Source organism: Lipophrys pholis (genome assembly GCF_963383615.2).
Source record: "Lipophrys pholis genome assembly, chromosome: 15".
NCBI classification, from domain to species: domain Eukaryota; kingdom Metazoa; phylum Chordata; class Actinopteri; order Blenniiformes; family Blenniidae; genus Lipophrys; species Lipophrys pholis.
In genome coordinates this window covers 20,449,233-20,521,321 of record NC_137642.1, presented here as the reverse complement: position 1 = coordinate 20,521,321, position 72,089 = coordinate 20,449,233, and the positions used below count along the sequence as shown (strand labels likewise).

The following is a 72,089-nucleotide window of genomic DNA, read 5'->3' as shown; positions in this document are numbered from 1 at the left end:
TGCATCACTTTCAGACACACACAGCTCCTTTCTGTCGGCGCCTCGAGTGAGATTAAAGTCGATATATTTGCTTCAGCTCCATCAAGCTTTATTTTCTGATAAAGATCCTCGGCTTATCAGAAGAAGCCGGAGCTGCCGTGTTCTTTCTGAGAAAATCAGCTTGTATTTTTTATTTTTTTTTAATGTGTTTGTGTGTGTTGAGCAGGAAGTCTGAGAAAAATCAAAAATCAATTCAGGCACAGAGAATGCCCTTTATAATGGCATTGATTGGTTCCTGTTATTCCTGCTGGATTGACTCCTTCGGCTGTCTCTGCTCTGCCTGTGTGACTCACACACCTTCCCACACAAACAGCCTTGATGGTTACGTATAGTAAAAATGTGGTTATCTTCATTAAGCCTGGCTGCCTTCACCCTCCCTCCCTCCTCCTGCTCACTCGTCTGGTCGCCTTAAGCAGATCTACAGGTTAAGCAGCAGAAAAACAAAAGTAAGTGAGGCTGTTCAGCTCAGTACAATGAAGAGAGACCGCTCTGTTATATTAGAGATACATGCACAGGTTAAGGACATGAGCAGAAAGTTAGTTAATGTCATGTTTCTCTCCGTTGCAGCTTTAAATCAGATTTATTTAAAAAAAATTTAATCAAAGTTAGAAAAGCTCCTTCACCCTTAAAGAAAAAAAAATTCAAAAAGAGGCAACGCAAGAAGAAGAACAATGATTTCATGCTGTCGGAATAAATTTGACACGCTAAACATCACAGAGGGGAGAAATTTTAAGTTTTAACATTTAATGAAAGACCTTCTCATTTATTCACTTGACGTGAAATTGCATCTGGATGTGGAAAAACCTCTATAAAGCTATATTCTTAAGCAGCAGACATTACTTTAAATGATTGTAGCTATGATTATTTATGGAGAAAAAATAGTGTTGAGTTGGAGGAGGAGGGGGTGGATGGATACATGGGCCACACACTGGACTGTCATTGTGAACTACTGTTACATCACCTGTGATATTGTTCTCATGAATGAGAAATTTTAGCTTTAGCTTTTTCGGTCATTAATTCTAATTCAGCAATTTTCTGTACCGATATATTTCTCAATGTGTGAATAATGTTGGAACTTCATGGTCAAGCCACTAGTTGATTGTGGCGGTCGAGCACGCCACCGTCGGGTTCACCCACAGTGGCACGGAGTTAAGAGTTCCAGTTAACCACTTTTTAATCAACTAAAACAAAACCCAAAGCCCACGCCGACACAGACACAGACACAGACACAGACACAGCACTGTCTGCGTCTCCCACCTGTCATTTCGTGTCTCTGGGTCGCTCCTCCTTTATGGGCGGAGAGGTGATGAAGCACCTGATGAGAATCAGGTGTGCTGCCTCACCTCTCTGCCACATTGATGCTGTTTTTTTTTTTTTTTTTTATAATACAGCCACACAGAAAACAGTACAACATAAAAATTCTAACTGTCTTAACTGTCAACTCCACCTATGCAGATGATGGTGTAGTAAATGTAGACTTTGTTCAATGACTGTGGTTAAATCCCAAACAGAGAGCAACTCTGTCATCTGTCAACAATGACTTATTCCACTGACAGTGTGGTGTAGTCTTTCATCACGTACTCAGCTGTATGAAGGAACAGAGTAAAGTCTTCTCTACCCAGGGTCTGGAAATTTTATAACCCAAAGAGCTGATATGACTTCTTTTTTTTTCCATCAAATAAAATTAGTTTCGAGCCACAAAACATATTTATTACTTGAAATGAAGAAAAAAACATTTTTGTAAGTACAAAAACAGATTATGCATTCATGAAGTGTCACGGGTACAATTTAGATAAATGTTATTATATTTTTAGCTTGCTGTCACGGATTTTTGCCGCTTTAGTCATCTAATGCATCTTTGCTATTTTAGGCTGTTTCTATCTGATCTGTTTATAGCTGCTCTGCGTTCCCTAATGGTGAGAGCACTTTTAACTGTACTAGCACTTTTTTTTACTTCTTTTAAAACTTTTTTCTTTCCTTACAATTCCTTTTTTCATCTTTTTCTTTTTCTTTTCCTCCTAAAAAGAAGCTCCACTAGCAACTTTTGTACTTTTAGCTGGACCATTTTTCTCATATAAATTTTTTTGGGGGTGTAATTTTAACTATTTTGTCAGTTTTTAACAATTCCAACTCTTCTGAGTGGCTTAGCTATTTTACCTTATTTATCTATTTTTAGCCTGGAGATTAGACCATTTTTAAAAAAAATTAATGTGGAATGCAAGTTAAATAAAATTGAGAGCAAAATGTTTATTTTCATGATTTATTCTGAAAGCTTCAGTGAACCCGCTGAGCCACATGTGGCTCTGGAGCCTCAGGTTGCAGAGCCGTGGAGTCGACAGATGGATCTTGTATCATGTATATGTCACTTTGCTTTAGTACTGCATGATGATGTGCTGCGTCATAGACGTATGCATAAATAAAAATTCCTGTAAATGCTGCACATATGAATATACTGTCATCATCTGCACAAAAAAAAAAGTGTACATACAGGTTCTTGAAATGAAATAAAAATGTTAAGACGGGTATGGAGAGAGTCTTTGTCGCTCTGTCATTAAATCTTTGAAGGAGCGTGGATATGTGTCAAAGTTCATGGCGTGACCCTGCGTGGGTTCAGGTATGCAGGTCCAGCCAGCTGACGCATGGTGAAGGAGCGAGCGTCTACGCTGAGACACAGCCAGGGGATCATGGTGGCGTCCAGTCGCCAAGCGTCATGCTGAGCCTCGGTGTGACAGACTGCTGGGAGCGGGGTCACCTTCTCACGGTCTATTTCTGTCCCCGCCGTCCATACGTCTCTGTGTGGTTTTTTTTTTCGTTCAGCGTGGCGCCTCCTGCCAGCAGTTATGACGAGCAGATGTCACCACTGAAGTGACCCTCGTCGGCGGTCGTTTCTTCCACTCAACAGCAGAGAACTCCGCCTCAGCGTGGACCTCATTCAATCCTTGTTGTTGCCAAGATCTGGGCTCAGCTCGCGGTGCCCGCCTGGCCCCTGGCAACCAATGCCATCCTGCCACTTTTTTAAGGAGCTAAATCTAATCTGAATGAGATGTGTGCTGGTGAGTGTGAAGTCTGCTTTGAAGACAAGTCATTAATTGACCTCTGGTTTCCCTTGACTGTGTGCTAATCCTATTGTGAGTTAGATGTACTTACACCATCGACACAACCTGACAGAGAGGAAACCAAACAAAAGAAGGACGGACTCGGTGCTCTAATGGGTCAATGTCTGTCTTACTTGTTGAGGTTCTTATAACTCATCCGGTCACAAATTTAAAAGTCTTTCAATGATTACTCATCCTTACAAGTCCAAACATATAAAAACTTCACATTCACATTTCCCCCTTCCCATTGAAGCCACGATGATATCTGGGCTTGATGCGTGATATGCTTCTATTTTCTTGGCGTTGCAGTCGGCCAGCTCACTTTAATGACCAGCAGATATACTTGTGCAGTTCGACCAAAGCTTCTTTGTCTTTGGATTTACCCCCGTTATCCGGACGTTGGGATGTCAGGTGGGGTTTAGCTGTCCTGATCTGCAAAAAGCTGATAACCGATTGTTCATTGTGCTCTCTGGTTGTTGTTGCACTCAGTGCGGTTCAGTTGGCCGTTTTTTCCTCTCTTGTTCAGTTTTTCCAGAGAAATAATCGTCGGTGGATTTATAAGAAACATTATTGTATTGGGTCACTTAGGTGAAGGGCAGAACAACTTTCTCTGAAATGCACTGTGACCACATTTTAAATCCATCCATCAATTTCTGTATGTGACTATAATCTGAACCTGTTGTCAAACATGCAGTCCACGGGACAAAACCAGCCTGCAAGAGGGTTCAAAAAGGTCAGAAAGAGTAAAAATACTCAAATAAATACTAAAAAGGAAGAGAGAGAATAGATAGATAGATAGATAGATAGATAGATAGATAGATAGATAGATAGATAGATAGATAGATAGATAGATAGATAGATAGATAGATAGATAGATAGATAGATAGATAGATAGATAGATAGATAGATAGATAGATAGATGGATGGATGGATGGATGGATGGATGGATGGATGGATGGATGGATGGATGGATGGATGGATGGATGGATGGATGGATGGATGGATGGATGGATGGATGGATGGATGGATGGATGGATGGATGGATGGATGGATGGATGGATGGATAGATAGATAGATAGATAGATAGATAGATAGATAGATAGATAGATAGATAGATAGATAGATAGATAGATAGATAGATAGATAGATAGATAGATAGATAGATAGATAGATAGATAGATAGATAGATAGATGGATGGATGAATGAATGATTGCATGAATGAATGAATGAATAAATAAATAAATAAAGGAATGGATAGATAGATAGATAGATAGATAGATAGATAGATAGATAGACAGACAGACAGACAGACAGACAGACAGACAGACAGACAGACAGACAGACAGACAGACAGACAGACAGACAGACAGACAGACAGACAGACAGACAGACAGACAGACAGATAGATAGATAGATAGATAGATAGATAGATAGATAGATAGATAGATAGATAGATAGATAGATAGATAGATAGATAGATAGATAGATAGATAGATAGATAGATAGATAGATAGATAGATAGATAGATAGATCGATCGATAGATAAGCTGGGCTCCTCCTACACGTGTAATTAGAATTTAAAACAAATAAATCACAAGAACAAGGACTGCTTTCACTGTATCCATTTTCATCACAGCGTTCAAACTGTCGACGCGCTTCGCACGCAGATGAAGCCGATGATGCTTTTGTCGCATATTGTGACATGAATCTCCATGTTTTGTCAGTGTGAGTTTGTTAAAGCATGCATAATGCAACAGCTCTCGGAGAAGTTTTTGGGAAATTTCACTCTATTTCACGCCAGAAGGTTTCATAACAATTGGCTCAAAAGTTTAAATTCAAAGGTCGTTATGGCACTAGTCCACCGGTCCAGCCCACTCAAGGCTGTATGTGGCCCCTGAACTTAAATGCATCTGACACAGATGCTATAAGGCGACACTGCTGACTGACACAGTAAAACTGGAAATTGTGTTTATACAGGTTCAGAAAGGCCTCGATTGAAAATGTCATGAAAGGCATGAGTAGAAGATGGATGATCCTGCGTCTTGAATCTTTGTTGCACTCTGTTGGGCATCATGTAAGTGTGTGTCAAGAGTGATAAAGGGGCCCTGAGAGACGTTTGTTTAAAGACGGTCTCTTCCATCTCCACCACACAGCCGAGAAGAGGGTGTGAATGTCAGATCATCACTTCTGTCTTTGGACAGCGATGAAATAGAGTTCAATGTAAAATCCCAACAAATCCGTTTGGAGATGTGCGGTTAGTGTGTGTATAAGCTGACTAATGTAAAGGGTGAAATGGGGCTGCTTAGTATTTGGCAAATTTATTGTAGAAATATCAACATTCTTAAAGACTTAACTTTATTAAACTCCATGCTTTGTATTCATGTTCCACATGTCAGTATATTTACCCAATCCAATGGAGCCCGAATTTAAAGCATTGCGTAAGAATTTTAGCTGTTTTGTCCAACACGCCTGGTGGCAACAGTCCAGAAACACAAAAGCACAAATATAATGTAAGAATAACAAACAGTAAAGTCAACAAACTGCTCCGCTTCTGAAAAAAGCTGCTGGTGGGAACTGCAGATGTGATATAAAAGATAATAATAATAATAATAATAATAATAAAAGATTTTTAAAAAGAAGCAAATTAAACAAACAGAACAAAAACAAAAAAACAGAGCTTTCACATCTGGTTAAGATTGCATGTCAGCGCCATTATATAAATATATGTAAAGTGCAAAGAAAATCAACATGAAATGCATCAGTGGTTGTTCATTCATTGGATATCATATCATGATCACAATACTTAACATCATTATCCGATAGAGAATAAAGAGACGATAGTTGGTTTATTAAAAAAGGGAAAATACCAAGTAGGGAATATGGTTAATTTTGAATGGATTAAGAAAAAAAACAACTTATTGTCAAAAAACTAAATTGGAACAAGTTTTCCTCTTTGTACTGAAGCAGTGTTGTAGCTCCGCCTCTTTTTCACTACACTCACTACACTCACATCTACCAGCCAGTACTGTTTGAGCCATGTCTGCTAAAAGGATAATCTCTGATTATACGTTACCGTAGTGATGTGGGTTGAGGCACACTCATTACCTTCAAGAAGCCCGGCCACCGAACGCTGGAATTACTGTCACTCTTTAGCCCAGATTTGAGGGACACGTTGGACACCTGATCAGAGCTGAACAGGACGTGGAGCCCCTGCTGGGTGCTGGCAGCAGCCAATTTACCTCTTCTCCTCTCACTCGTGTTCTCTGTCTACTGCACATACGTTTTTTGTGAAGCGAACAACTATCCAGGGAGGCCTCTCCATCCTAAAGAAGCCATTTGTTTCAGTTTCCTATAGACATAAGCACTGATGTGTTCATCACTTAAAGGTACTTACTACTTTAACACCACAGAAACTTCAAAACAAGGGCAAACGTGGTACCATTGGCTCTTTTCTGTCTGATCTGGGCATGGTCTCAAGATAAATCCTGTTCTTTTCCATTTCAGTGCTCACTGTCACCGTAGAACCCTTCATTATCAAGCCTCCTGATCGCCGCTTCCCCCGTTAAACCCTAAGTCTGCATCTATCTCCTTAGACCGTCTGATTAGCCCTACGTCACAGAAAGGGGAAGTAATCCCGGTCTGGGCCCAGGAATAGAGCCCCCGGGGAGGGGCCGGGCCAGCAGAGAGGGAGCCACCGTACATGTGTCCACAGGTAATCCCTTCTAAAATAGCACCTGGACATCAAGAGAGGGAGGGAGGCGGGGTCGGGGATGTTACACCGCGGTAGCAGCAGCAGTCAGTGTCCTCTTATCCCTCGGGCACTACACAGCGGCCAGAGCAGGAGAGGGGTTCGGAGACAGGCACTCGTTGGAGTATCGGGGGGGAAAAGGCCTTTCAACAACGATGAACTTTGCAGCTCAGTTATTCTACTCAAGCTACTTGAGCGAGCGACTTGAGCGTTTGTACTCACCAAGGCCTGCACTCAAAGACGGCGAGGACAATGACCCCTTTTGGCAGAGGTGGGGAAACTGCAACACCTACCCTCCTCCCCGATAACCCTGACCTCTCCCCTACCCTGCCGCTAGATCCCACTTCTCCTTCACTCCCTTCACTTGTGAGGCTACCACCCTGACAACCACACCTTCTCCAAACTCCTCGTCTTTTAAGTCTGGTGATTCCTGACCAAGTCAGATCTTTGACTCACAAATAGTTTGTCTTTCATGGGCCCAAATAGAAAGTTTGTTGAGTCTCCAGCTCACCCTGCTCTTCTCCAGACCCTGTAGAGGGTGGCTACCTCCAAGCTAAATCTTATTTCTTTTCGGACAATGCTGACGAGAATAGATTAGGGGCAAAGAGATTTCAAAACAAACCACTCACCTTCAGGAGTTAATTGCCTCTCCTAGGTACAATCTTTTGATATTACTTCATAATGGCTTGAGCTCACAATAAACATTGAGAACCACAGACTGCACAAGCCAACAAAATACCTTGTCATGTTTATTTAAACCTTTCGGTAACTTTTCTGCTCTTCCAAATAGGGGAAACAATTTGCAAACATGCTGAAGGATGCAAGAAAAGTTGCTAAATGTGGAATTGAGGGGATGCAGAGCAAAATTACAACTACGTCAGCGATCAGGTTCACAAAATGCTCAAAGACATAATCTTTCCCCAAATGAACATGTTTCCTTTTGGAAAAAGAAGCAGCAGCGGCCACTTCGGGCATTTGGGTTTCAAGAGGACATTAAAGCGATGATATAGAGCAATGATGAAAGCCCTGTGGCGATGTAATATTACTTAGTTTTTCTTGTCTTTCCATTTTTTGGACCATTTGGGAGCTATTTTTCCTGTTTCATCCCTTCAGCTCCCCTTTTGATGAAGCTTTCTGAGGTTGACATGTTGCTCTTTTCACCCCCCCTCCCCCCCTTTGATGTTGTTTTTTTGAACTCTGCTTTTGAGCCTACGCACCTTAATCACAGGTGCAGACTTCGTCACAGTGCTATGAGCCCATGGTGGGCTTGTACGGTGGGACGAAAAGTCAAGGACGAGTAGGACAGCGAGCAGTAATATACCTAGGACAAGGTGAAAGGTCAGAGTCTTTATGACAGATCATTGTGATATAAATAGAGCAAAACATTGTCTGCAGGGTGCAGGCACAGCTGACAGAAATTCACTGTTGATTAGGACAGCTGCGCCCCCTGGTGGCCTTTTGGTGGTATTTGGGGGGCATTTTCTTAGAATCCTCAATCTTTGTGGTTTTTGTGTGGATGATTCAGAAAACCCGTCTTAATGCTCATTTACACACAAACACTATCATCAAGTCCATTGTCTGCAAAGGACATTGACTGTGATACCAAGAACCAAAAACCGAGCGTGTCATTGTTCTGCTCAGTCATTCGAGAAATTAAAGTACATCGGAAAAGATATTACACCGACTGACTGATACCTCATCCGTGGTATGTTACAAATCAAACTCTCCTGCTTTTAGCCCTAAATTACTACTTTGATCATTCAACATCTCCTCAAGGTACGAACCAATAAATCATAAGTTCACTTATGGATGTAATCCGTCAAAAAGAGGAAGCTGGGTGGACATGAAAGGTGAAGCGATTCATCTTAAACTGAGGAATGAGTTTGGGAGAGTTGTGGTCACATCCTTTCAGATCAGATCAATCTTTTTTTTTCTTTTTTTTTTTACAAATTAACAAAAATGCCATAAACTTATGGAAGTTATTTGATGTGGAGCATCAAAGTTGGTGTGGATAGTAAACTTAATGTCTTTAAATGTTATAAATCCGTGGCCTGGTGTGTGCATAACAAGGTTGGAATTTAACCAATAATGTATTGAGAATATTGCTCTCTGGGAGCCAAAAGAAAATAAAAAAATAAATCAGTTTCCTTGGGATTGTATTTGCTCGTACTGTGTGCCAGCTGCTGCTATTAGATAATGTCAATAATCCTTTAAATGAATCAACCAATTTAAACTCCCTCACTTGCACTACCTTACATCTACTCTGATCTTTACTGAACTCTTACTAACATTATAATCGGAAACTGCTCAAAATGAATTAGAATGTCTCGCGCCTCATACGTCTGAATTTGTATTGAACCTCAACCGTTTACAAAGCTAACTCTGGATCTCTTGTAATTACATCTTAGGAGGACGGTGCATGTGGATCTGTGAGTTTCATGATTTGTAATATTCTTTCAGATGTTACTAGTTTTCCATCATTTTCACAGAATTATGATCAGTATTTATTGTCACATCGCTGTGGTGGATTATTGATATTTGGCATCCATAGGTTGGTTTTAATTATTTTACCTTCAATTTATTCAAGAGTTTTAACTGTCGATGTTTATGCTGTTTGTAAAGTCTATTTCACTTTCCTCTTATGCATCTGAACTGTTTTACAACAACATTTTACATAAATTAGAGCTGTGAAAATAGACAATATCCCTTCATAACCTTCAATGTAACTGAAAAATGTGTATAAATATATAAAAGTGTGTTAACCCTGTCTGCTTCACCTCCATCACTGTAGTTGTTAATATAAATGCTAATGTTAGGTTCAAGCTTTTTCCACAAATCATAGTCTGGCAAATAAAAGTTAATGTTTGTCCGATCTAACAACACCTATATAATGCTCGCTGCCAGATTCCTCTGTTCGATTTTCATATAATCTAAACCTCGCAAATACAGATGCTTCATTTTTAGCACTGAACATGTTGAGGTACATTCCTCTATCAATAAAGTTTAGGGTTGAATTTAAGTGATTCGTCTTTACCCAGGATTTTATTTGTTGGACCTGTTGAGCTTCATGAGAAACGGTGTGCAGGATGAGTTGCAGTAATGGATTTCACTCAGCGTCACGAAAGGATGGCGTTACAATAAACAATCGAGATAAGCAGGAGACTTGATTACACCCAACACAGTGATGACATCATGTTATCTCTTCCAGAAAGAGTTATCAAACCCCCGGGTCCGTGTTTACTTTTCACCGTACCGTCTGTCTTGGTTTCTTCTCCAGAGAGGAGTTGCGTCTGGGGCCTGGTCAGCCGGGCTGCCCTTACAAACCCGGCCCCGTCAGCAACGGCGCCGCAGGCCGCAGGCCCACCCTCATTGAGCCTGACCGTCTGAAGGACTTTGGCGAGGAGGATCTTGTCAATGGGGACGTGAAAGTCTACGAAACCAAAGTGGTGGGCGGTCCAGAGATCGTGCTCATGGAACCCCCGAAAACCAGGCGGGTCAGCGAGTTCAGAATCATCCCCAGGCCTCTCGCTCAGTACCTGCGCTTCGAAGACATCAGCGCCGCCGCCTTCAGGATCCAAGCAGGGATTCAGAAGACGCCTTGCACGGTACGGAGGCAGATGCATGAGCAGCAGGCAGGGGTTTCCCCTGATCTGCCATCGGGGGCTGGACACAGGTGGTCTCAAGAAGAAAATTGAATTATTACGTCACTCCAACTAAAACCCAGAGTGTTAGATGAAAACAAAAACCTCTACAAAACAAAACTCTACAGTTTAATTTCGATTTGATATGACCAGGTCATCACAGGACAAACACACAGAGACAGACACCCACACACACTCAGATTCACACCAATCGAGGGTCACTACTTAAGTTTCTGGACTGGGAGGGAACCCAAACACACGGGGAGAACATACAAACTCCACAAAGAAAGACCCAGCCAGTATTTGAACCCGTGACACTTTTTTTTTAATGTTAGGAAAAATAATTCACTTTAGCAACCAGAGAATCATAAACTCAAACTTTATATTCACCATGAATATAAAGTGTGTTTTAGGTATTTTGCTTGTTTGCAACATTATTAATGTAGGTAAAATACAGTTTCCCAATATTACATCAGTTCCTGTTTATGCCATAAAGCACAACAAGGGTGTGTGTGTGTGTGTGTGTGTGTGTGTGTGTGTGTGTGTGTGTGTGTGTGTGTGTGTGTGTGTGTGTGTGTGTGTGTGTGCAGTACTCCAGACTGTCCAAGCAGTATGGGATGGAGATCTACCTGAAGAAGGAGCAGCTGCACTACACAGGCTCTGTGAAAGAGAGAGGAGTGCTGTACCTACTCACCTCGCTCACACAGGTGATTCACTCCTGCTCACATCATCTCAAGGTCTCAGTCTGATGCTTTTGTTTTTTTGTTTTGAGCTTATTTTAATGGTGAGATCTGTCCACTCCCAAGACTGTGTAACGTTGTGATGGTGTCCCTGCAGGAGCAGCAGAGGAAGGGTGTGATCGTGGCCTCCGACTGCAACTTCTCCATGGCCGTGGCGCACCACGCCGTGGAGCTGAAGGTCCCGGTGTTCGTCATCATGCCGTCGTGCTGCGCCTCGCCCCGCCTCAGGATCTACAGGGACTACGGCGCCATGGTCATCTCCTACGGCAGCACCAGCCACGACTCCCAGAACCACGCCCGCCATCTGGCTAAAGAGAACGGATACCTCTACCTGGAAGAGTCAGTGTCACACACACACACACACACACACACACACACACACACACACACACACACACACACACACACACACACACACACTGTGATCTGGTGATGATGTGGACAAATGATGCAGAAAAGACAAAGTTGGGGAGAAAGTTGTTCATTTGTTCGATGTGTTTTCAAGGAGCAGTAGTTTGGTCAGTTACCAGAGAGTTTTCATCCAGAAATCGTCACTTTGAGGCTGTTTGGTTTGTTACTGAAGCTACGAATAGATTTAAAATCAATAATAGAGCTAAACGACAGTCCATTTGATTGGGGCCTCGGGTTCCTTTCTTTGTGGAGTTTGCATGTTCTCCCTGTGTGTGTGTGTGTGTGTGTGACTGTTGTTAGGGGCTCAGCTCCAGCACCAAACAACAATAAAGCCTCGTTTATAAGTTTTGAAGTGGAAACTTTTGTAGTTTTTTTCGTCACTTACAATTGTTAATGTTGATAGTTATTGTTCTCTGGCGTGTGTATGTTTGTGGTTTCGTTAAGAGAAAAACACCGCCCACTAGTGGCCTGGCATGCAAACTATTTTCTGTGTTTCTGCCGTTTACTTGTTAACAAACATCGTATTGAAAATGTTCCCATGTAAACACGACATTTGTCAGCGTTTTTAGTTGAAAGGTTGTCGTGTAAACAGGGCCTTAGTTTGATGAAATGTTATACAGCATGAATGTGTAAATAGTTGGTAGTCATAACAAATAATTCAACGTTGATTGACACGAGAAGCATTTTGTCCACTAAATAACCTGATGTTGGTCATAAGGAGGGAGTCCGGGGGTGGAACAGTGGGTAGATCTTTCAGATTACTTCCAGGTTGGAGCTTTTATGTGTCTAAAACTTCTTCAAAAAAAGAGTTCTAATGGTTTCCTATAAGTTTTTATTTGCCTTCTCAGATTTTATGAGTGACAAAGAAGAGTTCTTGTGGTTGAAATAACTCTTCTTTCTCCTGTTGCTGCTGCTCAGGGATGAAAACCCGGCGTACCTGGCAGGACTGGGCACGGTGGGCATGGAGATCTACGAACAAGTGCCCAAACTGGATGCGGTGGTTGTTCCGGCAGCGGGGCAGTACGGCCTGCTGGCGGGAACGGCTGCAGCCATCAAACACCTCAACTCCCGGATTCTGGTCATAGTAAGCTCACACTGACGGGTCGTGTTTCAATCTGCAATCATAATCAATGATTACTTTTATCAAATTAAAACGGTCATGAGAAAAAAAAAGTAATAATCACACCAACGACAATGAGATCAGCATGTTAGCATTTAGCTCCAGGCCATTGCACAAAGCTGTGAACACAACTCTCATTTTATCAAACGTAATGATGTCGCATGATCGTAAACCCTGTTTAACAATAACTGAATGGCCTCTCCTTCACAGGGAATCGAACCGGAAGGCTTCCCTCTGCTCTTACAGTCTCTGAAAACAGACGGCCCGGTCAAAGACATGCACAGCAACCCTAATAAGAAGCTCTACGGAGGTGAGCCGCTCTGCAGACGTCCTTCGGCGCGAATGCTGAATGAAACGCCTTCTCCTGTGCACATTTGTTTCTGTCCCGCGGTGAACATGTGATGCTTTTCTGTGTTGCCAGATCTGATGGAGCGCTCGCTCGGCGTCAACACCTTCCAGCTGGCCAAGAAGCTGGTAGATAAAGTCATCTCTGTCAGGTACAGCACTGGCTATGAGCAGCACATTTACATTCTACTACACGATGATAATAGAGATGATTAAGGAAAATGTGGTCATTTCTTCTGGTCTTCGGCAGCGAGATGTTGAGGCTGGTGTCAAATTACAAGCCTGTGCAGCGTACACGTGGTCCGATAGCATTATAGCTAATAAACAACAAACTATACCAAATTACTTTTAGAGGTATGAGTAACTTAAGAGAAACTTCCACAAGTTTAAATTTATATATTATAAGATTTTTAATAATTGTGAAGAAAGAGTCAATCCTGCGACCGGGAATAAATCTTCAGACGTCACGATTTCAGTCCGCATGTTTGATTTTATACGACCCTTTTAGTTGTTGTTTTCTTTTTTATTGTGACTCATCCATGGTTGTTGGCACCATAATCTTTCACTCTCTACTGCATTGATTTGACAGCCAACAAATAATAACCCGACAAACTTTCATCTACTCATAACAAAACAAACATATAAGTACATATTTGCTGAAGTCGAAGCTGACCTTGTTTTAAATAGATCCTCTTTCCAAGAGATGTATTGATTGATTGAATAGAGTGGTTTCTGAATAGATCACACTATTTATGAAGAATTAAGGGGCCAGAATTAGATACATCAATGATTTTTGTAATTGAGTTATTCAAGTGATGTTGCAGGTTCTGGTTGCAGGCCTCAATGCACTTTATTTACACAGTTTTCTCTCTCTGCACACAGTGAGGAAGACTCTTTGGTGGCGATGCTGCGGTTTCAAGAGTTTGAACGCTCCACCGTGGACACTGAGGGAGCCATGGGACTGGCGGCCATCTTGGCCGGACAGTTACCAGAACTGAGAGGCAAAAAGTAGGTTCAATCAAAACGTTAAACACCAAAAGTTGGTTGTGGTTTATAAAACTTTAAGTTTTAAAAGTGTAAAAAAAAATAAAAAATCCATGCTGCAGGGTCGCTGTGGTGGTGAGCAGCGCCAACATGGAGCTGGAGCTGGTGAGGCAGTGCGTGGACCGAGCTCTGGTGCTGGACGAGCGGGTCAGCAAGTTCTCCGTGCAGCTCGGGGAGTGGCCCGGGGACATGGCCAGGCTGCTGGACTTCCTGTCCAGAGAGGATGTCAGGTAGGACCGCCACACGTCCGCTTGAAGATACTTTTTTTTTTTTTTTTTACATATTTGAAGGTACCTTTAATTCTTCCCCCTCTCTGTGGTCCAGGTTGCTGGATGTCTGCCATCGGAGGCACAGTGACAAGGCCGACCTCTTCAATGCAAAGGTAGGAGGCTGAGCTCAGCTCCTCGCCAGCCCCGCCGAGCTGGGGCGGCATCGCACTTGTTAGGGACGAAGCTGCGATTTAAAAAGCCAATCCAACCAACAGCACCCACTAGTGGCCTGACATGCTAACTACATGGTTTTCAGCATTTCTGCCATTTCCATGTAAAAGGACATCATTTTCAAAACGTTGACAGCAGTTTAAAATGTGTCTTTCTTATTGAATATGATCGATCCATTTCTGTTTCTGCTTTTACAATAATTCTAATCTATTTTAGTTTTTACATGATCGTTTAACTGCAATGCCTGGAGTGAGCTGAAAGTCCATGGTGGAGAAAACCTCCAGTTATTATTGAACTTCATTTTAATGATTTAACTTGATATTTGAAGTGTTTTTGCACAAGGAAGTGTATTATTAAGTGCTGGAGATTGAAGGTTGGAAAACCAATCAGTTCACAGAGGTTTTGATTGGATTTTAGCCACTGACAGACAATTTCTTTAACAAAAGAACAGAATTGTCCGGTAACAGGATTTATTTGTTCCTGCTTTACTTATTGTCAGCTTTTCCCGTCTCGAGTTGCACCAAATGTCGAAGATGAAGTTTACTACTCATCTTTGCACAAAGCTATTTAATATCAACAGAGGCTTCATATTTACTTTTATTTACTATCACCATTATTTATTATACTACAGTGGTATAATATTTGATGTCTTGTTGCCATAATGTTATTTTATAAGAGTCTTTCTTTGACTTTGGCCTGAAAATGATCCTTTTGAAAGTATTTGTACCTTTTTTTGTGTGTTTTAAATGAATCCTGTTTATTTGCTGGTAGTTTATAATAAACTTTATTATAGTACCTGTGTCAGATCCACCAATTTGTTACAATTCAATCATTTTAAATTAAGGAATATTGGGTGTGGTTAAGAAGTCAGATGTGGAAGAATTAATGAGACACAAAATGAATGATGCATTATCATTACTGAGCATTATTACCTTATAAAGTTCAATTAAACTGGAACACAGGTTCGATTGGTTCATTAACCCTTCTCTGGGGTCAAAAGGTGAAAGACGTAGCAGAGTGATTTCCTCGCTGGCCTAATTCCATAATGTGTGTGTGTGTGTGTGTGTGTGTGTGTGTGTGTGTGTGCAGGTGGAGTGTGTGGTGGAGACCAGGGATAAGGCACAGAGCTCTCATCTGCGGAAGACGCTGAGCGAGCGTTACCCGTCTTTATGCTGGCTGGATCGATGATCACAGGAAACACGACTGCAGACGTAAAACGTGGTTCAACTACGGTGATGAAATGTGAGATGACCTGCAAACCTGCACGATACACCGTCTGCCGCAAACACTCCGATCCGTGGAACTGAAGACGACACGTCTTCATCAGACTCTAGAAACTATTCAAATCTTATGGATGTTCCTTCTCTTACTGTTGCTGCTATTGTTCCTGTTCCAGCTCTTATCTCATAGACGCAGGCTTACTTCCTCTCCCTACGACGCAAAAATAACCTCCATTTTTCATTCCGAGTTATTTTTGAAATGCTGTGTATATATAAACCTTTATTTCTGTATATTTATACTGTCTTCTGTGGTAGAATGACTCCTCAGTAAAATGAATAAAAACGCACCGACCGGAGTGGACTTGTGTTTTCTCTCTCCCCGAGAGTAAAAGTGAAGTTGTGTCCAGCTCTGGTTAACGTCTGGAGGCGGCTGCGGTGGAGCGCCGCCCGTTTAAGACGAGCTAATGCTCTTAAGATGGTAAGCAGAGGACATGGTGACCCGAGGACTGCCTGCCTCCCTATGTCCACGAGCTCGCAAATTCACTCAAGTCATATGAAGGCTTCCTGTTTAGAAAAGCAACGTTTCACATAGTTGTCATTTATTTTGGGATAAATGTAGATATAGAGAAGCAATTGCTGAATAATTCTGAAGGGAAATTCCCATGGTTTGAGAAAATGTCATTATTTTTTAATGTTTTACAGCCTTTAGATGAGTTCAGAATTGGAAAAATGTTCAGAACTATCATGTTAATAAGAGTAAAATTCTCATGATCTTACAGGTCGAAGTTGATGGATGCTGTTGGCTGATTGAAATGTATGAAACCAGATGGATTCTTCAGCATAACCTTAGTCAGAAAGCAGAACAACTTCACTTTAGAAACCACTCTTTATTAAAATTCTGTTTGTATTAACATTAAGACTTCCAGCATGATTCAGAAAACAGCTTATATTTGTACCATCCAGAGCAAAAAACTTCCAACAAATCCAGCCCACGATTCAATTCATCAAGAAAAGTTTGATGCAAAAAAACACTTCAGTTCGTCTTATTATCAATAAACTGTTTTAAACAAAATGTACAATTTCACTTCAACTGTAAGTACAGAAAAAATACGGAATGACTGCGTCAGAGGAAGAACATCTGTAGTGTCTATTAGAGAAGTTATCACTTTAATTTCACAGTAACATCAGAAATAAGGCTTGAATATGATCCTCCACTTCAGCTCAGTGACGAGGCAAAAAGGTAAACGTGGTGCGAAAAAACAAACAAACACTTCAGTGTATTTAGATGATTCTGTAAATAATCAGATTTATATGTGTAGAATTGATTCTGTGGATATGAACACACTCGGGGTTTTCTCCGCCCCCGGTCTAAACTTGCAGGCTCGCGGTAGTTACACCGACACGGCTCGTCTTATTGCCCAGTTGTTCACATTTGTTTCACATGAGGACAAAATGTGTCCTAAGCGGCGTTGTGACCTTACGAGTGAACACAGCCCGGATTGTTACAAGCGGCATCAAGTGTTTCTGTACGAAACCCCACAAATACCAAACGGCGTGTAAGATTCAGTTAATGATGATTAATTTAGCTGTGGAAAACAAAAAAACAAACAAAAAAAAAACTACTTCTGGAATAGAAGTGAATGCAGTGGAGCCTGTGAAATATTGACTATGTATCTTGATTTAGGAGTACCTATAAAATACCACCAACACGTCTCTTTGCGGGCAGGAGGGGAAGTAAAAAACAGTTTCAAAGCACAGCTGATTAAAAAGAGTCTGTCTGTGGAGCTGAAATAACCTCTGGGCCTCGGCGGCGTTGGCCGGTGGGCTCCTCCTGGGGGGGGGGGGCGTCAGTGCAGTTTGGGACGCTCGGGGTCGTACTTCAGGAGCAGGCCGAGGGAGGCAAAGCCGAACAGGAGGGTTTGGAAGAACCACAGGAGGCGAGTGGTGGCGCTGGTGATGCCTTTATCGCTGTGGGGGACGACATGTAAACAGAGTCAGAGGGGCCGGTGGAGGTGTACAACGTGAAGCCACAGCACCACCTAGTGTGCATTGAGGGTGTCGCTCTTACCGGCAAACCTTTAATGAAACACAGGCCTCAAAGACGTGAATGGCCAAGGCAGCCCACCACCTGCAACACATGGAGAAACACAAGGTTTATGCATTGATAGATTTAGAGTCATTTTCTGGAGTAATTCTTTGGTTTTCACAGAAAGATTGACACTTTCATCACGTGTTCTCTGCGACAAAAATACTTTAAAGTTCCCATGTAAAGTTTATTATAGCTCTGTTTTAACATGAGATTGGCCTGTATGTAGCTGGGAAGGAGAGAATTTCACTACCGGGGGAAAAGAAGTGAGAAAGTTTAATAAAGTCTTAAAATTATAAATAGATATATATATTTTTTTTTCTTTAAGGAAAACCCTACAGTCATTTCTGAGGAGCTCTCGCTTTTTATCCAATCACAGTTTCTTTCCAAGGTTATTCCGTCAATTGATTTAAGTTGTCTGCTCTTGCACATCCTCCTTTAATCTTAAATCTTAATCCCGTGCCTTAGATATTGATCACCTTCATATTCAGAGTCAGAGGGATGATGGGTGCGTCAGGATTTGGTCGTTTGTGTGTTTTTGAGCATCCAAACACTTTGGAGTGTTTCTGTGGAGCGTGTCAAACCACCAGGGGACAAGATTTGTTTTTTTTAAAGATTTGATTTTATTGAATCTGCGCTGACCTTTTCTCTTCTATGCTGGTTTGGTAACCTCAGCACTGAGCAGTCCCAAGGACCAGCAGGAAGATTGTGGGAGGTCAACAGGGCACACGAACGGATCTTCTGGCTTTCGGCTCAGAATTCAACAGGTACAAGAACTCCTTCATCCCTGAAGCCGTCTCACTTCTTAATCTAAGACAAGGTAGGAGGAGGAGGAACTCCCGATGTGCAACGATGAGCCGCCGGCTGCTGGAGCCGCCGCACCATCTATGATTTTTAAATGTACGTTATGTTCGCTATGTATGCATTTATATTAGTGCTGTCAAAAATAACGCGTTGATTTAATTTACTGATTTGAAATGTTCAAGTCGTTGAAAACTTAACTCAGTTTTGTTTACTTCTGTTTTTAGACAGTATATTATTGCCACTTTGTTAATGGGAATAAGTTCACAACTTTGTTTCTAGGAATATTCAAATTGTCAAAGTGGTGGACCAGCACTCTAACAAAACCCAGACTTTTGTTAGATGTTTATTAATTTATTTGTTTTTATCATTTTGCTAATCTTGGACAGAAACAGTTTCACGCAAAGCTAAAAGGACTTTATAAAAATAGTCTTGGAATTTAAATATAGTCTCTGTGTGTTGAGTCGACATTAATGCCATGGCTTTTCCCTGAATAAATATCCAATACAAACTTCAGTCTTCAGTAGAAAACCATGCGATTAATCGCAATTTATTACGGAAAATTGTGCAATTAATTAGTTAATGTTTTTTTTAATCGATTGACAGCACTTACGTATTTATGTGTGTGCTTTATTTATGTCTTATCGTTTGCTGCAACACAAACTGCCCTACGGGGACTCAAATGAACTGAATGGAAGAATTTCATCACATGTTTTCACCGAGTGTGTGAAAAATCTGTAATTCCAGGACGAATCAGCAGATTTTACCGTTTCAAAAATTTGAGCGTGTTGGATTCGCCTGGGGAAAAAAAAACAAAAAAAAAAACAACTGTGGGAAAAGTTTCCATCTGTCAGATTACATGTTTTTAAAACTTTAAAGGTCAACTGAAAGGTACAAATAGTAAAAAATGTGTTTAGATATCTCTGCTATAAAGCTCCCAATGCGTGTCTCATCTTCACTCTGCATTATATTATATATTAGATTGGCTTTGCTGCTTCACATTTTCAGAAAATCTCCTTCATACTCATAATTTTTGATATTAACTAAAACTGCATAAGACATTCTAAATACTTAAGGTTTTTTTTTTTGTATATTTCCAGAATAAAACTAAAAATCTGATGCTTTGGATGAGTATCTCACAAATAAATCACAGTCTGATTAATGAGACATTAAATTACGTGATAACAGCTCCGCCATGGTGATGGTATCTCGTGAGAAAAAGGTTCTAAATAGAGCTTTAAATAACAAAATGAAGAAGTTGATCAAAAGTTTAAGACCACAGCCTTTAAAAGCCAGACTCTGCACAGAAATGTGGATTCTATGTATTTCTTTCTGTGACGTGATCGCACCGTTAACACTTCCTGTTTTAGGATTGTTGAGCTGCTCGAGTAAGACCTCTCTCAATGTGCCAACGATGCTGGAGGCAGAATTCTCACACCTTCATTTGGTTCGGGCGGCGGTGAAGCAGCATTTTTTGAGACCCGATCAAACCGCCTGGAAAATGGCACACAATTACAACTGTTGCTCATTTGGGGGCGCTGTCGCCCGAAACAACCAATCAATGAATGCGGAAGTCCCGCCACTTTAGCCCGTGGTGGCTAGGCTAATTAGCGTGTGGCTAATGGGTAGCCACAAACAACCACGGTATATAGTCTTCAGACCAGATATCAATAAGGCCCTTTTTCACTACTTCTTCCTCACTACTCCACGACTTTAATTTCTATTTTAGCTGTGGTCTTAAACCTTTGATCAGCTGATGAACGGCCGGTTTCAGATAAATTGTTGTTTTCAATATATGGCCTGCTCAGAATATTCTGTCTCCTGTTCCCATTTCTTCTTTTTGTTAATTGAAGCCCAACCTCGAACCTTTTTTTTAGATCCAACCGTGCAAAATGCAAATTCCTGGAATTTTGTAACTGGTCTTAAGATTTTGATCGGGTGTGATCAGGGGCGCAGAACCGAAGCAGATCACATGATAAAAACATGAAGTGAAACGTTTTCTACACGGTGGCAAATTCTTATGTTATACAGTTTCACGCAGTATGTTCAAATAAATCTAAGAGGAAATGACAGTTTTCTTATGAAATAAATTTTACTTTAAGAGTTTAGACGCGGTGCTGACAACATAATGTGAATTTCTAGTTACGGCGACGTCAAAACAAACAATATTCAAATTGCAAAGGACTCAAAGCATTACGTTACTGTGCACTTTGAATTAAACAAGCAAACAAAAGCTGTTATTTGGAAGAATCGAAAGCACAAAGAGGAACTGAAAAGATTCATTAGTATCAACTTTATCAAATTTTGTGGATCCGAACTCCAGAACTCCATGTACAGATCATTCTAATCATTTTCCTCTTTGGCCCTTTTCAAAGCGAAATTATTGAATTATCTCCTGTCCAAACAGTAGAACACTGTGAGGTGATGTGTTCTGTGTTTTAGGAAACTGTTTGTATAAACTCCTTTCTTACTGTTCTCTGCTTGTTGTTCTTTGAGCCTATATATATATATATTTTCATTACGTTAATGTTTATTGACGGGGATGATCTCATAGAAGGCCGTGGGGCTTCTTCCCTTATTTGGATATATTTCTTGTAATTCTGTATTATATTCTAATTTTGTGTAAATATATGTATCTTTAAAATCACTCCTTTTGTGTTAGTCCTTATAATTCCGCCCTGCTTCTCTTCAAACCACCTCGGATCTGCCATCAGATCACAAACACGGTGGACACACTCGCTCTGTAATTCGCTCTGTAATTCCGAAGCACCGGCTTCCCCCGGTGATCCCTGTAGGATGATTTTATAATGACTGGTGACGTGTCGTCAGTGCGTACGGCCTCATTATTCCGACGGAGCTCCTCCTGAGGAGCCTCGGTGGAGAAGCCATCACTCACCCTTTGAACATTACGCCGGCGTAGTTCTCCACGAGGTAACTGCAGAAGGAGCCGAACAGACCAAGGTACTGGAACGGGATCTTCTCTGGCGAGAACACGATCAACTGCAAAACACCACCGCAGCAGCAGATGAGCACTGACTCATGGAGGCAGCCGCTGTTTATGTAAACATTCAATCCTTTTTTTTTAGTATCTTAAGCTGTGTAGCCAGCAGCAAACACTTGGAGGTCTGTCGTGGAGTCAAAGAGCGTCTGTGTCTTGAACGGATGTGTGATAGTTTGGCGTGCATTATGCGGCCGATGGAAAGCCCACTCTGTGTCTGCGGAACGTTCTGGTGCGTTTGCGCGTTCGGGAACATTGGATAAGATGGAAACCCACCCATCTGCTCTCAGGCGGGGTGGAGGGGTGTCACGGTTTCACTTCAATGCGACTGTAATCAGGTGTACGACTTCGTATGAATCGCTCTTTCATTGGAGCAGCCCGGATCATGATTTACCCCCTCGGAGCAGCTTTGTTATGAGCCTTTTAATCAAATTGCACACGGTCTCAGATAATTAAGTGTTTCCGCAGACAGACGGCTTGTTGTGAATGCACAGTCGCACAAAGGTGAATCTGAATGCGTCAGTGTGCCCGTTCACTGGCATGAGCTTCTGGATCTGAGCTGGATTGAATTCATTCATTCTGTTTTTCTATGAGGTAAACTTACAGAGGAAAAAATTGTTTAGTCATAAATAGAAAATACTTCAGAATGCGGTGGTGCCGCGAGACTGAAAAACAGCTCAGAGACCCTCTGGGCAAGCTGGTGGAAGTTTAAAACGATCATCATCACAAGGTTTGCCGATCATCCTCTGTGGATTCCTCCGGATGGGAGATGAGTGAATGGAAAATGTTGGAAAAATCCCAACAGGAATGTCCAAACACATGAGCGAAGCGGCATCATCACACAGCCCCACAGTGAGGCTCAGGTCAGTGACCTGCATCACTGCAGATAAAAGCCTTTTGTTGGAAGGGCCCCACGCTGGGTTACGTGTTGAATACACCTGTAAATACTGTTAGTATGAAACATGGAGCACGTGTCCAGCTGATCGTCTGGAACTCAACATGTCAGTCTCATGCATGTTGATCTCCATGAAAATTAAAAATGAATAGGCTTATTTGTCATCATTGGTAGTTAGCTTCTAAGCTCGAAGGATGATGTATGTGCGCAATGGCTTGTTTATTTTACAGAATATCTGCGTTGTCTCTTAGCTGACTGGACTATGAAGTTTGAACTTTGCACAGACTGATAAGTGAAGGCCTTCATCTAAGATTAGTTATCAACACAACGCTATTCAGCAGGTGAAAAGCTATCAATAGATTAAAAAAGAGAGAGAGAAGAATCGTTAAAATATAACTAAAAAAGTCCAGAAGTTGGTTTGTTAGACGACACGGAGGACTTTAGACGCAACACAGACAGCGAACGAAATACAAAACTACAAAAATACAAACGTATTTCGTTTGTCAGTCGGTTTCAGTGTGTTGAATAAACTCACGGTGAAATATGTGACCCCAAAAGTCACCGACACGATCCAGAAGAGGCTGGTTTTTCTGAAAAAGTCGCTTCCATCACTTTTAGCCATCGCTGCTGCTGCTACTGCTGCTGCTGTTGCTCTGCTCGGTGCCGCAATTTAATATGTCCGTGTCGCAACAACAACAACTACACAGAGGAGTCAGCCGGGGGCTGGACACGTGGACAAAACAGAAATAATGTCTAACAAGTTTATGAATTCAACTGTTGTAATTTCAGTAAAAAATAAATAAATCTTTATCGTTTATTTTGGAGGTTAAACGCTTTATTGTGCTGATCTTTGTTTATGTTGTTTTGTACTCTTGATTAAACCGCTGCTGTGACTTGGAAAACATTGCGATGTGCTTCTTTAAGTGTGTATATCAGTTCTGCAAAAGTGAAGACAAACAAACGCTGATCGTTTTCTTTTTTCGAACCAGTCAACTAAAGTTGAAAGCATAAATTTGTAAGTTATCAGAATTGACCATCCTGTGAAACTTTAGTCATGTTTCAGCATAATCACCAGATAATCCTTTCGCTCTAATTAACTAAATAACAAATATAATGTCAAATTGTATTTTAAATGCAGCAAACTTTAAAAGAAAGTCCAGCATTGATTATTTACATTTCAAGGAGGATGTCATCATTATGAATGCAAAATGATTGATATTGATAATTGATATTAAAAAAGTTTTTTTGTTTGTTTGTTTGTATGTTTTGTTTGTTATAAGGTTTAATGTACCTAACATGTAACAGGGTACAAAAACTGTATTTTAAACTGCTCATTGCCCTCTAGAAATGATGATTAATTGATTTCTTCCCCCTTTAAGTTATCCTGTTTTATTCTCAGTTGTTGACCAATTTCTTCGTTATCTTTGTACGATGAGGAGAAACTTTCTTGTGACACGCTACAGGTGACTTCCTGTTGTTAGAGACTCTGTCCACTGGCTTTAGGACCAAACAGAATGAAGAGAGAGAGAGATCAGTATATTGAAAGTGTTCTACTCCAGTTATTAGTCAGGACATACAGTATCTGTGAAGTATGTGTGAAGCAAGTGTGTGGCCACTTTATTATGAACAGAAGGAGCAGAGAGCATCAATGTTTTCTTTAAAGCCATTATCTTCATTGAGCTTCTGTTCAATAGTTTGTAACATTATATTGGAAAAGCTGAAGGAGGTATTTTGTAAAAGTTGGTAATAGAGGAGATACTCTGGATTATTACAGATTTCTTCTTCTTCTTCGTTTGTTTGGTTGTTAGTATACATCAGAAGACTTATTCCACACAGTTCTATTTGTACTGTTGATCATCAAGTTAAAGATAATAAGCGACATAATATTAAATCATGAAGAACCTCTAAGGCTGGTTTTAGGAAGATGTTTTTTTTGTTACATAACCAAATTATCTATCCAAATACACACATTTTGAATATATTGTTACTTTAGAGGCACCATTTAATGCACACATTGTTTTAACACACGTCACCAAATCTTTATTTGATGTGTTTTGCCTCAATACAGTTATATGGTATTGGAACTTTAATCAAAGTCTTTTAATTCTATTCTATTCAATGTACTTGTAGCCAATGTATGGATATACGATACAAGTATTCAACAAAATGACATCTCTCTATAACCAAAGAAATTTGAATGGGCTCAGATAACATCATTATTTATTATTCATATAATAATGTATATCTTAAAAAAAAAATAACCCACAATCCATGATACAAAAATAACTTTAAAATATATAGATTTAAATACACTAATAATGCTTCTACTGTATAGAAAACTACAAAAACAGCTGGCCCTTCTCAGATCTCACAAATAAATGGCCAAATAAATCATTACAAAATGTGAACTACATCACAGTAATTGTCCAGGTTGCTTTGTTTTGGGAAATTAAAAAAAAAAAATAGTACCGCAATAGTTTGTGAAAGTGCCTCGCAATGTAAATACATGCTTGAAGACAATGAAAACAAAAACAATAATATGTATTTCACTTCATATCATAAATCCAATATGCTAAATCATAACTGCTGAATACACTGTTTTGTTATTAGCCTCTTTAAAGCTTCTCCAGACATCTATTTTACATGTGTGCTGCATTCTTATTTATCAAAAATACACTTTCTAATTTATTCCGTAGTGTATTTTTGTCTGTTTTCGTCATATGTGACTTTAAGACTTTGCACGTTCTCGGCATTCAGAGCAGCTACAAGCAGGGGGCTCCTCCTCTCATCTCATCTCATCCCTGAAGAAGAAATGACGTCAGCGGGACAAACCAACATACCCCCCTTGACAAGATTACCTGAAACTGTGTTGGAGCATTACAGAGGGCAGGAGTCAGCAGATAACTTAACTCCGAGGCTCCAGAGCCATTGGATTGATAGCTGTGGTATATTTACCTAATTGCCGAAGGTAAATAGTGATGAAGTGCACAGTGGGCATCTGATAAGACTGTTGAGTATCAGAGCTGGATGATGCGCCTCTGAGTGATTAAAGCAAACGGCTGCATTCAGCAGATCTCGGACTGGAACTGTGATGTGCGTCGCAAAATGCTCTCATCTGTTAAAGACCAACATGTGACAGGATAGACAGAAGAAATAAAAAAATTTTTTATTGCAGAGTGGAATAACTGCATCAACCAATTACTGCAAATGATTCTATTTTAATATCAGAGGACAGCAGTGCTATAAACCTTCCTGATTCAAGCTTGAAAGTGCACAAATAATCTCCCTGTAAGGAGCACAAGTGGGTTGATCAAACAGTGCCGTAGAATCCTTCCGGTTGGAGGTTTTTTCTTTGAAAGTCGAGGGAATAACAAACTGACCGTTGTGTCAGAATCAGAGGAATCATCATTGTTAAAAAACATGAAATCATAAGGGCAGGCTGCATGTGCCACTGTATAATAAATATATAAAAGAAGGTAGAAGGTGTAAAAGACAACAATAAATTGTGATGAAAAATACTCGGATATTTAAAAAATAACACACACAGAGATGCAGCATACAATAGTCAATTATTGCACGGATTTTCAAAGATGGCTAAAAACAGCAAAAGGAGGTAAAACAGCTAAAACAAATCCAGAAGAGCTTTGAGGAAACGAAAAGAGGGAAAAAACTAAGAAAAAAAGGAAATTTCCTTTTTTTATACATAAAAAAAGAATTGAAAGGAAAATATAAAGGGATAACGCACAAAAGGAAAACAATATAAGAAAATGGGGAAAAATAGAAAATAGAAAAAAGAAAAAAGGGGCAAAATAAAGAAAAAAGAGAAAACAATTGAAAAGCTAGTTTAGCTAAAACTGCACAAACCGCTAGGAAACACAGAGCGGCTTTAAACCGCCAAATAGCTAAAGAGCTAAAGAGGCTAAAATATCCAAGATGTATAAAATGGCTAAAACAGGAAAATTCATGAAAGAAAAACCTTTAAAAATGGCCACAACCACTAAAAATGTAATAGAATACATCTCGGTTGTACACTTCATTCATTCTTTGTATGTACAGCATTTTTATTTTCAACAATTTTTTTTTATTTCAGATCATTAGCATGCTTTGTAGCTTGTTTTTTTTTGTAGCTTGAATCAAATTTCATCAATGAATTTGAAAAGTTGAATATTTTTCTTGATTTATGTGATAAGAAGAACCAGACCAGCAGAGAACCTCTGTTTATGTTTATGTTTATGTTTATGTTTATGTTTATGTGTGTAAATACATGTAATTACTAAAGATACATCAAACAAGTCACTGTACTGGTGTATAATTAAAGAATGTGATGAAATAATTCCTTTTTGTATTGAAAGAAAAACCCAGTTACAACATGTATTTTTCTATTGTTGATTAAAGAAAAAGGCTACGAATCAACTGCTTTGAATGCAATAAGCAAATGAGGCTGCAGTGCTTGAGTGTTGTTTGGTCAAATTATGGCTTCCAAAATAAAGCCAAAAACTGATTTTATGGTTAAAAAAGAAGAAGAAGAGGAAGACATATGTAGATGCAGTAACTTAGCTCGTCGTTCATGTCACGCAATAGATAACTGCGCCCTCTAGTGGCTGTAGAGAGTCACGACTCTGAGTGAAGGATGAGAGAGTGCAGTCATCTTCATTCATCCATCGACCGACATTCTATAATGCTTTGTTGGCTTTGCAGAGCCGGAGCCAATCCCACCTTACAATGAGTGAAGGTGACGTGCTGTACACCCGGGAAACTTCCTCATGAAGCAAACCGAGATGCACGACGGGGAATTTGAGCTTCAAGGCACGAGGGAAACATGCAAACTCCACACGGAAGGCCCACATGCTTCCATCTGAATCACAGTGAATTTACTGTGAGGAGAAGAAACGCTTCCGCCGCACGTTTTCTCTTAACTATTTATGTGGTTGAAAAAGTTCTGAGGGTCTAAAATCTGATCGTGACAATTCATCTTCCCCATCCATCCATTCATCTATCCATCCATCCATCCATCCATCCATCCATCCATCCATCCATCCATCCATCCATCCATCCATCCATCCATCCATCCATCCATCCATCCGCTCTAAGTCACAAAGTGGCCAAAGCAACTCATATTGGGTTAAAGGCCAAATCAATCACAGGCCAAACACACACACACACACACACACACACACACACACACACACACACACACACACACACACACACACACACACACACCACCTGGAATGGAACCATTATATCCCGACTGGCATCGTCAGAGACCGTGAGACTGTCACTGCGTTCACGCTTACATCACCGCGACCTCAGCTGGGGTATTGTTTCAGCCCTTGAGAAGCTCAGCTGATCGTTATTGACGAGGGACGGTCGAGACATTCAGGAGTCGGTGCGACACAGAAAACATTAATTAGTGTGTCCAGATAAGGACAAAAGCCCAAGCGTGTGTGGAGGATTGTGTGGTATCAGGGAGCTCTGATGGGCTCAGCGCAGCATTGTCTCCCAACCTGCTGAAGTCAGCCTCTCAGGGCCTGGAGACTTTGTACCGTTGAAACTCCAGTGTGGAGATCACAGCAGATCACATGGCGAGTCAGCTTCACCCACGTGGAGCGAAGAAGGAGCGGAGGGATCTGTATTCACGAAATAAAACATTTCATCATACACCAAATACTCAAGCGGTGAAAACGTTAGTTTCTTTGGAGTGAGAAATTTGACCTGTGGGCCTGGAAATGGAAGCGACAGTGATGACGAGGTGAAAACTGTTGAATTTCTAAGCAACTCGGTTATATTGCCCACCGAAATAAGAGAGAGAACAACATGACCGCCATTAAAAGTGGCCGTTTTCAGCCATGGATATGAGAGCTACACATTCAAAAAAATAATATGTAATTGTGTTGTTTTTTGTTTTTTTTTAACCTCAAAATCCATCACAAACACCAGAGTTTATTTCACGGGTGAAACTTTCTTCCCCTCACAGTGCTGAAAATGTGGGTCCGCACACTGTATCTGGGTCAAAGTTCACTCGGCATCGTGTCCGGCAACAAGACCCGGACATGTTGACCAAGATTTCGCGGGCTGCTTTGAAATCCCAACTCCAAATGAATCAAAGGATGAGTCACCACCGACCCCAATCATGAGGCCTGAGGCCTCCTGCGCATACGAAAAGAAAAGACAACCAGGTGCTGATAAGCCTCCTGCAAGTCGCAGAAAATCACTGGCTTGAATGTTCATTAATGGCTGCTGAAGATGAAATCTGTGTGAAGTGAAAATGGATGAATCGATGAAATTCAGAGTTTGCAAAACTGCATTTATACACAGAGGCTTTAAAAAAAATAAAAAATAAAAAAAATTTATTTGGTCATTTAAGTCAAAGGATATATCAAATATAAAAACATACAAAGAAAAGGAATCAATTTATACAATTACTTTTCTTTACACACACACGTAGATATTTATATATAAACCCCTTATTAATCTATATAAATAATTTTAACCTATTTTTTCATAAAATACCTTAACACAAAATAAATAAGTATACACACCTTATGCATACTTGTGTACACAGCATATCTATTATATATGTAGTTCAAAATTTCACATACTTTTTGGGTAAAAATTAAACCGTACAAGAAGTTTGACCATCAGCAGTTACACTATTGGTCATATTATGTCATAAAAGGATTTTCACCAAAATGGCATTGTAAAAAAAATAAAAATTCGTGGTCATATTGTGAAAACTCCAAACCTAAATAGTACGTAAATATCAAAATCTAGCACGGCTTGCTTTAATGCAGACTGCAAAAAAAAACCCTTTGGTATCTAAAACAACATCAAGAGTGATACTAACACCTCCATGGCTGTGATGCTGCAGGCTAATGAAGGCATCTCCACAACAATAGACCTCAAGACGACTCTAATTACAGATGTGAAGGATGCAAAAACATAATAATCAAACAAGGCCAATGCATGATGAACATTAATGAAATAGTGAATCTAGCAGTTCTTTTGTCATTCTGCTGAATGCATTGTGCACAGCGCCACCTGGAGTCATTGGGATATTGCAATCTCATTGTATTTTTTTTTTTTTTTTTTTTGGGGGGGGGTGTGGGGGTGTGGAGGGAGGGCTGGGAAGATACCCACGATAGAGCCCTCACGAGAGCAGGGACCCTGGTCAACAGTATAAAAATGGCAGGATTTGACAGACTGACGGCAGAATCCCACCAAACTCCACCTCTGCTCCGACCAGGAGTCCAGACCTTCGTCCAACATGTGGGCTTCCAGCAAAGGTAAGAATTAACGCTTCACTGCTTCCGCACCAAACTGCGTGAGTGCAAACTTCATGCATGCAGATTTCTACCACTTTGCACTTGTTTTTATTGCAGTTTAGACCCGTTTGTTTTTCTCCCCCTTCATTTTGATATGGGATTAGCCTGCATGCTAAATAAGTTTACCTCAATCTGCAAAAGAGTTAGTGATTTTCTTTTTCTGGAATAATATTGCAAAGATTATTAATTACTTCAGTGTTGTGTACTTTCTGATAAATTTACTAATTTCACTGTTGTTGTTGTTTTATACTGCAAACTCCTTTAGCCATTAGCAAACAGTGGAAAACTTTTTTTCATTGTATTTTGAATATTGCATATATAATTGCAATAGTGGGATTGAATAACATAATAGAAAAACGTCCTCAATCCTAGAGTGATATATATATTTATATTTATAATCTTTAATTTGTTTATAATTCACATATTTGCTTGCTTTAAAAAAAACTACAGTGCTATGTGTTTGTATCTTACAAAAGACTTAAAAGTTACAATCAAGATTTTTTTTTTTCCAGAACATCTGTAGTTAGTTGTGTATACGTTTATTTTGTCATTTTTTTGTACCTTCTTACAATCCAATGAGGGTCTTTTGGCATAATCTGACAGTATTTGCTTCTAAAATACCTAGCTTGTTGCTAAGTAATTTCAAAACTGTTTAGATTGGGGTAACAACAAAAGTGTTTTTTTTTTTGTTTTTTTTCAATTTAGGTAAAGTATTCATGTTAAGTTTATTCAATAGAAATCTCTTGAATCTGAAGTCAATTGAATTGTATTAGTAAACCATACTAGTTAAAGGGCTGAATGTTCTTTCTCATCCGTCGAACTATAGGATTAATGTTTTAAAAGTGGTAAAATCATTCAAAAATAATGTTAAATATACAGTATTTGCCTAAGAAGGGTTGGGACTTCTCTCGTTAACTCTTCATTATCGTTAACCACTTGATTGATTCAGTTTGTCACGTGAAGGCAGATTTAGTGCACCGCCCTCTGGCGGCCACAGAGGGCAGCACTAAAGTTTTTCAGCTGTGTTTTTGTTGTTGTTGTTGTTTTTAAACTAGAATAATTGTTTTGTTGCACAAGAAATGTGATAGTAAGAGGGTTTATGGACATGATGTGGTCTTCCTCCACAGCTCACACCAAGTCCAAGTCCAACGCAGGGCAACCAGCTCGCAATGCGACCCGCAGGAGGAGGACCAGCTTCTCCAAGGAGAACGTGGAGCTGCTGCTCAAAACATTCGTCACCGACCCGTACCCGGGTATCATTCTGAGGGAGAAACTGTCCGTTCAGACCGGCCTGCCAGAGTCCAGGATCCAGGTAGGAACACCAGCTGAGTCAGCACGACACACACACACACACACACAATGTGAAACACTTTTCAACGCTGTGCAGCACTAATAAAGGTGAGAGTGTCGGCTCTCTGCTCCATCACTGTTTGAACATCAGCATGTCGTCCTGCGTCCCAAACTGAAGTCTACCTTCTCTCTCTGTGTTGCTTCAGGTTTGGTTTCAGAACAAACGGGCTCGCAGCCTGAAGGGCGGACTCAAGAAACAAGATGACGCCGAACCGGGGAATTTCCCTCTGCGTCCTGCTGTTGCCCCCCGCAGGAGGCAGCCGGGGGGCTCACAGCTCTACCCAGCCAATATGATGCAGAACGTGCAAAACCCCCTCTACTATGGAACGGGTGCCCCTCTGGCGTATACCTTCACTCAGAATCAGCAGGGTTATGTCCCTGTGTTTCCCCCTCAGGAGACCCTGATGGGGGGCATGACCAGCACCAACATGGAGGGCTCCTGGAGCCATGCCCCTTCAGGCACACCCATGTGGGGCCAGTCCTCCATGGTTGGGTCAAATGGCAACATGCCATACATGCCGGGCGGTTACAGTTCTGAACAGCCAGCCGTGCAGCAGGTGTACCAGCCCCCCGCCACCTTCGTCAGCCAGGTCTACCAACATGAGGCTCTCGCGACTGGAAGTGGAGACAACAACCCGGACAACCGCCTGAATGACACCCTGCCCAACCTGGACGACGTGCTGAGCGTGCTCGCCGACGACGGCTGGCCAGTGTCAGCTGGGCAGGGGGCGCAACCAATGGAGCAGCAGGAAGAGCAGCAGCAGGATGGAGAGGAGGAGGAGGAGGAGGAGGAGAAGCGAGAGGAGGAGCAGCAGCAGGCCAATAAGCCGTGGAATGCCGTTCCTCCCCCCATGCATGAGTTCAGCATGAGCGACATCCTGGATGTGCTTGGCGAGGACTGGCTGGGGCTGCCAAACAGGTGCTGACGGCAGCGAGCTCCCCCCGGCTCACGCAATAAATATTCAAAAATTATTTTAAATAATTACCCAATCCACACACTTCCCTAATTTATTCCACTTATTTAAAATCAAAACGCAGCACATACACTTTGATACACTTCCCACATTTATTTGGCCGTTTTGCACTTTTGCCCAGATAAAACACGCACACACACACACACACACACACACACACACACACACACACACACACACCCTTGTTGATTTCCCTCCCTGACCTTCCCTGTGTGGGAGTGATTTGTGGAGGTGGTGTCTGAGGAGCGCTCAGACGACTTTGTCCGCCTCACCAGATCGAACTTCATCACACAAACTTCCCCAGAGTCCAGATGTGGCAGATTGGAGATGAGATGGAACGTGGGTCACACTCCACAGCCACAAGGTGGCGCCTGTGAGCCGTGGAAGTGACGAGGAGAGGCTGTTTGGGACTCGTGACTGATTTGAAAATGGGATTTTTCAAGCTTTAAAGACCTATTGCTGTTGGAGTGCATTGTGTTTCTCATAGAAACTTTTTCTGGTTCATTTTGAACCCAAATTATGCAGAAACAAAATGTTTGTGGTTTCGAATCTGGGCCTTTCTGTGAGTTTTCATATTCTCCCCACGTGGATTTTCTCCAGGTACTCCAGGTTTCTTCCCACAGTGACTCTGAATTGTTTGTTCAGGTGTGAAAGTGAGTGTTTGCTCTGTGATGGAGTTTTGCCTTCTCCCATTGTCAGCCGGGATCCTCCTGAGCACCCCACAATCCCGAACGATGGGCGGCTGGATGAGCAGGTAGCCTGGGATGAAAACTGAGGTTGTGTCCGGATGTCGTGTCTCGTCCAGGGTTCTGCAACCTTTACGATCAAATAAAATTTGTCTGGAGCTGCAAAAACAGTTATCTAAATTATCTAAAGAAAATAAAATGTAATAATGATAATTATTAATAGTTTTTTTTCCTCCCCTTTTTTCATCTATTCTGGTTGTTTTAGCTGTTTCACCTTATTTAGCAGTTTTTAGCATGGAGATGAGACCAGTTTTGAAAATAGAATGCGAAATCAAAAATGTGAACAAAGGGTTTATTTACATTACATATTATTTAAATTACACGTGGCTCCAGAGCCGCAGGTTGCAGACCCTTGGTCGAGTCGCATGCGTTGATCACATGATCCACTGTAAGCATCCACACCAGCCAAAAGACAACAATTGCAATATGTTTGAAAAAAAAAAAAAAAGTAAAACTAAAACCAGGATCAGGTGTTTGTTTGCTTTGAGCACATGATTTGAAACGGCCTTCTGCGTTCCTGCCGTTCCTCACACGCAGTGTTTGTCCCACGTCAACTGGAACTGCGTCTTTGTTTCACTGCAGTTATTGCAACAGCCTGGAGGTGTGTTTGGAGATTCAAGTCACTTGTGACACAAGAATGGACGGTTTGCTTGTAACATGTATCATGGAAGAAAGTCAAATAAAGCGTCTGACCTCCATCGCCGTGGTTTGCTTCCTTTTTGTCAGGAAACCGGTTAGATTTGCATTTTTAATGTCTCCTTTCTTGTATTCTGTGATTTATTGCAAGTTTTTTTTTTTTATTCAAGTCTTTAATACTTCATCAGTGACTAAAAGTAACCAATTTCCCAGATACATAGTTTGCCACTTCTAATTTTATCTCTAAATTAGGATGTGTTGATAATGTTTGATGTTCATGTTGGTTTTTAAATGAAACATCTTGCAGCTAAAACATATAAATATTTTCTTATTCTTTTTCTAATCATCTGTTCTCAGTGGGTATCAGGCCTGCACATAAAAAAACACAACATTAATATATTAATGTTTAATTTCTTTTTACAAAACACCATCTTACAGTAAACAGCAAGGTTTTTAAATTCAATCATGTTAAATTTAGTGGTAATTTTGAGCAAACTGCATTCTGTGTGCTTAATTGTTCCCATCAGAACAGATCAGACACTTCAAAACCTGCAGGACATCTTAGTAAATAGAGTAAAGCAACAAAACGGGGTTGATTTGATTTAATTTAACACACACAAAAAAAATAATTTATTCAGTTAAATTTGTGGATAATTTTTGGCAGATTTTCTTCAAATTAACTTGGTGTCGCATTGTATTTTTTTTCATTGGGGAAATAGTATAAATTTATTTTATAGGGTACCAATCGATGTTAGTCAAGTATTGTACTTGATTTACTGAAGTTAAAACAATAAATAGTCCCCCGGCTAGCTCAGTTGGTAGAGCATGAGACTCACAATCTCAGGGTAGTGGGTTCCCGTGGGCTCACCACCTGCAGGAAGGTTCTTAAATGGTGCGATGTGATCTGGGTGACAGTGTTCAGACTGTCACCCCCGCGACCTGGAAAATGGAAGCGGAAGAAAATGAATGAATGAATGAAAACAATAAATACTGAAGTTCACTGAAACTCTAATTGTTGCCTGCATCTTCTGTCTCCGCCAGCAGGCAGGCAAGGTAGGAAACAATATGTTAGGAATTCCTCCTGCAATGAGACCCCCGGGCGTTGCACCAGAGACTGCTGACATTTGGTCTGTATCATTGATTTCAATGATCTCGAAACCCTGTCAGACTAATAGCGCACAAGAGACGCCAGGTACACGTGGACGCACGCAGGGAAATGACACATATTCCCCATTCAGATCAACTGCCTTTATTCATTCAGGTCTTTATTCGATCGCGTGATTTTATTTCATACTTTGAAAGAACACAAGATAAGACAATATATATAAAGAAAAAACAAAATACATAAATTCTGGTAGCTTCTTTAGGTTTCTCTTGCCTGGAGCCCCCAGGTTGTAGAGGAATGGCCCTGCGCCTGACAGTTCTCCACTAAAAGATGCTAAATATAAAAAGTGTTTTTAAAGGGTTAAAACTACGATAGAAAAAAGTCCCAGTTAATACACGGTGATGTAGCGTTTCTTTTAAAATCTTTCACCAGTTTGTGTGACATCATCTCGTGAACGTTATAGTACAGAGGGTCAAACTGTCAGGTCAAGATTAAAGAACCGTCCCATCTGCGTGTCCCAGCCTTGTTTCCTACCGAAAACACATTTTCCTTGACGGGATCTGCGTCCACGCAGTCCACAGGAAGCCTGACGCTCCCTCCAGCCGCGAAACGTGCACGTGTTGTTTGGACTGTTTGGGCCTCCTGCCTTCATCCCCGAGATGAGAGGAAGGGTGTCGTCCTTTTGTCGGCGTTTGACGTGGGTTCCTGTCCGCGGGAGAACAAAAAAAAAAACTTAAACACAAACACACAACGGGAGGAGACGGTTTCTCCAGCCGGCTGGACCGGGCCAGAGGAAACGCTGCTGACGAGCTGGTGTCCGGCAAGTGCCGGAGCTCCAAGTCCAACCGTGTTCCTGCAACCGTTTGAATTCGAGAGATGGGTTTAGTCGTTTCTGAAGGAAATTTCTTTTTGTTCCACGTTCAGCAGCACAGAGAAAGAATTTGATTGCTAATCTGAGCAGATCGGATAAATCCGAACATGCAGGGTGCAGGTGCAGATAAGAGAACGGGATTAAAAGCAGGACAAATTGTTTCCCTGCTATCCTAACACTTTGAAAATGAAAATCCCCCCGAGTTGATTGACTGATATTAGTCCATTGCGTCACGAGTTACTAGTTAGAAAAGCAGTTTGGGTCTTACTGTCATCGTTAGGTTGCTGTTGTTGTGCCGGTGTGTATAGTAAGAATAATACAATAACGGTCTGTTACGCAGTCCCACCACAGAGAGTACGGTTAAAATGTAGGCGGGGTTGTGAACAACACAGGTATGTGACGTCATCACGCAACAGTATTCACGGGAAGTTGCCGCCGCGGCTCGGGCGGCCGTCGGAGAAAAGGCGCGAGCTTCCATTCTCTGTGACACGGCTTGAAAACGTTCTCACTCCGAACATCAGCGTCCAACATCCTTCCTTTTCAGAAAACCTTCCTGTTTACAGGGCAACGTTTTGAAAACGAGCAAACAAACGTAATTTTCATTTTTGGCCACAAGTGGGTGCTGTTGGTCATTTTCCTAAACTGTAAATCATTGTTTGTTGTACAATATTCTGTTCGCATAAACTCCTCACAGTCTCTTGCTAAAAGGGGAATTAACCCGATGTTCCATATTCATCAAATCAATGGTGTGCGTTACTTCGCGTCTCTGCCAGACGTGATCTTCTGTACACCCTGTGAGCAGATCAGCTTCCATCAGCGTTTGTACGTGCAATTTCACATTTGTCTCCGTTCTTCTCTGTGTCAAAATTCAGCAGATCAGAATGTGAATCAATGGAAACTGATCTGTTTACTTTTCCTAAACGACAGCATGGCGATCGTGTCCAAGATCAGTCTGGAGATGAAGTAATGCCTCTCTCTCTCTCTCCCTCTCTCTCTCCCTCTCCTACAAGTGAGAAAAGTGTGTTTACCATTCTGAGAAAGCCAAGCCAAGTATGATCGGATCATTTTCACAGCTCCCACGCTGAATACGATGACTCAGTCGCGGAAAAAAACCTTTTCTGTCAGACCTTCTGTGTTGCCGTAAACAAGGTTTTCCTCGTCGTACTCTCATGTGAGGAATATTTGTGGCGCTACTCAGCTGCCTCTGTTTGCAGTAAATGCCTCAGCTTGCATCTGCTAGTCTTGACCTCGCGGTCAGAGTGATTGCTCAACAGAGACATTTCCTCTAAAATGCACTCGTTTACCGTGGAACCAGCTTCCACCATGAGCTCTAGCCTGTGTTTCAGGGTTTCTAAATAATATATTCATGGTGTGTGTGTGTGTGTGTGTGTGTGTGTGTGTGTGTGTGTGTGTGTGTGTATGTTTACGAGGTGTCCAGTGTCATCCTGGTATGGGCGAAATATTTGACATAACCCGCATTCTCCCATCCACGGGTTCTGAATATTTGTTTCCTTAGCTTGTGGACATGCAGACATACCAGAGAGTTAGTCTTGTGTTGTGTCGTTATTGAAAGTTTCACACAGCATTGAATTATTCAAATACATTCCTTTGCCATTGGAAAGTAATGAAACTCAAACATTTGCCAAATTCTTGAAATTTTGGGGGAAGAGCTTGAGAATAAAGTTTACATGTCAGACAGACAGATAGAAAAAATGAGTCGAAATGTTGAAGTCTGAAGTCTCCTGTGGACTTTAGATGTCTTTGAAGTTTATTATCTGGTTCCCTGTTTATCCCTTCATAAATGTGAGTCAGGCACATGATGTGGACTTCAATACACAAAATGTCTTGTACGTACAACAAATGCCTGTACCTGGACGTCAAAGCTCAAAATAGAAATCCCGCTGTACTGTCAACAGAGCAACCTGGGCTTTCTGGAGAGGCGTGATGATGAAAAATTATTTTCATTTTGAAATGGCAGAAATCACAAGTGTGTTTGGGAAAATAATGAAAATGTTTCAACATTAGACTCTTGAGTTCAGTTGAATAAGATTCATTTGAACTCGGGATGCACCTATACAGATGCCAGTGTCATGTTACAGCACCTACTAGTGGCCCATTTTCGTTTTCAGCGTTGCTATGTAAACGTGAACCTTTTCTGAAGCGAAAACGTCAACATTTTGCATTTTCACTTGAAACGTTGCCGTACAAAGGGGGTCTCAGGTTTAGAGGCGTCATTACAGGAGGCAGAGGGCAGGAAGACAGTGGAGGAGCACTGTGAATGTTGAGATGAAGACACAACAGCTCTTGAAGAGCCTGAGTGGGGACACAAGAATACGACCTCCATCATGGGTAAGAATTTTGTGTAAGTCAGAACCACATGATCAACTTCAACCCAATGTCGAGACATACAAGAAAATAAAGAGTCCTCCATTTCTTTGACTTGACAGCCACAAACAGTCAAATCCAGTTGAGGTCAGACCATGAAGTATCTGGGACACCAGAGAAGGAGAAGATGCAGTATTTTGACCCGAAGCTACTGGAACGGTCAAGGTGGTGGAGGTCAGCAGGTTGAGGATTCATGTTATGATGATGACATGGGCGGTGATGTTAAAGGAGACATTCCAACACAGAGGAAGACTCAAACCACAGTCAAATGATGGTGTCAGAAATTACAGAGAACTTCAATCTGACCATCATTTCCATCAAATTTCTCAATTATGAATTAATTTAAATATTGATAATTATCGCCCATTGTACTATCTTGTTTCTTTAAATGTTCCATCATGTTAAAATATGTTTCGTTCATCTCACTGCTGCAACCCAATGAAATTATTATTATTATTATTATTATTATTATTATTATTATTATTATTATTATTATTATTATTATTATTATTATTATTATTATAGTTATTGTTGTTGTTGTTATTATTATTATTATTATTATTATTATTATTATTTATTTGTATTTTTTGCTGGACCCTTAGCCTTAGATTTAAAGCATCATATTACTTATATCAATACCCAGGGCTCTTGCTCTGGGCAACAAGGCCTGAGCCCACAGATTTAAAGCCACAACAAGTGATTCTGTCATGATCGTTCATGTAGATTATAAAGTCAAAATGTTGACAGTAACTTGGATGTGACATGTCATATGACAATATGCTAAAATAAATAAATAAATAAAAATAAGAAAACCATTGGTGAGACTCTGTTACAGGTACTTTAGCACTGCTCTTCTAGGTTATTCCCAACATAACATCATATAGAAATGTTCTGATTCCCCAGATAACGGCCCCGCACGAGTGTTAACAGGCCGAGGCTTGAGTGATGGTCCTCAGCTGCTGGCTTTTCCAGGGATGAAGTCTGGCCTTCACTAAAAATACGGCCTGTAATTGAGCCGAACCCTCGGTGGGAGTCCACGCCGCCTCTAATTTAGGAGCTCATCTGAGCGCTTTGTGATTGCATTGCGACGCTCTCGCTCGTCCAGCGCCTCACGCTCGGTTTGCACTTCCCACACTGTGATTGATGTTGGCCACTGACAGGAAGTTTGTGTGTGTGTGTGTGTGTGTGTGTGTGTGTGTGTGCTTGGATCGGCTCACTCGTATGTGTGTGTGTGTGTACTATAGGATCTGAAAGATAGGATCTGGTAAGTGGATAGGAGACGTGAGAGTTTGCATTTGTTTGCCTTTCCTGAAATAGAGCAGCAGGCAGGACAGCCGGCCTCCGTTATCAGACAGACGAAATACTCCCTGCTTTCCGCCGTTGTTCGTCGTCTTTATTCACTAAATGTTTCCTTCCAAACACGAGCAGATCCGCCGGGGGGGGGGGGGGGGGGGGGCACGCAGAGCGTCCTGCATTAGGAGTCCACAGGTGAATGTGCAGTGCACCTCATCCAAGCCTCCCACCTCTAAACTTAGCTGCACACAGAAATAGGCGCTTGATATTAAATGTCACGCACATGGGAAATAAGGTCAGCCGCTCGCTAATGAACACCCGGGCAGCAAAGCCTTCAAGTTCCTGCCAGCGCCAACCCGCTCTGTCGCGGCCTAATAAGCGCGATACCGCACACGAACGGAACACGTCCACTCCGACAAAGGTACGAGAAAGAATAATGGAGGCTTCACATTAAAGCTCTGCCTCAGGAATATAATGGGAATGTTCTTGAATTAGCTCGGTGACCGGAAGAGTGAGGTTACGAGATAAAACGCTTGCTGCAGACCACAGCGACAGTGAGGAAGACTCAGAATTAAACTTTGTTACACTTTTATCAGCACTGCTACTGCGTGAGCACCACGGCCACAGTAAATAGTTCTTCTGCACATGCGCCACTTTCTGGACAATAAAAACTACATTTGCCTCCAGAGTGTGATGACTCCCAGTGTATGTCCTCCTGAGACTTGGTAGTTTTATATAGTCGAGAGTCACACGGAAGAGCAATCCAACTTCATTGTTTGTCCACATGAATGTCCACATACTCGCCATTGTTAATGTTTGTAGCGTTTTATTCTCTGTTGTTGTGTAAATGTGAGGAGGCGTTATGCAGCATCTCAGTAAATCGGGCCCTAAATAAGGTAGACAACTACAAGTAAAGCAGTTACTTTTTAATTTCATTCGCAAAGTAACTCCACTACAAACTACTATAAAAGTGTGGAGCACATGCAGGTTATGGCAAAAAAAAAAAAAAAAGGCTTGTGATGACTGAAGGTAACCTTTTCATTTGTATCCGAGTGATTGATGTGGACTGTGTGAGGTCCTTCCATCAGCGGTCATCCATCCTAGCAGGGTGAGATCTCCTCTTCCTCCTCCTCCTCCTCCTCCTCCTCTTCCTCCTGCCCTGAACACAGGGGAACAGGGAGCGGTGTCTAAAATGCAACACCTCCAGCGGTAGTACTACATGTATGAGGTAATTGTTGCTTGGTCATGTGAACTGCTGCAGCAGCTGTCAAGTGTGATGATAGCAGGAGAATCACCGGTCCTCCCTCCGCCTGCAGCCGATTGGACGGCTCGCAGCCACCTAGGGACCATCAAACAAGAGACGAGGCTACAGAGACACGGAGCGCAGCGTGGGATCGGAGGGAGATGAAGGAAAGAAAATTATACTGTACAATATAAGTCAGGTTCACAGGGAAACTGTACAAATGGATGGGAAAGCTCTTATGTGTAAGAATGTGTGTGAAACAATTCTTTTAATTGATTGTACTATTCATGTCACATATTGAACACGCCCTACCTCGACATGAATTCTCTATAGTTTGTCTCTAAAGCAAACATTGCAAGCCACTACACCCCTGTACTGCTCTGTGACTCAGGTATAATATATGATTTTCCTTCCCATTCACGGGACTGCATCTTGTTCTTTGTGTTTGCACCACGGTGTGTTTTACTGTAACTGCAGGGCTTAACCAGACAACGTGAAAATAAACAACTTTTCTCACAATAGATGTTAGAGGTGGTGAAAATCCACACATTTCTCTTTTAAGTGAAAGTATAGATACTTTTGTAAATGCAGAATCATCGGCTCTGCTGCTCATCCCACAAATGCATTTTCCTTAAAGAATAAAAGGAAATGAAAACGGCTTTTGAATGGTTTAACATTTAGTGCCCAAATGCATTGTTACAACTCAAACTTTCTACTTTGTTTTGGTAGTTCATATAAAAAAATGAAATGATATTTTCAAGGGCAGATAATTCTCTAGATAGTTTTCTTTATGTGTTGCTTATGTTAATGGAGATACAAGAAAAAATCTCAAAATATCTCAACTCAAAACTGACAGTCACACACCTGGTGCAAATAATAAAGGAAAAACATTATGCAAACGTAAGAAAAGCCTGAACAAAGAGGAGAATGAACGTCAGTACTGTTTTATGGCGCCACCTGGCTAATATCTGTTCACAGTATGTCGATTATTTACATTTCATTTAGTCGCTAAATATAGTTTTCTGGGAGGATTTCTGGGCAGGTGTTCCTCGAGATACAATAATCCATCTTTTTGTTCTTGCTGAATTATCATCATTTCTCAAGTCACGCTGGTTCTCCTGCAGCTTTTCCGGACCCCTCTGAGGCCCCTGACTTTCAAGAAATCTGGCCCAGAGTAAACAGATGAGAAGAGACAGACAAATAGTCTGCACGTGTGCCCGAGCGTGTTCCTTCCTCCACAAAGAAAAGATTATTAAGACGGCTTTAAGCCCCTTAATTCACAGAGACAGGCCACACCTGGACCACTGCAGCACAGAGGTCGAACCTGAGCACCTCCTCTTCATATAAACACACACACACTTCTCCTGCGGCGCCTCCATCTGCAGCACACACACACACACACACACACACACACACACACACACACACACACACACACACACACACACACACACACACACACACACACACACACACACACACACACACACACACACACACACAAACAGAGTGAGGATGGATCGTCTATTCACTTCCTCAGCTGCAAAGTCATGTGAAAAGCACCCAGACAGGCTCCTAAATTTAGCGAGCTTTACGACTCGGACTTGGGTTACAACATGTCACAATCTAAACAAACAGGAGGCGACGCTGTAAAAATAAACACGCAGGTTCTACTAAGAATACCACGTCAGCCGGATGATCTTCACGAGTTGCGTTAGGAAGGCTGAGAAACCGAAGTGGTTTCACATGTTTGATTTCTACTCGAAAAATAATGATCGAGGTGATTAAGTGTATTCGACAAGTTTAATTCTCACTTAAAATCAGCAGCATATTTGATTTAACACTTAATTAAATTCAGCATCGGGAAGAAAATGTATTCATTTGAAAAAAACATTTTGCAGGCACTGGTAAACAAACTGTCAGTTAGATATTCTCTAAAGCAAAGAAACAGAACACAGCAGTGTTCAATGTTATTACAAATTGGCAAGTTAAATATCATTTTAAATCACATCTTAAGATTTTTTATAGACTTATATTTGACTGTTTTTGGTATGGTCGCATATGTATTTAATTCTATTCAGTCCTAAATACTTTTTACTTTATAGTCTGTGTTTAATTTCAGCCATTGTTGTTGTTTACATCAAAAAGCGTTACTTCTTCACTTGTTGAGCACAGATCAAATCATTACACCACCTTGTGGTAGGATTTAGTATTACAAGACTGGATGTGTTGAGATCAGATGACTATCTGCTCATGTACAGAAGGTGACGTTGTGTGCTCAAACTGCTATTTTGTCGAATTCCAGACAGTTTTGGAGGCAGACTTTTAGACACGATCAACATAACCCATCTTTTGTCAAAACAACCCAGTGTAACCCCTTTTAATCAACCTCAGCAAATGCAACACAATAACTCAACTGGGTCTGATTTATTAAGATCCTGTGTAAAGACTTTGAAACACCAAGCTCATGCAAATATATTGCGCTTTTGGTTGGCATTTGTTTAGCAAGTGACTGGCTAAGAATGATACCAATATTGCTTGAATTTACCACAGTGTAATTAATGACCCCCCTCAAGCCTCAAAGGTAATATACTATGGAGTTGGAGGACGTTTTCAGAGTGTTACAGAAAATAAATATGAAATTGGCAAAGACATAAACAACTTCTTTTTTTTTTTTTTTGAAAGTGCTGGTCACCTTCACTCTCTCTTAATATGTTTACAGATCCCTGATGAGCAACAGTATCCCAACCCTGTGACTTGGTGTTATCTAACGTGCTGGTGCTTAAAAACTAGGTGTGTGAACACACATAAACCCACACAGTCTTAAAAGAGGCAAAAAAAATTTTTTTTTTAACTAATCCTAATATTTAATTGGGAACACATCTCTGGAATTCCACATTAATGTATGCAAACGTGTTAAATCCGTATGTCCCATTAAGAAATGTTTTACACAGTTTCCTCACATGATCCAAAAAACAAGAATTTGAGGTTGTTGGCTCTAATGACTGTAAATGACTGGTGACCTTTCCAGGGTGTACACTACCTTTGCCTGTAGAAGTCTGTGACCCAGCAATAGATAAAGCAGATGGATTGATGGATGTTTAAGACCTCTTTTCCTGTGGTGTCTTGCTGATTGTGTCAGTTTACATCTCCAGGAATAGAATGTTTCTTAATTCTTATGATCTCATTGTTCAAACGATGTTTTTTTTCCCCTCTCATCTCCCTCCTCTATCTGATAGTTTAGTCTATTTGCATATACATGTGCCGGTAGGATTTCTGTGTTTGCGCACCATCTCCCCGCGCCTCAGTGCGCTATGATGTAATTTCTTAAGAGTCCTTGATCTACACATCCTCAGCAGGCGGAGTGTACTTTATCCAGAGCCCCTTGGTTTCAAATCCAAGCCCCGCCTCTCCAGCAAGCGCACCCACCTTGTCCGGCAGGCAGCGGCGGCTCGGTGCGCCAGCAGAGCGGAGGCAGGCGGGCGAAGGAGCGCAGCGCGCCGGGGAGCCGCGGAGCACAACACCGCACTCACGATCCAAGGAGGAGGAAGGATTCTTTAACAAGGGCTGGGGGGAGTCGTGATCTGCGGAAATAAAAATATAAAGGGCGGAGTGACTCTCGGGGAGATTCTGGGTGTACCGTCACCGCTGGAGGAGGATGCAGTCCGGCTCGGTGCGCCGCGCAGTCCGCCTCCGCCGCTGCTGATGCCCGCCGTGCGGCCGTGCGGGGACCGGCAGCAGCAACAGCAGGCAGGAGGAGGAGGAGGAAGAGGAGGAGGTCTACCGGGGACTACAGGGCGTCGGGGTGGCCGATGATGACGGTCAGGTCGGGATCATGGCTAACGGAACCGGTACGATCATGCTGAAGTGCGTCGTGGTGGGAGACGGCGCGGTGGGGAAGACGTGTCTCCTGATGAGCTACGCCAACGACGCCTTTCCCGAGGAGTACGTCCCCACGGTGTTTGATCATTATGCAGGTACGAGCCGCAGTTTGTCACGATTAGTTGTTTTTTTTGTTTTTTGTCTTTCCCAAATCACATGTAACTAGAGACACAGAGGAAAGGGAGTAACGCACGGGAGTAATCCTCCTCTCTCCCTCTGAAATATACTCTTCTCCAACTGCATTGCATCTGTTGCTATAATCAAAACCACTTGTTTGCCTCCCTCACAGCACAGAGGGGTGCTGTGCCCCCACCCCCTTTTCTTCCTCCCCTCAAATGGCTCTTTATCATTTTCTTTGCAGTGAGTGTCAACGTTGGAGGAAAGCAGTACTTGCTGGGACTGTATGACACAGCTGGTCAGGTAACAGTTTATTTTTTGCCCTCCCTCCTCTTCCCACCCTGGCCAGGCTCCAAGCATGCCAAGGACACACAGACTCTCTCTCTCTCTCTCTCTCTCTCTCTCTCTCTCTCTCTCTCTCTCTCTCTCTCTCTCTCTCTCTCTCTCTCCCCTTATCTCTAATCTCACACCCCCTCTTCCTTCCCCACCATGTGCTCTGGGACCAAAATGTGTCCCACTGGGGTCTTTTTGGAAAACACCCACACATTTCATACTTAGGCCAGACACTAAGCTGCAACAGGTGATGGTTTTCACGTGCATGCACGCACGCACGCACGCACGCACGCACACACACACACACACACACACACACACACACACACACACACACACACACACACACACACACACACACACACACACACACACACACAGGGTTTACTGCCAGAGTCTGGTGTGCCATGGACAGTGATGGTGGTGGTGGTAGTGAAGGGGGGGGGGATTCAATAGTTCTATTATGTGGGGGAACAGGGCTCCTATGTCCAGTAGTGATGTCACAGGTTTGTTAATAGGGCCGCTTAACACCGGGGCTTTTTCTTTTACAATGTGCCTTTCAGTGGGCGAGAGTTAGAAACTGTACTGAAAATGTGCTGGTCTGTACACACACACACACACACACACGCACACACACACACACACACACACACACACACACACACACACACACACACACACACACACACACACACACACATGCACGCACAATAATGTTTCCGCTCAGCAGAAGAACCAGAGTACACCATCACGCATGCACACACACACACACGCACACACACACACACACACACACACACACACACACACACACACACACACACACACACACACACACACACACACACACACACACACACACACACACACACACACACACACACACACACACTGTCTCACTGAGGTTTGGGAAAGGCCCAGAATAATTTGATTGGTTTTTATCACTTCAACGCTTTTAGTGTTTGGACGTTTTGGAAAGTCCTCCAGAAGAAGAAACAACTTGCTTTATATTTTTGCACTGACTGGAAGTGGGAGATTCTCATAACTTGTACTTTTACGAGAAGTGAAAGAGATGGACAAAATGTGGCTATGGCGTTACATCACAGTCTCTGTGATTCAGTTCGGCAGTGCAGCGCAGAAGTTATCATACATGACAATATGCTAAGTCAGGTCAAACGGATTTGAGTTTTAGAAAACTGGAATGAAAGACACCTGCACTTAGAATGCGGTCTTGGCTAATGGTTCAGTCCATATACCATGTACAATGTTGGGGGACAGGGATGCTTTTCATTGGCTGATACTGAAAATAGCATCATCTATGTTTTCATGGAAACGGCCATTTGGTTTGGATTACTTTTGAAAAAAGTCAAAAACAAGACCTTCTGATGAAAGCCGAAAGCTGATGTATGTAAGCCTTGGAGCAAAATACACCAAAACTATGCTACCGAGCTCCCAGCTTGTGATTTAATCCTCCTATTTCACCTTTGAACTTGACTTTGGAAATTCACTAATAAATCTACAAATGTTAGATGTCCTACATTTGCTCGTATGGACATGACAAGATTATCTAATCTGTGTTTGGAGTGATAATGTAACATAACTGAAAGCCTCTGAATCTTTAAGTAATGTAATTAAAGATATCTCACTTCATTTTATGATCTTTTGACTTTTGTCAAAGTATAAATATTTCTAGTTCCATGTTTGACTTTGGATCGATTCTGATGTTAAAATATATCGATATTCACATAGTTGGTCCATTTTCAGATCAAAAGCTTTTTAAACTCAGTTAAAAGTTCTTGCTATATTGGCGTCACTACTTCTTCTTTCCTACGTGATCGGCGAGGTGAATGTGGCTGTATAAGTGTATGAGATGAAGATTGAGACAGGACTCTGGTTATATAAAAGAAAATACTTTGAGCTCCTCCTTTTTACCACAAATCTTTAACGTTATTCAAACATTTTATGCTTTTGTACAAGTTTCAGCATATCAGTGATATCGGTTATGGTGCCATCACATATTACTATTGGACGCCAGAATGTGATCAGTACTTTTTTAATGAGTGATTACATGTTCCAAGTTTGAAGAAATGACTCCAAGCCATCTAAACATGAGAACAGAGACTTCCCTTCAGCTACAGAATATAGTGCATCCAGCCAGTTAGCATGTGGAAGGATGAAAAATGCTTGTGTGGGTATTCTTTGATGTATTTTTTTATCAAGTACAGCAATTTATTGATATTGGGTTAGCCAAGTCTGTAATCAAACATCCCCCTTCGAAAAACAATCAAGACGAAGGAGTCGCGCGTGAATAAATGTAAATGAAAACAGTGCTGATGTGTCTCTGAAGGCCCGGGGGCAAAAAGACAAACATTCCTGCTGTAGCCTCGCGCTGCACCAATAACGATGCAGTCAAATTGTGCGGAGTGAACGCCAACATAATAAATAAAGAACCTCTTCGCGACTGTTCGAGGAAGGAAACTGACTCAGCCCCCTTTTTCTAGACCCAAAGACACATGGTAGATTTTGGTGAAAGACACGTGTAGATTAGCTTCGGTTGTAGCGTCAACGTTGATGCAGCCATTCATTCTTTGTCCCGGGACCTTTGAACCCTCGCTCTCCCCAGCAAACTAAAATCATACACATCTTTAATATTCAGCAGTTAACACTTTACTCTGGACCCGGTGAAAGCTGCGAAAGGTCAGCCAGATTCAGCTGCTCTTGTCTTCTTCTTATTCATGAATGATAAATGCACGAGTCTGTGAATAGCAAATCACAGCTGCCCTTCCCACCCAAACAGCTACCTGTGGCTGCGAGAGGTTTTTTTTCTCCTCCAGACGACAGATGACAGGAGTGTTACTACTCGCCTGTGGGGAAAAAAAAGAAAGATGAACACAATCTCATTGTCTATTCTGCCGTGTTTGATACGACGTGAGAGTGAGAGAGACGAGGGTTTGTTTTTAGCTGATTCAGAGTGTCTCTGAAATGGAGAAGTCCTCCCAGATGTCTGCTGTGGGTGCCTGCCGGCCTGCCGAGAGTAGAGTTACCGCATTTGAAAATGTGGCCTCCTCCGCCCCCCGACTCGGCTGACCTCTTTATGTGGAGCGCACGGCCAGCTGGTAATGTTTATAGCTCCAGCGCCTGATCAAAGACCTGGTGCCCCAAAGAGAGGGAGGGAGAGAGAGAGAGAGAGAGAAAGAGAGAGAGAGAGAGAGAGAGAGAGAGAGACAGAGAGACAGAAAGAGGAAGGGAGAGTGACACAGACGGAGGGGGGTAGACGGAGCAGAAGGGTTGAATGGCTCCGAAAGTGGATAAAGTCAGTGCCCTCGGTTTCATTTTCCCTTCCCTTTCTCATCAGTGTAAACGTCTTCCTCCGTCGCCGCCGCCGTCCCCTCTGGCCTGTGCTACACGTGTTCTCTTGCCTTCCAGCTGTATGTAATATTCATGCTGCCGGCATGGCTGGCGCTCTCTCCCGTGCTTTATTGTTCTGTAAGGGCACCCATACCTATGCCCTGATTGCATGCACCTCCGAGCAGTTACCTTTCAAGAGCTTCATAGTCCCGAAAGTCGCTGCCGCATTTGTGCCTGTTTTTGTACGCCACGTCGAGCACCCCCACCCCCACCCCCCATCACTCTTTCTGGAGCAGCCGATTGAATTATTCCATATGGAAGGTCTGTGAAAGTCTGTCTTGCTGAATGTGACGAGGGGAGCAGAGGGTGAAGTCTTTACTTATTCATTCCTTCTCCTACTGCCGCTGCACTCAAGAAAATCCGGCATCGCTGCTCGAGGACGATCAAGAGGAAACGGGAGCGGGTTCTTAAGTGCTGCGGTGCCCGTGGAAACCCTCCAGAGACAGGAACTCTTGGAGTTTGCCACCCTTGGAGACTTGTATCCCGCTGCCCTGTTTAACCCTCCCGCCTTTGTCGTCAGGCTGTTCCTCATTTACTCAGCGCTGTCAGATGGCGTCACACTCAACTGCACATCCTGTAATCACTTTTACCACTTCACTTCACCCATTACGCCCTCGCTCTCGCCGCCGTTCGGTACAGTCTGATAAGTCCTTTTTGACTCAGCAGCTCGAAGTGGCCTAGTGACCGTGAGACGTCCCAGCGGGCGACTGGCAGCTGGGGATAGCGGTGCGGGGTGGGGTGGGATACTGCAAATGGTTTTACCCAGCTGAGCACCAGCCACCGCTCAGCTGCTCGCACAAAGAGGACCAGGGATACAACAGACATGCCTCAGCTCACCTTTTCAAACTGAGTTTACATTACTGACTGACTCGGAAAAGAACCTTTTTGGGGCCCAGGAAAAGGGAGTTCACTGATTAGTCGGTTGTTTTTTCCATCAACTTCATTCCTGTTTTTGTCATTACAAAATGGCAGCAGAGTGAAATTTGCAGACAGACTCTCAGAAAGCCCAAGGCAAAGTGCGGAAATACCAACCAGACGAAGCTGCCAAATGTCACAGGACCTCAGACCCTCCGGGGGGCCCGAGGCTGCAGGTACGCTGTGGCAATTAGCAAAACTGAAACTAAATCCCAGCTGGACTTACATTTACTTTTACTCTTAGCTGGCCTCACTGCGACCTCTCATAGTGTACAGATCTGTACACTATGAGACACACACACACACACACACACACACACACACACACACACACACACACACACACACACACACAATGAAAGCTCCCCTCTACTGTGTGGAAGTTGCAGCAATGATCCAATGACACTTATTCAAGTTCTGTCTGGTGGGATGTATAACTTATGAAAAATGGTGTGCACCTTTCATATATGAGAGCTGCGTATAATGTGCACCCCCCCCCCCCCCCCCCCCCCCCCCCCAAAAAAAAATGTCTGGCTACAGCCTTGCCTGAGTGAAATTGATTTAATGGTAAACAAAGAAGTAGAAGAAAACTATTAGCCAGTCTACGCTATGGCTGTGATTTCTGAGAAGAACATCTTGTCAACAGACCATATGATGGATGCTTTTATGAAAACAAAGTCACTAATCAGTCAAAATCCTGCCAAATTGCAAAGGATCCATATGAGCTAATATCAAAGAGGAATACACGTGTGACTCGGTGGAGCTGCTGCGTGGTGATGACTGACACCTTTCCTCTCTTTACTGACGATACTGAATAAGCATATTTTTCTGCCGCATTCGCTTTTAAAATCTCAAAAAGGAGTCAACAAGCAGCAACACACCGTGTTGCAAAGCGACTGCAGTTCTGATGCGTTTTGGTCTATTGAGAATCACACTTTAATCAAACACGAGCACAGTTGGTCTGAAGGTATACTGAGACTTGTTTCTTAATGATTCCTCTCGTTTGCACAACAGTTGGATGACAAGTACTTGGTTTTGTCTTTTTAATGAAGCAATTCCGGTGTAAGAGCAGCTGTGCGCTGATTTTTGTATTTTTTCTTTAGAAGGAGAAACAGTTGGGGAGTATAATCTGCCAACTATGCACACCAGTAATTGCAGAGTCATTATCAAACTTATGCAGATGTTGACAATCACTTCATTTATTTAAAGCTATGAAAATAACACTTTTATTTAAAACCAGACATGTATTAGAACTAAAAAGTTCTCTCGTCTTTTGTTCCCCACTTTTGCGCCACCGCTGGGTGCTCTGAAATGACGTAACACTACGTAAGCTGAGCTCACTGATGTGTTTGACTTTTGTGGTTCCTTTTTATTGGATTGAAGCCAACCTGAATGTTCCCGAAGGCTTAAAGGCTTAATAACGCCTGGACTTTGCTGTTGGTGCACTTGAACAATTAACATCCTTCTCGCTTGATTCAGTGCTGTATTTGGCCAGCTAGAAGAGTATTCTGTGCTCCTCAACCCCCCACATCCACATCGTCATGCAGTCAGAACCCGAGAAATCTTTAATTTGAACTCGGATTCTCCTGAATATCTGAGATCAGCTCACTGAAGACTGTGAATGAAGGCTTCAAAGGGCTCTAACAAATATTTAAAATGCATAAAGTAAATCTATCTATCTATCTATCTATCTATCTATCTATCTATCTATCTATCTATCTATCTATCTATCTATCTATCATATTTTAGGACAATGTTTAAAAAAGAAATTACAGATGTGTTATTTTTTTGACTGCTTTTTTCACATTTTCCTTTTTTACAGTAGTGTAAATTATAATTTTCATATTTGTGTGTTGTGTCAGGCTATGTACCACCATCATTAACAGGCATTAAAGGCGGCATTAAACTGTCCGATTTCTGAATGGACTGTGGCTAGATGCTCTCATCATGCAGGCATGAATGGATAAGAGGGGAGTGCATTAGAGCTCAGACTACGATTAGAGATCATTAATCACCATTAAAAGCCATGGGGAATTGAAACAGCCATAAAAAAACAGAGTTTTCTTTCATTTCCCAGGGTCGAATCCAGTGTGTCCAATGTCCAAATTTGCACGTCTAAGGCAGAAGTGGCGAATAGACGCAAAGTTCCTGTCAGTGCGTGGTGGTCATGTTAGACTCTGTTGATCTCGGCGGTTTATAGAACTCTGAGGAGTGCGATAGCAGGAAAGGAGAAAGATAGGACCGAGAGAGCGGTGCTGGCGGAGGGAATGACTCACCGATATCATAGCACTCATATGTCACCGAGTCAACAGAGCTCGGCGGCACAGTGGGGCTCACAGTGGCCTGAGCTGATGAAAATGTATGGCTGTGCATAGGGAGACGCGACAAGAGTGTCTCCACCATTACCACCGATCCTAATATTTACAGTGCAGCCCTGACTACCTCAGACAGTGTTGTGAAATGTGCCAGCTTCGTATTTCTGAACTGTTCAACTCACACAAATAAAATCCACACAAGGTATTTCTGCTGAAGAACCTTTTACCAGAAGCAGGACTGTGTAAACATTTCTGGACAGAGGACTGATCAAACTGTAGGAAGAGCATCCAGGGAGCAGACTTGCTGGCTGCCTCTGGACTGTAATGTGTCCGTCGTGCTTGCAGGAGAGCAGCACAACGTCGGGCCTCCTACAAGCTCCCGGCCTGTTTACAGTAAACTGCTGAGTGGCTCGCAGTGTGTCTGCGGCTCACCAGGGAGTCACTTGTGCAAGCAGAGGTCATAAATACACAGAATCGCATAAAGACATACTGTGCTTGATCTCATGTGACAGATAAAGTGTGTGTACGAGGACAGAAGAGCACATCTGTTCTTTCTCACAGAATGAAGTGAGCTGAATGAAGGTACAATAACAACTTTTTAAGACAGGTAATATGAAAGTATTCTCTTTAGGGTGTAAGAAAAAGAAATGGATCCACTTTATGTATTGCAAAAATATATTTGTCAATGATATGTCAAATTTCCCCAAAAAACTGCCAACTGGATCTATCTTTAAAGTGAAATGTTCTCTGATTCATTCATCAATTGCTTATTAGCCAGAGCTGCTAATATTGGAAGCACAACTTGACCTGACTTTCCACACTGCCACCTAGTGGCTGAATGTGGAAAGCAGCTTTTTTTAGTTTTTTTAAGTCAGCTTGTTTTCATTGGTTTAGCTGTAGAGAACCTCTCAGTGATGATTGTTATAGATATGAGATAAGGGCACAAAGATGCTTTGTGACGAACAATGATCGGACAAAAAACATCAACTAACCAATCTATTCTTGGATTTTTTTCATAATAAAAATGATATTCGAAGACTTAATAAGGCTGCCAGAGTGTGTGCCAGGGTCTGAAACAACCATTATTTAAAAATGAATCTCAGTCATCACACCAGAGACAAGGACACAAAATAGAAACTACTCTGGAAACTGGGCAAGAAGCCGGACTTACAGATTAACAAAGACGGACAGAAAGAGCGAGACCTTTCTAAATACGTTTGGAGGTATTTGGAGAACTTCTATGAAAAGCTGACATGAACTTGAATGGAGACGTCAACCACAGCATGAAACATGAACATGCAACTCTTGAAAACATAAATGTGAGCCGCATGTTACCACTGCTGCACATGGAGACATGGCATGGAACATGGAAGGAGATCTGAGAAACATAAACATGAACCTGAACCATGTAAACCAGAACACGAAATGTAAGAAACCATGAGGGAATACAACATAAACACATCAGAACATGTATAATTTGAAAAAGACTGACTGAACTGCACGGTGTAGTCAAAAGGACAGAATATAGAAGAGTCTTTTATTTACTGTGACTAAGAACAGATCCATTCATCTCCAGTCATTGACTTTAGACTTGGGGTTGGCAGTGGCACTACATTTTAACATAACTTAAAATGGCTAAAAAAGATGTGAGAATTTCATATGAAAACAGACAAGACAGTGGGGATTAATGGCTCACATCTATAGATAGATAGATAGATAGATAGATAGATAGATAGATAGATAGATAGATAGAGTACACAGTTTCTGCAGCTAATTATAGATGTTTTCTTTCATCCCAACATTATGATCTGCCGCTGTATTTAATCACCATGAGAGGATTGGTAATCAATCACCCGCTGAGCCGAATCAGTCAGACCCTGGTTATTAATGTTGTTTCAAGATGACACTTCAATCAGCTACCAGGCTTATTAGATACGTGGCCTTTGCTGTGTCATGTTAGGCCAAACCTCTTTTTATGGATTCTAATATGCTCTATATTAGTTTAATAAGCAGGCCATTGTAAAATGTATCAATGTACAGTATTAAGCTGTTCTGCCATTTGTGAGGCTGGTTGTAATTTCACACAGGGCGTGGCCAAATAAGTAGAAAACGCTGCTGCAGTGCAAAGGGAATCTGTTCTGGTGTTTAACGTGGGGTTGTCGCTCTCCGTTCACCTGTTCCTCATTGTCCTTTGAGTTCACTCTACGTCTTCCTCTCTCTGTTTTCTTTTATTCACTGTATCAGGAGGGTTTTTTTTGTATCTTCTCCCAGTTTGTTTTTCTCAGCTGTCCGTAACGCTCTTTGGTTTGCTGAACCTCCTTTGGTTTTGTCCCATTCTGGTCATTTGAATTGGATATTTGTCTATCTGATGATTTAATCAGGGTGGCACCTGATAGATCCCACTTAAAGTAGGAGGGGAGGTTCTCCAAACAACCTGAGTCACAAACAATGGCATTCAAGACTGTTCCTGTGAATGCAAATGCCCATTTATTTGTGCATTTTTCTTATTTGTTGAAATCCAAATGAAAAATGATTAGTAAACAAACATAATCAGACAGTATTGTTTCCACTGTGAATGAATTTATTATTATTGTTATTGTTATTGTACATCTACTCATGCATGACGAGGGGAACTATTTACGCCGGACGTGTGAGTTTTTTTTTCCATTTCGATGGAGTCAAAGGTGTTTTCCAAAAGTTCCACCTGGGGAGCTGTTTTTTTAAAAAGTATCTCTGAGAGCATCTCTGTCTTTGTGGTGAAAAACGCTAAAATGCTGAACAATGCTGACGTCATGGCTCCCTGAATCCACATGTCATAGCCCTCCGAACAACACAACGATTAATGAGTCATGTTCATGCTCAGCTTGCTAATGAATTTCACAGCAAAGTTTCATATTCTCTTGTGTGATGAAACACAAAAGATCTTTGTTGTCGAGCCACACAATGAAGTCTTTTCTCCTTTGCAAGTTGATCATTTCCATTGTCTGGAGTTTGACGTGTCGGCTTCATGTCTTCTTCTCTGTTTTTGGTGTGTGTCCATATTTCTGTGGTGGCGTTACAGCTGGTATAAATACTTATTTAGACATATCTTGGTTCATGTGCTCATGAAAGACTTTAAAGAACGCACGATCAAAGCAGCAACGGCAAGGACTCAATGACTTCGCTTCTTTTAATAGATGAAGACGGTAACACTCGCGTCCGACAACGCAGCTCGGTGGCATTTTTTCATCGGAGGCTCCCAGCCTCCTGGGGTTTGTTCACAGTTGGCAGATATGATCCAATTATTCTGGAGTGATTGCTGCCTTCCTTGTGCTTCATTTGAACAAGTTTACGATCCGTAATTTGGTACCTTGAGGACAGAGACAAAACCTCAGTGCCGTCCGTTGTGGCCCCACATGAACCGAAGTCATAAAACAAAGACAGGATATTAACAACATATCTGGGATTGCTGGAACCGCCTTTGTCTTGCCATGTATCTTTGTTAGGACCAGTTTCAAAAGGAACTTCTGCTGTTTGGACTCCTTCATAAATTGTTTGAGGGTCTTCAGATGGAGTCAAGGGAAGCTGACATATTGCTTCCTCTATAATCAACACAATCCTTCTAAAGTGCATCCAAAAGCTTTTTGATCAGTTCTTAATAAGTATAAACTTTTCCTTTTCTTCTTCTTTTTTATTTGTTCTTATTTTTGGCCATCTGATAATAAATTCAACATTATCTTGACACTGTTGCTGGAGGCACCAAGTTTCAGGTATTGAAAACCAAACACAAGACTTAAGCAGTCGACCTTCAAGTCGAAAGCCGGTAGAGCTGTGATACGAAATGAGCTCAGTCAGAAGTGCTGTGAATATTCGGGAGTGATTGGTTCCAGAGTCTGGGAGCAGCGACAGTGAATCCAGTTTATCTGTCGACGTTTGGAAAACCAGCATCAGCTGATGTGATGACTGCAGCACCTTGTTGCGTTCACGTAAAGTTAACGTTTAGGATAAGCGAAGGGCGCCAACACCACAAATTGCTTTAATAACAAACAGTACGGGCGTCAAATGTATTCTGAAATGAACTGGGAGCCAACGGAGAGAGTGGAGGACAGCAGTAATATGTTCAGATGAAATAGCAAAGCGAGGGTGTCTAGAAGTGTAAATAAGTCAATCGAAGAATCTCTGTTTTTCTTGTTATTTTGTAAGTAACTTAAGTTCATTTTCGAATCTGTTGATGTGAGGCTTAACCTCGTGGTATGTGGAAGTATTTCCCAAATGTAATCAGATTAATTACCAGGAAGTCCAAGTTCTTCTCCTGTAATAGTACTCCAGCTTTTATAGACATCTACGATAACAGGATGCATTGTTATTGTCGGGCCAGCTGGCATTTGCTTCTAAACAATGACCCAAAAAATCTGAGCATGTCAGCAGGCAGCTCTTATAAAGCTGCAAATGCACCCCTGTTAATGTGGATCATTGGATAAGTTCCGAATTAATGATGATAATAATGCAGTAATGTCAACTCTGTTGATAGTTCCATTATATTGACTTACCCACTACTTTGAAAGATATTATGCCCAACAAGAATAACCAAGGTAAATGTTGAATATTTCCTCAGTAATTCACTTCTTTTTTTTTTTTTGACTGGGTCAATCTTTGGAAGCTGATCCTTTCACTCGGTCGTCCAGTTCTAGCATCATATTGTGACAACGTCTCGACTCTTGTGGTACAATGATCAGAACATAAGTGTGAAAACATCTGAGTGATCCACGACTGGAATGTGTAACTTCCCACTTGATGATGATGATGATGATGATGATGATGATGATGGTAGACTGAAAGAACAGTATTTCCGGGTGGTCCGTCCATCTGCTCACCTCGCTGTCGTTAACACGATATCTCCGAAAGGCTTAGAAGGGATTTAATCAAATTTGATGCATATAGAGATGAAGTGAGTAAATCCTGGTTGCCATATTTCAAAGCGGTGGTGATGCCCTCTTGCGGGCCTGATTCTCAAGACTGCAGTTTATCAAGAACTCCACAACGGACCGGTTAGAGGTTAGGTTAACATTACGGTTGGGACGACTAGTCGACGAGTCCGCTAATCTAATTTCCATGATTTTTCCAGAATTTTAAGTGAAGCAATTAACAAAAATGGCTTCTTTACTAGTCCCATGTTTGTTTTACAGAGAGAAGTTAATGGATGTCTTTTCCACGGCTGGAATCACTGTAGCCAAACACAGAGCACATCTGGATTCAGATACAGTGGGTGAACAACTGTTCTTACGCAGAAAGGAAAAGAGAAAAAGACATACAGGATAGAGTGTAGAGAATGAATGATCAAGCAGGAAACAACACAATCGAGCACTGCCTTCACTAAAGCGCTTTTTGAATAAATGTCCTGCATGATGTCTAGTAGTACCACAAACTTATATTTCACTGTGTTAGTACTATGTTCTCTTGTTGCAGATTTTGCGGTTTTGTTCCTTTAATAATGTCAGTTTTTGAGCTTCACTGCTTAAATTTGAACTTTGTTATTAACAATCAGAACTAGTCAACAACTAACTGTACTGGACTAGTCGACTAATGGTTTTTCAGTCGTCGTCTCAACCCTGGTTAAGATCACCACGAATGCTTGAATGTATTGTGCTCGTGCTCAGAGGCAACGACGGTAACCTCTGGAAAGACCCTTCTGAAGTCATTATGCTGTGCGGTAAAAACCTGGCAGCAGACAGACGCGTCGCCGGTTGGTTGCGGTCACGGCGGCGAGCTGTTTGTGCGGGCGTTCCCGGCTCACGTCGGACTGCGCAGCTGAAAACAGATGCATGTCGCGCGACGTTTGCATATCGTCCTCGCCGTTTGTCTCGGTTGCTCGGAGCACCAGATGGTTTGCATACATAATTGAATTTACCGCGTCAGGGAGTTCAGATAGTGTCAGGTAAACTGTCTGTCATTACTTAACCAACAGCTCTGTAAAAAAACAGTCAATCGTCCCACCTGACTCTCGGAGAGTTATGGGAAATTTCTGCGTGAGCCAAGCCTGAGAAAAATCTACTCATTTGGAAGTAAGAGGATGAGAAACTCATACATTTTTGAATGATATCTACTTGACCGACTCCAGTGAGGCGTAGTTGACTTGCCCTGCAGTATATAATTTGCAATATGTCAATTGTTAAAGAATGACAGAGCTGCAATAAAGTGTTCAGCCCTAAAGAAAAAACCAACACGACAAAAGACAAAGAGCACAAGTACGTGGAAGAACAAATCAACATCATACACTTCATGTTTGTCTCTATGTTATAACACGATCACAAACACTCAACGAGCTCATCAAAGTTCACATATGCGGCCCGAAATGACACTGATGCCATTTGATTCTCTCACTCCGCTCATTTCCCGATTCTTTCTTCTGTGAACTGATAACATGAGAAAGACGTGTCGGTGGAGCTGCAGCAAGTGTGATGAAACTGGACTGTGTGTTCGTGACAGAGTTGGACTGAGCGAAGGCATCAAGAGGAGTGACTCTGCACGTGCCAACGCTCCGCTGTCCCATCGCCGCCGTCTCCAGCACAGTCGCACTCTGCGTCCAACTTGCTCTGATTTGACAAAACACGAATTTTCCAAGACAGGAAATGAGAACTGAATGCGTGTGTGTTGGTCTGGTTGAGTCATGTCTAATTACTGGAGATCCATTGATTCACCGCGTCTTGTTGCCAGCAGCGGAGCGCCATGTGCTGTCAGCGGCAGAGCAGCGATCGCTCATGAATATTCATACGCCTGCAAGTCGGACACTCTTGTCGCAAAGGGTTTATCTTTGGCGAGGACAAGGGAGCGTCGGCTCGGGCGTACAAAGGGCAGTCTCGCGTCGGTGAATTAGCCGTTCACGCCGCCGCCAATATCGGAGATGGCAGCGTGTCGGGTTTTCACCGTCCTGTGGCGACGACTTGTGCTCAGCTCGTATTAAAGGAATGGAAATGTGAAATAATCCCGAACTGTTTCAGTCTGAAAGGGCAAAACTCAGAAAGAAGTTATTTCTCCACGGAAGCGCTAAGAAACTACCACAGCTCACTGAACTTTAGCTTTCCTGTGAAGATGCAAAGGTCTCGACATTCTTAGCACATTTTTCCTGCTGGAATTATTGATGAGTGATAATTTCCCAGATGTTAAAAATTACAAATGAATCATGTCTGCTCCTCTGACACTGAACGATAACCGCTGCTCCTCCCACCAGGAGGACTATGACCGCCTGAGGCCGTTGTCCTACCCCATGACCGATGTCTTCCTCATCTGCTTCTCCGTGGTCAACCCGGCCAGTTTCCAGAATGTGCGAGAGGAGTGGGTGCCCGAGCTGCAGGAGTACGCGCCCAGTGTCCCCTACCTGCTGATTGGAACCCAGGTCAGTCCCTGAAGGAGGGTACATTCACGTCAATAGATAATCCCATGCGTTGCAGACCCCCACAAAGTCAGAAGAACACAGAAGACTGAAATGTATATTCATTTCTTTTGCTTACACTCCGTAAACTCCATTTTCACTGTAGATCAAGTTTCAGTTTGGACAAAATATCAGTTTCCGGTAGCAGACGTCACAAAACGTGAGGTATAGACCAGATTTTTTTTTGTAGATCGGGAATATTCATGGCTGATTTTTATTGAAAGATTTATTGAAAGGTTTTAGTTTGTAACTCGGCTTTGCCAACTTGCCCAACCCTCATGTATAGTCCGCCTTTTGCATTTGATGAAGGGTTATATCTATTTTTTAACACACCATACGGTTATTGTGGTGAGAACCATTTCTTCATCCTGCTCACCATGACTTGCATTATATCCCCTTTAGACATGGGGTAACATTAGCATTAGCATTTTATGTTAAATGTTTACTTGTCTCTGCAAGCTTTCTGATCAAATAAGCAGTTTTTTTTATCCAGTTCCCACCAAACAGGAGGCCGTTAAAGTTCTGGTTCTTTCAGGAATTTAAGCCATTTAAAACTTCTTTTTTTTTTTGGTATATTTAGCTAACTAAGAGCCCTGTTTACACTGCAACAGTTTCAAATGAGAACGCAAAACTTTACACAGCAAAGGGGTTCAGAGACACCGAAAATGTAACTTTTTGAAAACGGCTCCCAAAGTGAAACTTTTCAAAAACACTCTGTCACTGTGTAGACGTCTGAAAAGCTGCTACTGCGCATGCGCACCATGCCCGTTGTAAAGAGTTCCAAAATAGAGATGGACAATAACAACAATGGCGGCCTTCAGGGGGGCTTTTTTTTGCCGTTTTAACTGATTAACATTTTAGTCATTTAGCAAATTTTTGCTGTTTTGTTCAATTTGGATGTTCTTACAGTTTTGCCCCCTGGAGTAGTGTTTAAGCCGCTGCTGTAATCATTCCAGCTGTATGGTATTGTTGTTTTTAGTCATTTTAGGTATTTTACCTTTTTTGGGCCATTTCAGCTGTTTTTACTTTTTTAATCTGAGTCACATTTTTCTCCTCATGCTGCAAGATTAGAGTCAATTTAATAGATTGTCTTTTGTGACACATAGACATGCTGAAGGTTACAGACTCATGGGCTTGATTATTTCTTGAAATTTGCTCTCTTGAACCTTGACCAAAGAGAGACGAAAGCCGTTTCAGGTTTCAGGTGAAAACCCATTGTTTTTGTGTTTTCATTTTGCAAAAGTTTTGCGTTCACACAGCAACATTTTAAATATGATGTCTCTTTACACGGAAACGGCAGAAACACTGAAAACTATGTCGTCAGCATGTTGGGCCACGAGTTGGCACTGTTGTTTGTTTTTGTAAACACGTGTGCAGAGAACAATACGGCATAAACATTTAACAACGGAGAGTACACAGACATTTGTAAAGGCAGGCGACCGAGTTGGACTGCTGATTATGGATGACTGTAAACTCTGAAATTCCGAGCCAGAGCATTTCCAGAAAGTGTCATTTTTGCCCGTTTTACCCGGCGACGGGCATTTTTGAGAAGTTCCACCTTCGCAGCCGCCTTTTGATTTATTGATTTAATGCAGATTTATGATTACATTTAGAAAAACCAGTCAGGCTGGTCTGGCTCTTTTAGAATGAGTTTTTCTCAATACTGGAGTCTTTTCTGCTCTGAAGATTATCCTTAAATCAGAAAGAAAGAATCAGAAAGAAGTAGCAAAGCTAAAGCGAGGCTTATCTTTTCTCTTACAGATGCATTATTATCAAAGGCAGACCAACATTAAGAGATGATATTAGCATATTTCAAAGTCCTGAACACACACGGCCAGCACGATGTGTCCTAATAAAATTTACTGTAGACTTGTGGGCAATTTTTTTCCCCTTCCTCTTCTCGCTTCAATTTTTTTTTTTATTCGGCTGGTGTTCCCTGGCAACCAAATGCCAGCGCAGCCAAGGCCCAGTGGTGATGAGGAGGATGGAGTGGGAGTCCGATTTATCTCATGTCAGCTGATGTTTACTGCTGGGGTGTTTTCTTTTTTTTTTTTTTTAATCATTTCATGTCATAACTCAGTCGCTGCTGTTTGCCTGAATGCGTATGTGTGACACGGCAAGCAATGAAGGCTGCTACCCGCTTGTAACATTCAGCAGGTGTGTGTGTGCATGTGCGTGCCTGTGTGTGTGTGCGTGTGTGTGTCTACAAGAGGAGCGAGGAACCATGTGGTTAGCTGTGAAATCTCTTTACACAAGAGCAGGAAGTGTGGGTCAACATGGCCGTGGTTCAAATTAGGAAATCACAGTGTCAGTTATGCAGTTCAAGATGTTTGACACAACACTTTCAGAAGCTGAGGAAAAACTGCAAAACACCTGATTTGATGTCACTAAGAAACTATTTAAAGCCATATAACAACCACAATGCCATAAACTATGACAGTTTTGGACAGCCACAGTTCAAACAAGGTTGATAAATGTCTCTAGAAGCAGGATGCAATGACAAGCAGCATTCATGAACCCATCATTTAGCCACATGAGGTATCGTAAGATGAACGTAACAGATTTGACCATTTTTATCCTTTAGATTCCCTTTCTGTCACTGCTGGCAGGGTTTGGCCTCCATATTTCTATGAGTGTCAAACACATTGCCTATGAGTCAAACCTGACGCTCCAGAGGATCCAGTCTGGCCTGTGGGAAGTCATTTACTGTCCTTTATTTAAAGAGTAACATCTTTTTCCTATCTATGTACTGTGGATTGCCAAGTGATCAGCCATAACATTATGACCGCTTGAATAAATACTGTCACATGGACTATGTAATCATTATGGCACATGTTGATGTGTTGAAGCAGAAAAATGTGAAAGCATAAGGACTTGAGCAACTTTGACACAAGTGAAACTGTGAAGGCTGAACAACTGGGTCGGAACATCTCTGGAACTGCAGCTGTTGTGGGGGTTGCCCAGGGTCAGTGTCTTCTGCTGGTGGAAACTGCATGCACATGTGATGAAGAAAACAAGAAAAATACACATTCAAATGATATCTTATATAAAGTATGGGCAAAAGAAAGAGCACTTATATTCAGTAGAACAAATGTCAAAGCACAAAAACATCAACATCATCTACGTACATAGATGTCTGTATTAGAATCCTACCATTTATCACAGTTTCACTAGTGGAATTTAAGAGCTTAAATAAATCTGATCCAATTCCAGGAGGCCTCTGAGAAAATGTGCCTTTTTTTTTCTCTTTTTTTTCAGATTGATCTTCGTGACGACCCCAAGACCATTGCCAAACTAAATGACATGAAGGAGAAGCCCATTGCCACAGAGCAAGGGCAGAAACTGGCGAAGGAGGTTTGTGTTTTTTGTCGCTGAAACAAAGCAACACTGCTGCGAGCTGGAGAAGCTTCTATTTTCACTCTGGACAATGTAGACTTGAGCTGTCAGGCCCACTTAGACTTTTGTGTGCTGAACTGACGCTGGAATGTCTCGCAGGAATGTAATTTCTTCACTGAAATGCCAGGAATCGGACCTTTGTGCGCGCTTGAATAAATCTAGGAATACACTCTGAGTGAGGGTCGGAGTCCAGCTGGAGTCCGAGGGATGTAGACACAAAATGTGGCCAGTGATTAATAGCTGTTGTCACACAGAAAGGAAGAAAAAAAGTCATCCTTTCTCTAAATTACACTCTGGGGTCAGTGAATTGTTGATATCCATGCAGTTTTGGCAGCGTGAGATCAGAATTAGAAAGTTCTTGTTTGGTGAAGTTTCACGACCCAACGAGGATCCATTGGAGATAATTCAGGAAAATGAGTGCCATTAGAACTATTTTCCTCCGGTGGAACAGCATGTATTATTACCTAGTGTTCCTTTCGTAGATTATCTCACTTCTGTAAGCCATGTCCATGTTAAAAAAATGTCATGAATGGTTTCAATGAGTGATTTGTCAGAGGTTACACCTCATGGTGCAAACAGAAATACCCTCCCCCAAGAATAAAAGCAGTAGTAGTGTATAGAAAGAATATTGTTGTAACGGCCCTTCTGGCATTGAGTAGTCAGGATACCAGGAGTTCACTTCCAATGCTGTGATGCAGTCAATCTTTTATCGACAATTTCAGGCCACGTTTACCAGGGCTGTGTGTTATTAAGTTATCATGTGCTACGCAATAATGTCGAATGGCCAAATCTGTTGACAAGCAGATCCTGAACACATATAGCATATAAATTAATGCCATTCAGTCAGTCTTTTCCAGCATGAATTTTACACATGATCATGATAAATTTGCAGCATATTTTGCAGTTTTGTTGTTGACAGTGAAAACGGAATAAACGGACTGATTCGTCTTTCTCGTCAGATTGGCGCTTGTTGCTACGTTGAATGTTCGGCGTTGACCCAGAAGGGCCTGAAGACGGTGTTTGACGAGGCCATCATCGCCATCCTGGCCCCCAAGCGAAAGAAGGGATCTCTGAAGAGGAGACTGGGGCCCCGCTGCATCAACTGCTGTCTGATTACGTGATGCACAAACCCCCCTCCCCTCCCCCCGCGCAGGGGGTCACTGAGCACATCAAACCACCAAAACCAAAACTGGACTGGAGGCGAAACGTGGGGCAAAAGAAAAAAGATGCACAGCTGGCCTAAAGAGAGGACGAAACAAGAGCTACTTTTTACCCTGCGCAGCTCTTGAAAGGCCACAACTCTTCTTGCTGTCCGGCTCCAGCAACTCAAAGATGCAGTTTACTACCAAAGGAGCACAAAAGCCCAAGTCAGTCTCTTCTTCTGATAGACTTTTGCCTCAAAAGTACCTTCTTTTATAACCATTTTTAATCTTTTTTTGTTTTTTTCCCCCTGTACGATGTTGCTGTATGCTGTCATACAAAAAAAACGTTTCAGTTTGAAGAGAAATTTTAAAGAGTTCATAGTATTTCTATGGTTTTTGGATAACAGATGATCAATTTGAATCGCTCGCTCTCAGATCACGTGAAGAGAGAACAAAACGCCGCAGCTGATGAACAACGAGAGGCGGACTTCAGTGACACTGTGATAAGGGACCCGGTTTGTCTCTTCAAAAAAAAAAAAAGACTTGATCCCAAAATGTCCGTCTCTCAGATTTTCATCGTTTGAAGACCTGAAAAAGAAACCGAGACTCGACAGTAGTGAATTGTCTCTGGGACAACAACTTTTTGGACCTAGAAATGTATCATTTTTTTAGGCAGGGGTGTCAAACATACAGCTCGCAGGCTAAAACTCAGCCCGAAAGAAGATCCATTGTGGATCGCACTGTTTCAGTCAAAGAAGTGGACAAAGCACTACTCGAGCTGAAAGATGAGCTGGAAAAGCTGGATTACTTTTTCATAACAAAGGAGCATTGGCATCACAGACATAAGAAATTGTCCAACACCGGCCTAAACAAAACAACTCCGGCAAAGAGGATTTCAGATCTTTCAGCTCATTTGGAACAAACAAACTAATTTACTGAGATTGTGCATACAGCCTGTTTCAATTATACAAATACATTGGGCATTCGGTTTGCATGAGTGGAATCACACACGAACAGGAATATTTCAATGAGGGCTGGAGAACAAGCTGATAGAAGCACAAAGATGTGTGGAGTTGGTGGAACTTATCAAAAACCAATTAGACACCAAATAAGAATTTGAAGCACAACACAGAAATTACCTTTTGATAACAACAGTAGCATCTCTGCTGAAGGCTGAGACCTTTTGTACACGGCAAGAACTGACTCAGTCGACACGAATTACATTGCATGCTGTATGTTAATCCATTAGGATAAACTCCTCTCCCGTGATCTGCAATGTCCTATATTCATGAAAACAAACTATATGGGCAGTGCGCTGTTTTGCATATCTCTCAGACGCAATCCTCAGTTTGTCCCTATAGCAGATGAGCTGAAACACAAGTTTATGCACAATATTAGGACAATGTTTTAAAGAAAGAAAACTCAATTTGTTCAGGTTATGTGAAGATATTTGATCAAATGTCGACTTTTTCCACATTTGTAGTACATTTTTCATAGTTTCAGATGCTGCTGTTGTTGAGAATGAATCGGACCGTAAATGGCCTCTGGTCTGAAATGAGTTTGACACCCCTGTTATAAAGTCTTGTTTTCTTGCCTTATGGAAACTCCATTATTTTATGATGTGGCATGCCAAAACATATTGTAAGTTAATATGGGAGGCTGATTCCTTCATCAAGAATGGAAGAGGATTATTATCCTTTTTAAAAAACAAAACAAAACAAAAAAACAACAACTATATTATCTAGAGTTTATCATTATTCTATATCTTTCAAAGAAGATCATCTATTCTGTGCAGATAGCATTTTGCCAGCTGATGAATTACTTTCGTTTATATTTTAGTTACTCTGCATTAATGTGTTACCCTTTTATCGCCTTTAAGAAGGTTGTGAAGAGAGAAGAAGAAGGATCTCATTTTAGAAATGAAACTCGGTCCTATCAGTGCCCAAAGACTCAAAACGCACACACTTTCATCTGAATCAGGTGGCTAAGACGACCCGATACTGTACGAGTAATGCACAACGTGAAGCGGAGGCTGCTTCATTATCGCAGCACAACAAAGCACATTCCTCTGCTTTCAGACGCCGAACCCCGTCCCAGAGAGAAGCCGACCGGAGCACAGAAGATGAGACGGGAGCCATGTTCAGTTCGAGCACAGCGCACCGTCGGGCTTCATCGCGTCTCTAAAAATCCCCTTGGAAAGTTTCCTTAAACTTCCTGCGAGGGAGTAGATCTGAACTGTTTGGGAAAAAGTAAAAGATGGGGTTGCACCAGCTCTTCATAAGTTGTAGACAAAGTTGTCAAATTTATTCATCAGCAAAACAATAAAATGCCTGTTCCATGTACGGTTTATTATATATGATTATATAAAGTTTCAATACGGATAGTGCTTATAACCAAATGTCATCCCAATGAAATGCTGCAGAAAAGCACAGGCATGTTAGCATTTTAGCACATTTGCTTTTTTTTTAATGTTGTTTTGGTGGGATGTCTGAAATCCTAACTTTCCCCTTTCATCTTTTGCCGTGCGTCATATGCGTAAATTAGTCTTGGGTATGGGGAACACAGCTTCAAATTTGTTCTACGCCACACGTTGTAATGGTTGCAAAAGGGGAAGGCTTTTTCTTCCTCTTTTGAGAGAAATTAGGCCATTAAACAGGTTCCAGCACACCTTCAGTCTTGACTGTACTCGTGCTACTAAAAACTATCCCAACTCAAACTTTGAGACCGATACGATCAGAACTTTTCACGCTTTGAGAAAAAAAGCTGTAAAAAAGCTGAGGCTGTTTCATTTTAGCAGTTCTTTTATGCTTAGCACTTGTATTTAGTCTTCTAAAATCATAAAAAGCAATGTTTCCTTGTTGAGATTTACTTTTTGATCAAATGTCCCTGATTTAATCTTTTGAGGGGATGAACACAGTGGTGCAGACTTTCCTGCTGGCTTACAAATTACGTCATCATAGCGACATGTTAAATGGTAAAAATTACTCAGCATCTGAAAGTGTCAGATTCAGCGGTTGTGTTACACGTCTTAATGCTCCGATGACGTTCTAGAGAAACTAAAGTGTGTGAGAATGAGTTTCATGCTTTTCAGTCTCATGCTTTTGCATGTAAGCTGGTTTTACCGTTTTAATTTGCCCCAACTACAATTTCTTTGTGTGTTTTAACAAAAAAATATTATTTTTATCATGATTTCTTGATAAGATTAAAAGGAAAACGTGATGTTAGTAAAGGTTCAATTGACCCCCAGATTGTTCTTGCTGCTGCGCTGGTATACATGCCAACCTTTTCAGGTGACAACATAAGACTTTGGTTGTATTTTGGGTGTCCGTTTACATGACAGCGGCGCTCTGATCTACTGAAAAGGCAACTTTTTGAAAACATCTCCTGTGGTGTGAATCGTTGAAAGTGCTGCGACTCAGTCGCCGTGGAAATGGGGAAAAGATGCAATTGTGCAGAATGTGTGTGTGGTTTCATTACAGAAACAAACAATAGCACCCACTAGTGGCCCAAAATGAAAACAACATCGTTTTCAGCATTTCTGCTGTTTCTGTGTAATTGGAGATCATTTTTAAAGATTAAAACTAACTTAATAAGGTACTCTTAATCATAAAATGCCAGTTAGTCGTCGATTTACGAACAGCTGGTGCAACCAAAACAAAAGTCAACTTTAAATCCAAATGATCGAGGGAGTTAAAATGTATGAAAAGTTTGATCACCGCCATGTGTTTTTATTTGGTCTCATAGGAACTCAAAGGTGCACATTCATTCATTCACATCTTAAATATTAACTGAGATGATATGTAAAGTGTATCCAGGATTAGAGAATAGTTGAAATACCTTTGAGCCCCGAAAGCAAGTGTATGCAACAAAAGGTTTGAAGTCTCCATGTCTAAAGTAGGTGCTGTAGGTAATACCTTGAGGTTGTAACTGGACTTTTCTTGCAAGCCAAACATCCAGAATATCAGCTCTACTTGTTTGTATGCATTTGTTATTGGCTTTTTCTAACTTTTTTTTTATTTAAGGAAAAACAAAAGAAAAGAAATGAAGTTGCTAATCAAAGGTGCCAAGTCTTGCTGTTCCTTTTCTGTTCACAGTCAGATATGATTAAAGCTTTAATGTAAAAGGTGCTCTTCCTCTTAGTCCCAGCCTGCTGTTGTACAATTTGTCTTTGTGAGCAGCAGAGACGACTGCAGGGCGAGCAGCCTTCTCTCTTGGACAGTGATTTGCTCGCTTACTGTTTGTGTGAAGGTCCGCCCTCAGGATCCGGCACCTGAAGTGCCACAGCCATCAATGCATTCTCCCATTGACTGCTCCTCTCTTCTCAATAAATGTGTTTACTGTGTTAATAAGCCGGCTTGAGGGGTTTAACTTGGGGAGCGGCGGACGCATTTATAAAATTAACTTTTCCTGTGTTTATTCCTGGAAATGAGAGCGTTCATGTGCGTAATGGCCCAGGCCTCACTGGGATGACTTCATAAGCAGGTCAGTGGAATTAAAATCGAAAGCGTTCTGACTCGATCTCTGGAGCGTGAGCGCCACTTGGTGGGTAAAGTTTTGTTGCAATACTTTAAATTCAACTCTGCTTCACAACTACTTAATACACCAAATCCAGTGGAAACTTATCAAATTGCTTGTAAGATCTTTCTTTCTTTCTTGAATGCATTACATGCAAGCCAAATGGATCATTTATGCAGCAACATGTAATTAAGCAAAAAGGATTGTATATTTGCTGTTCAATCTCCACAAAGGGTCATCCAGCAAGAGTTCTGTTAGGATAATTCCTGTAATTCCATCTTCTTTTTAGGTAAGTGAGAGTGACTGTGCACTGGAACCATGAAGAGCCACCGCGCCTGCCTGTGTGTTCTGAAAGGACTACTTCAGTCATAAAAAGCAGTGATTAAACCTGGCTTCCACACATTAAAATGCTTCTCACGTGCTCTTTCACAACAAGACCACGAATACCACTAACAGAATTAAAGAAGAGGTAAAAGCAAAACACACCTTGAATGAGAAAGGACCTCTTACCCTGGCGGGTCAATGCATATGCCAAAGAACCCGGTCGTACACTTCCATCAATGCATTGGAGAATTCTGATGCCGCTCAAATGAACGACTTTCATACTAAACCCCATCGCTCCTAAGAAGAGCAAAGAACATTCAGAACGCTCTTGAGCTAATCTGACCATCTTGTGCACGTTTGACACAATTCCTGTTCTGCTGATCATTTCCAACCCAGTTTGGATCGGCCTTGTTTTCTCTTGCCCTGCGGGTTCCAACATAGCGCTGGTCTTGATACACAGTCCTGGGGTTTCCTGAGCGTGTGCTCGATGCACTTCCTTCTGCAGATTTGGAGTGCCATTCTTTCCTGGTTGGTATTCTCCCATAGGTTTTCATTATGGATTACCAAAGGCCATCGGAACTCAAGGATGGACCGCAGGCAGCGGTTCACAAACATCTGGACCTTGTCTGTCTACAATGACGTACGAGAGGTTAAACCCCTGTACTTCTGTCCCACGAACATGGTTTCTGTACAACGTAAATTAGCTGTCGTCCTCTTTCCAGTATCTTGAAACTGGCGCACATCTTCTGATCCAATCCTCTTTAGAATCAGGGACCCCCATCCTTATTTTCCTTTTATTCTCCCATCTCAGTGTTGAACAATACTCTTTCCTGCTGTACTCGGAAAAAACAAGACAAAATGTGAAAGTTATTAAAAATGACCACTTCCCTCATAAATAGTCAATTAGACAATTAGGTAAATAAATATCTCGCATTTTACAACCAGTGTGCACAGTTAGAGTACATAGGTTTTGGGGTACAGAAATGGATGGATGGATGAATGGATGGATGGATGGACAGACAATAAAAGCATAGGGTATTTCCCCACATCTCTTCTAGATTGTAGAATGTGTTTTGTAGAACAAGCGGAACTCTCTCTGACTACGAAACAAACATACAAGGAAGTTTTGACTCCCAATCCAATTTGATGTCTGTGCGGTTTAGGTCTACTCTGCTGCCTGCCACAAGATGGCAACACTGTCTTTGTCACCACGAAAACCCTCACCTCTGAGCTGAAACTGTTGAAATGTTGATCTTTTCTTGATTTTACAACACTTTCTTTGTATTTGTTTTAAAAATGTCTCACGACATATACAGTCATGGAGAAATTTACCGTGTCGTCAGCAGCAGTACACTCAGAGATACACACATACTAGACAGAGCAAAAGTGACATAGAAAACCGTATAAAAATCACAAAAATACACATATAGAAAAAATAGTTCAAGCATCAGGATCAAAAAATGCATATTAAGAAACAATGCAAGTCCAGATTAAGAAACAAACAGACATGTCGTGAAATACTGCAAATAACCAGTGTAATATGAATTGCTATTTCTAAATATGAGTGTTAGTTTATTGATATATTGGAAAAGTGGATATTGCAGCCCAGGACGGGGCTGGTCTTCTTCACCAGTTTGTTCAGACTCTTCCTCGTGACGCTGAGGCTCCAACAAACCGCACCATGAAAAATGACGCCGCCACTGTGACGTAAAAAGTCCTCAGGAGGCCTTCATGCACACCGAACAACCTCAGTCTACACAGCCGGTGGATTAGACCGTATAAGGGATTTCTACAGCCGAGATAAACAAGAGTCATTGGTGTGGGATGAATTTTGAAAGAGCACTGTACAGTGTAATTCCAGGTTTTGGATTGAGATTTATACCAATTGTGTTTTTTTTGCAGTGAGGTAAGCGTGCCATATATATGTTTTTAGCTGCAGAATGTTTTGTCTGCATGTGTGCACTGGTGTATGGATGTTTTCTCCTCCAACCCGAGAGTAAGAAATAGTAAAATTGCACTGGTGTCCAAACATTTTGTGGTTTCAGAAATCCTGACATTAAAAAAAAAAAAACATCCCTTCTTCAGCTGATGAACATAAAATTAGCCTCATATTTGCACACAGTGAAAATGGTTACGTCATTCTTCGCAGTGAGGCCATTCCATTTAACAAGAAGAGAAACATATTTCCTACCGAAGGCGGAGTCCAGTTTCACAATTCCAAAATGAAACCCGAACTGCACATAGCACTAAAATAAAAAAAATAAAAAAATAATTCTGACACACTTTTCTCCATGACTTTCCAAAGCTATAGAACATGGGCCACTAAACACCATGATACCCCTCTATTCAATATCGTGTCTGATCTATATCCAAATCTATTCCTGAACTGAGTGACTGCCATGGCTTGAATCTTACCTGTCAACACTTGTCGACATGTATTCATTCATTTGGATGTCGGGCTGGTTGCTCGCTGCAATAAATTTGAATTTATTACGGTTAGTCACATTCACCGTGGATGACCCCTCGCCTGAAACTCCACCAGTAAACAGCACAAAAACTAAGGCTATTTGTGTCTAGTTGATTATTTCTCCATTGCAATAATGCTTCTTTTCCAAAAAAATCAACTAAAGTTTGAAAGCCTCTTCATTTCTTCTACACAGGGTGGGCTGGACGGTCGAGGTTCGGAGAGTTTTAGCGATATAACGAATTATTCAGAATCATGGATGCCGTGAAGGAAGTTGGTGTCACAGTGGAGGAGGAGAGGAATGAGATGAGGCAGCGAGGAGGAGTGAGTCAAAAGATGAAGAGAGAGATTGGCCCCGTCAGGATGTGAAAGAACAATGTGGATCCACAGCAGCCTGTTGCCTCCTCCTCATGAACCCGCTCACACAACCACTGAGCCCTGGATCTCATTCTGCCGCCGCCATTTCTACAGACTGAGCCAACATGGTTGTGTTGGTCACTCTGGCACAAGACAGGGAGATCAACACTAGATTCTCCCGGGACTTTTGTAGTTTTATCGTTGAGAGTCACCCAGAATAGCAAACCAACTTGGTCTTCTGTCCATATGAATGTCCGTGTTCTCGCCACTGTTAATGTTTATAGCGTATTGTTCTCTGTGCACATGTGTGTGTGGGTTCCGTTAAAAAAACAACCAACAGCGTCAACTCGTGGCCTGGCATGCTACCTATATCAATTTCAGTGTTTCCGCCGTTTCTGTGAAATGGAAATCGATTTTAAAACATTGCCCTGTAACTATGAAACAGAAATGTAAAAACAATGCGTTTTCACTGGAAATGTTGTGACGACCCTTGAACAGGTCTCACAGTGCGACGTAGGTCCACCGATTTAGAGCCAAGACCAAAGATAATGCCACGATTCTCTCATGATTGTTTTCTTTCGTCTCGGAAAGGCCGAAAATCGCAAAGTATGCCTTACGAGGGATGTAAGCAGGCTCCCCATTAGTAAAATACTTTTCACCCTTAAACATTGTTACCACAAACAAGGAGTGTTTCTCCTTGATAGCAGTCAAACTGTCGTGAGTCTCTGCTACTGTCAGAGCTTTCCTTCCTCCTCGTATCCAGCTGAGTCATTCCCCATGGACGCCGTGCCGGAGTTCTCATGTCCTTACTTGCGGATTGCTTGCAGATGACACAGCAGTGACTTGGTAGGAGAGGTCCATGTTGCCTAAAACACTGTGAATCACTGCTGGCAAGACAATCGGCGCTAATGCAATCCTCTTTCATTTCCTTTCATAAGCGCAAATTAGATCAAGCGTCTCG

At 41.8% G+C, this 72,089-nt stretch overlaps 3 protein-coding genes across 7 annotated transcripts; 2 read left to right on the top strand and 1 right to left on the bottom strand.

Moving 5' to 3' along the window:
- Positions 1-6,816: 6,816 nt before the first annotated feature.
- LOC308121211 (L-threonine ammonia-lyase) lies at positions 6,817-16,752 on the top strand. Of its 5 annotated transcripts, none has more exons than XM_080482328.1 (12): positions 6,930-7,154; positions 8,112-8,221; positions 10,161-10,488; positions 11,115-11,231; positions 11,362-11,603; positions 12,594-12,759; positions 13,006-13,105; positions 13,217-13,292; positions 14,023-14,148; positions 14,247-14,414; positions 14,509-14,566; positions 15,714-16,752. In XM_080482328.1, the coding sequence occupies exons 2-12, from the start codon at positions 8,142-8,144 to the stop codon at positions 15,810-15,812; spliced, it is 1,560 nt and encodes a 519-aa protein (XP_080338454.1). In that variant the 5' UTR covers positions 6,930-7,154; positions 8,112-8,141; the 3' UTR covers positions 15,813-16,752. The 5 variants fall into 5 exon arrangements, with proteins under 5 accessions (XP_080338451.1, XP_080338454.1, XP_080338453.1 ...); XM_080482327.1 differs by having other exon boundaries at positions 6,956-7,154; positions 11,115-11,261; XM_080482325.1 differs by lacking the exon at positions 8,112-8,221 and having other exon boundaries at positions 6,817-7,154.
- On the bottom strand, positions 16,714-23,307 carry tmem254 (transmembrane protein 254). The gene is made up of 4 exons (XM_080482329.1): positions 23,160-23,307; positions 21,628-21,731; positions 17,913-17,972; positions 16,714-17,812 (listed from the first exon to the last, which is right to left on the bottom strand). Exons 1-4 carry the CDS (start codon positions 23,244-23,246, stop codon positions 17,692-17,694), a joined length of 372 nt encoding a protein of 123 aa, XP_080338455.1. The 5' UTR covers positions 23,247-23,307; the 3' UTR covers positions 16,714-17,691.
- Positions 23,308-43,991: 20,684 nt separating this feature from the next.
- Positions 43,992-68,381, top strand: rhoq (ras homolog family member Q). The gene is made up of 5 exons (XM_080481471.1): positions 43,992-44,529; positions 44,796-44,854; positions 58,730-58,894; positions 62,189-62,284; positions 63,286-68,381. The coding sequence occupies exons 1-5, from the start codon at positions 44,388-44,390 to the stop codon at positions 63,445-63,447; spliced, it is 624 nt and encodes a 207-aa protein (XP_080337597.1). The 5' UTR covers positions 43,992-44,387; the 3' UTR covers positions 63,448-68,381.
- The last annotated feature ends 3,708 nt before the right edge of the window (positions 68,382-72,089 follow it).

Bases quoted from the DNA above. Each gene is read 5' to 3' on its own strand.
- rhoq (XM_080481471.1), top strand. From the start codon at position 44,388: ATGGCTAACGGAACCGGTACGATCATGCTGAAGTGCGTCGTGGTGGGA. The intron at 44,855-58,729 runs GTAACAGTTTAT...TCCTCCCACCAG, and splicing joins TGTATGACACAGCTGGTCAG to GAGGACTATGACCGCCTGAG. The intron at 58,895-62,188 runs GTCAGTCCCTGA...CTTTTTTTTCAG, and splicing joins ACCTGCTGATTGGAACCCAG to ATTGATCTTCGTGACGACCC.
- LOC308121211 (XM_080482324.1), top strand. From the start codon at position 7,039: ATGAACTTTGCAGCTCAGTTATTCTACTCAAGCTACTTGAGCGAGCGA. The intron at 12,760-13,005 runs GTAAGCTCACAC...TCTCCTTCACAG, and splicing joins ACTCCCGGATTCTGGTCATA to GGAATCGAACCGGAAGGCTT. The intron at 14,149-14,246 runs GTAGGTTCAATC...TCCATGCTGCAG, and splicing joins CCAGAACTGAGAGGCAAAAA to GGTCGCTGTGGTGGTGAGCA.
- tmem254 (XM_080482329.1), bottom strand. From the start codon at position 23,246: ATGGCTAAAAGTGATGGAAGCGACTTTTTCAGAAAAACCAGCCTCTTC. The intron at 17,973-21,627 runs GTGAGTGATGGC...CATGTGTTGCAG, and splicing joins GCCGGCGTAATGTTCAAAGG to GTGGTGGGCTGCCTTGGCCA. The intron at 17,813-17,912 runs GTAAGAGCGACA...CGTCCCCCACAG, and splicing joins GTTTCATTAAAGGTTTGCCG to CGATAAAGGCATCACCAGCG.